The following is a 72,089-nucleotide window of genomic DNA, read 5'->3' as shown; positions in this document are numbered from 1 at the left end:
TTGGAGAAATGTAGGGCACCATTAGTTATAGCAATATACGTTTAATGGAAATAACAGAAGGAGAGGAGAGAGAGACTTCCCTAACGGTCCAGAGGTTGGAAGTCTACCTGCCAATGCAGGAGACACAGTTAGATCCCTGGTCCAAGAAGATCCCAGATGCCGCAGAGCGGCAAAGCCTGTGTGCCGCAACCACTGAAGCCCTCGTGCTCTGGGGCCCTTGTGCTGCAACTGTGCTCTGCAGCAAGAGAAGCTGCTGCAATAAGAAGCCCACCCACTGCAACAGGGGTGACCCTCACTCACAGCAACTACAGAGAGCCTGCACGCAGCAACGAAGACCAAGTGCAGCCAAGATAAATGAATAAATAAAAAGAAGAGAGAAAGAAAGGAAAAGAAGAAAAAATATTCAAGAAATATGACAGACAAGTTCTTAAATTATTTAAAATAAACAATTCATCCCGGAAACTCAATAAACTCCAAGTAGAATAAAGGAAAGGCCTTCCCTGGTCGCCCAGTGGTAAAGAACTCCCCTGCCAATGCAGGAGACTCAGATTCCATCCTTGGGTCGGGAAGATCCCCTGAAAAAGGAAATGGCAAGCCACTCTAGTATCCTTGCCTTGGAAATCCCATGGACAGAAGAAACCTGGCAGGCTACAGTCCATAGGTCACAAAGAGTCAGACACAACTTAGCGACTAACAATAGGATAAAGAAAAGAGACCTATAAAATGACACATCAAGTAAACATGATGAAAGTCCAAGACAAGGGAAAATCTTGAAAACAGGAAGAGAAAAAGAATGTATCATTTCCAAGCAAATCCAAATAAATTAGCAGTTGATATCTCAAAGAAATAGTGATGTTCAAAGTAGTTGAATTGGCACCAATCTTTACTTATATTTCTTTCAGAACATTACAAGAAAATAAACTTTACATTAAAAAATTTCTTGACTCTATGTTTTCATACTTCCCAGCACCTCTCGGGCTTCCTATGCTCCATCCTCATATTCCACTTTACCTAAAATTTTCTTTGAATACCCAGCCTACCTATCTGTTGCTCTTTTCTTCCTTCTCCGTTTTGATCTTCACCTTTTTAGTGCTGTGTGCCTGTACCTATCCCCAAACTCAACTGACAAAAAAAACGGGGGCTCTTTTTAGGAGACAGGGTAGCATTGAACTAAGCAGGTAAGTATTAGATTATTTTTTCTGTGACAGGTTGGACCGTGGGTGTACCAAGCACCACGGAAGAGAAGCACAGCTTAATTTGTAGGACCTAATTCAGGGTTATGTGGGTCTTCACTTTGGAAGAAATGTTTGAACCTATATATGAAGGATGACTAATATTAGCTGAGCAAAGAATGGAAAAGTATATTTCAAGAGGATTATTTGCACAAATATCCTGAGATAGGAAAGACAATAATGAATTGGAAAAGCAGAAAAAGAAAGCTTTGTCGGTTTAAAATGAGTGAAGTTTAAAATAGCTGAAGTGGGTTTTGTGGTATAGACAGGTACCAGAGTGTGTTAGACTTTGTAATCCATATTAAGCAGTGTTTTTCTCTATTTTCTTTTCTATAGTTGGCATTCAATGACTCTAACTCCTTCAATCATGAATGATTAACCTACCCTCATTGACCTACCTGGAGAGGATCCACTGAAGTGCAATATCTTAATTCAGAAGGTTCCAAAGGAATGTGGTTTTATTATTTTTAAGCATAGACAGAAATTGGAAATGTTGGCACAGTGCTTCTTGCAAGTCCTAGAGAGATGTTTAATGGAGTGGATGAGGCTTATTTGTAATCAGTAGCAACATTTACTTGTAATTAGTCCTCTAATGCCTTACAACCAATTCTTCTATTTAGAAAATGTCAAAGTTGTGTTTATACTTTTCAATATATGATTTTTTCAGAAAAAAGAATTTCTGTTAAATTTCAAATATGAGAATGAATATTTGAAAGTTGGCTCATCTAGAAGGCTCTACATGCATATGGAGGATCTCCTAGAGGAGAATCAATTTGACTCCAGGTTAGTGACTGAGGAAGTTTCCCTGTCTGAGGTCAAACAAACAAACAAACAGAATTTCCTTCACCTGATTTAATCAAGGCATGTATATCTGCTCCAGACTTCCCTGGTGGCTCAGACAGTAAAGAATCTGCCTGCAATGCAATAGACCCAGATTCCATCCCTGGGTCAGAAAGATCCTCTGCAGAAGGGAATGGCTCCCCATTCCAGTATTCTTGCCTGGAGAATCCTATGGACGGAGGAGCCTGGAGAGCTACAGTCCCTGGGGCAACAGAGTCGGACATGACTGAGCGACTAACACTAGGTCACTATACCTGCCCCATTTTCTCTTCTTTGGAAATCTTTGTCCTAATTTTATCTCATACTGGGAATAGGAAAAGGGAATGGGAGAGGAGGAGTGTAAAAAAAAATTACTGTTCTGGCTGCTTATATCTGCGCCCCAACCGAAAGGTGAAATTATATATATATTATATATATAATATACTTATATATTATATATAATATATATATATAATCACATATATATATATGTGTGATTATGTAAGGGGAAAGGGTGTATTTTATTGAGCATGCATGTGTGAGGTTTTGTGAATATAACTGTGTTAAGTTTGAGTATTTTTTATATTTTGATGATTTTGCATTTGATTCAGCATGAGACTTGTAAATATATATGATATATGTGTTTATATATAAACATAGTGTATGTGTACACATATATATATATATAATTTATAAATGTATTCCAGGTGGCGATAGTGGTAAAGAACCCGCCTGCCAATGCAGGAGACATAACAAGGCTCAGGTTCGATCTCTGGTTTGGGAAGATCCCCTGGAGGAGAGCATGGCAACCTACTTCAGTACTCTTGCCTGGAGAATCCCATGGACGGAGGAGCCTGGCGGGCTACAGTACACAGGGTGGCAAAGACATGACTGAAGCGACTTGGCATGCACACACGTAGAACAATAAACTGAGATTATTCTGGTCTATATATTACCAACCCCTTTTCTTTGTCTCTCTGCCTGTGAGAAGCTTTTGAAATGGAGACTAAATTTCATGTGTTTGATGTGTCTGCCTACAGCTACTTATTTTTTAAATTGTTACAGATCAGCCTGTTAGTCGGCAACATTCACTGATTTTACTGTGCTGAGCAGAAAGAGGTGCTACATATGGAAACCTTGACTTTAGAGAAACAGCAGGAATCAAATTGCTAAATACAGCCTGCCCTCTTGAGTAAACAAATGAAGGCAATTCTCTTTAAGAACACTCAAAATTGAGAGTGAGGACCAGTGTTCTTGCAGAGAGGGATTATGATTCCTTTTTTCTAAATCCCATCTTGTGAGCTATTATATGTCAAGAAGGTTATTTGTTAGTTGGTAGGCTTTCATCTTGAGCCACTGGACAGTCCATAAACTCCCATTGTCTATTCTTTTTTTCTCAGCACTGAATACTGTGGGAAATGGCATTAGTGACCTATTCCTTTCCTATTTGGCAGTCTTGGTTATACACATAGGGGAAAAAAAAGCATAAAAAGGGGAGAAAGAAGAAAGGAAGAGGTGAACTTCAGAAAGAAAGGCACTGGAGTCTGTGCAGTCTAAAAAGGTAAGACCATAGGAGTAGAAAACCTGAGATCTAGATTCGAGGAATTATTTGGAAAATTCACTATAAGCAATCGTACCCTTAAACCCTTCAATTAGTAAAGTGTTTATCTTCAGATTTCAAGTATTTCAGTATTCCGTGGAAGTACCTTACAGGTCACCTTAGCAGATAAGAGAATTTTTATATATTTCATGGTAGGAATTTGATTGGGAGAAGACTCTGTTCTTAACAGATATTTGAAAATCCTCAATAAAGTGCTCTTTCAGACTCTGTCTGGTTTCAAAACACTCATGATTGAGCATTTCAGGCAGGCTGACCCATCACAGCATGGCTTCTGGAAACTAAAAGGAGTACTCATATTTCTTCACAGTCTAGTCTCTTGAAAGCAACAGATTCCTCTTACAGTCTCCAGGGATGCAGAAGGAGAAAGATTTTTTAAAAGTCCACGTAAAAGATATTTTAAAGATTTTGGTGATCTCAAGGGAGGCATAAGACAAAGTTGCATTGGTAAAGATTACTTAAACTGTCCCCATTTCTGACTCTCCTAGTATCTAGAGTCTAACCCTAACCCAGATTCCATTTCACAGTCAATTAATATGATCACAGCTTTGCATATATGTCAACCTCCTCATCCCCCTCTCTGGAATCATTCTATTTTCATGTTAAAACCACCATCTTGCTTAAATGTAATTCCTCTCTACTCACATCTGCATCAGTATAGCTAAATGTGACTGGAGAAAAATGTTTTAATGTATTTTAATATGTTTAACCACTTGGGTTAAAATATGACCACAGATGTCAAGCACAGACTCTAATACTCATCAATCACACTACATTCCTCTAGTTAATTCACTTTTTAAATTTTTTTAAATTGAAGTCTAGTTGCTGTACTATATTATATAAGTTATAGGTGTACAATATACTGATTCACAATTTTTAAATGTTATACTCCATTAATAGTTATTATAAAATATTGGCTATATTTCCTGTGTTAGATAATACATCCTTGAAGCTTATTTTATACCTAATAGTTTGTACCTTTAAATCCTCTACAATACAGTATTGTAATTAGCCCCCAATTCAAATAAACAAATTTATATTTAAAAAATAAATAAATAAATAAATAAATAAAAGATAAAAAATAAATAAATCCTCTACATCTACAGTGCCCCTTCCCACTCCCCTCTCCCCACTGGTTACGACTCATTTGTTCTCTATAAATCTGCTTCTTCTGCATCCCTGGAGACTGTAAGAGGAATCTGTTGCTTTCAAGAGACTATTATCCTTTTACCTATTCAAGAACTTCACACAAACCCCACTTCCATCTCAGGCTTCTCTGAGGGTCTAGTGGCTAAGACTCCACACTCCCAATGCAGGTGTTGTAGCCTCCATCCCTAGTCAGGGAACTAGATTCCATATGCCAAAATTAAAGATCCCTCATGCTGTAGGGAAGACTGAAGATGCTGTGTGCCTCAGTTAAGACCCAGCACAGCCAAATTTTAAAAATAAAACACCTCTCTTCTTTGTCATCATTATTTCCAACTCTCCTGACTTATTACACCAACATTCAAACATATGGTATTTCTTCTTTCTTAGAAATAAAGTCTTCTGATTTCAGTGCTCCTTCAACTACCATGCCCTTTCTCTATTCCTATTTACAGCAAAATGTCTAAAAATATTCTTTGCCCATAAGGCTCTTTCCTTCCATTCTTTCAAATCCACTGCATTCAAACTCTTCCCACCCCCTTACTCAAACAGTTCTCACTCAGGTCACCACTTATATCCACAGGCTAAGTCCAACAGTGTGTCCTGAGTTCTCATTTTACTTGACCCATTATTAGCATCTACATAACTTATCACTCCCTCTTCCAGTAAACTCTGTTTAGTTTCTAGAATACTATGGATGCATAGTTCTCTTCCTTCCTACTCAGCTGTTTCTTTTCAATCTGTTTTGTAGGTTCCTCTTATTTTTCAGGCACTTTACCTTTGATATGACTCAGGACTTGATTCTTTGACCTTTCTGCTCTCCATCTACATTCACTACAAGGATGAAATCATCTCTAGCATCTTGACTCTAGGTACTATTTATATGCTAATAAGTCCTAGGCAGGTTGCCTCCTCACTCCATACGGACACCTTGACCTCCTCATTGTATAAGTATCTGCCAAGCACGCTTATGAATTTGGTGCAGTCATTTTTTCTGCCTGTAATTCTTTCCCCCAGAGAGCTACACATCTCACTACTTCACCTTTTCAAGATTTTTATAAAGCTAATTTCTCAATAATCCCACCCCGATCATTCCTATTTAAAACTGCACATCCAACAACCAGTACTTTTAAGCCCATAGTCTTTGTATAAATCAAATATATATAAAATAAAAAAGAATCACTCTAGATCTTTAAAATCTTAAAAAGACATTTAAATACAGGAAACTGGTGACAAAGTTGATGGACGAACTGAGAAGCCTGAAAAGAAGATGGAGAGGCAGTACAAACTTTAGCCATTCCACAGGACTAGGAAAATTCCATGAACAAAGGAGCCTGCAGGCTACAGTCTACAGGGTTGCAAAGAGTCATACATAACTGAGCAACTGAGAACACATACACACACACACATGACTAGGAAGATTAACAATTATTACCAGAACTCAGGATCTAGGGCTCTCTGTGTGAGCAAAGACCAGGTCGGAGGCTGCCCAGCTATATCCTGGACTGTAGGAGAAGGGACTGTTAGGTAGATGCCCCAGAAAGCAGAGAGATACAGATGGAGAAACACTGAACTTCTATCAGTCTCTAAACTTCCATTATTTCACATTGGGCAAAACCCCAAGAAGCCAGTGGGCTTAAGAAATGTAGCTCCCTGTAATTCACAGTAAAACTGATATGGGCAGAGAGTAAGTATATAGGTTAATTGCATGTACTCTCTTCTAAGTGTTCCAGGTAATGCAATTGGTATATAATCTCTGTACCTCCACAAGATCAAAGGTCCACTGGGGTTAGGATTTCCTTCCATTTTATTTCCTGGGATATCCCAGGCACTTAGAAATATAGTAGATGCCAAATATGTTTGTTGAATTGAGTGAATAAGGCAGAATGTGAAGGTAGAGAAAGGGATTTGCTTCTTAATCTCACCATAAAACTAGTTAATAACTTTTATGAGTTAAGCTTACATGCGTAAAGTAATATTTTTTATTCACCATAAATCAACCAGAAAGATTTATTGTAGAAAAGGTTATTAGAGTGTAAAAAACAAAACAAACAAAAAAAAAAACACTGGTGGAGTGCAGAAGTTGGAAGTATAACAAACCTACCCTCCACAGGTTACTTTTGAGGATGTATGAACATGGTATTTTGTGGACTGGAGAAAAGAAGAAAGAAATACCTGTTCAGGTGTCAGAGAGACTTTCAGTTAGGGGAGGTATATGGAGTGAAGATGGCTTTACTGGCAGCTCAGCAGTAAAGAATCAGTCTTCCAACGCAGGAGACGTAGGTTCAATCCCTGGATCAGGAAGACACCTGCAGAAGGAAATGGCAACCTACTCCAGCAATCTTGACAGAATCCCACAGAGAGAGAAGCCTGTTGGGCTACAGACCAGGGGATCATAAAGAGTTGGACACTGTTGTTTAGTGACTAAACAGCAACAAGAATGGAGAAGGCAATGGCACCCCACTCCAGTACTCTTGCCTGGAAAATCCCATGGACAGAGGAGCCTGGTAGGCTGCAGTCCATGGGGTTGCTAGGAGTCGGACACGACTGAGCGACTTCACTTTCACTTTTCACTTTCATGCGTTGGAGAAGGTAATGGCAACCCACTCCAGTGTTCTTGCCTGGAGGATCCCAGGGACGGGGGAGCCTGGTGGGCTGCCGTCTCTGGGGTCACACATGGTCGGACACGACTGAAGTGACTTAGCAGCAGCAGCAGCAGCAGCAAAAACAACAAACGATGGAGTGAAGATAGAAAAAGAGCTGTGCGTTAAGGGATACAGTGATAAATTACTAAGGGACAGAGAATTTTAGGACATGTGACTGTGGACTAGGGATTAAGCCCTTTAACAGATTATCAATGGTGACAGTAAAAACCGAATTATCCTTAACTACCTAATTCTCTGAACTACTTCTTTGAATTTGACAGTAACAAGTCTGGGGCCTGGGTGGCCCCTGGATTAATACAGTTATGAAAGTGAAAGTGAAGTCGCTCGGTCCTGTCCGACTCCTTGCAAAACCCTTTGGACTGTAGCCTACCAGGCTCCTCCATCCATGGGATTTTCCAGGCGAGAGTACTGGAGTAGGTTGCCATTTCCTTCTCCAGAGGATCTTCCTGACCCAGGGATCAAACCCGGGTCTCCCACATTGCAGGCAGACACTTTACCATCTGAGCCACCAGGGAAGCAAGCCCTATATAATACAGTTATAATTCACATAAATTTATGTCAGTTTTGCTCACAACATATGCATGTTGGGTGGCACCATTACTTAGTTTAGAAACAAGATCTTCCTGGGTACACCATAGATTAATCAAGATGGACTGTTCCTATGAATCTTATTTGTTCTCATTAATTTATTCAGCATATATTTACTAAAGATCTGGCTCAGGGTGTACAAAGGCTAGCACTAAAACAGCCACACAATTCTTGCTCTCAAGAAGAATACAGGTGAGGGACTACGGGTCCAAAAAATAAAATAAATGAAAAGTTTACTATCAGAAAGCATGGTATAAACCATAAAATGCTGCATAATAATTCTTTTTATCAAGTAATAATTTCTAATAATAAACCTCAGCTCAGGTATAATTACCAATATTTTCTTTATCATACAAATTAAAATTTTAGAGTAAATGTGAAAAATGTTCTTTCAAGAGAAAAAGTGTTATGTCCTCTTGGCTCTGGTGGAGAAACAGCTTATTAAACTCCTTTTTGTTGTTGTCCTTCAGTCGTTAAGTTGTGTCCAACTCTTTGCCACCCCATGGACTGCAGCACACCAAGGTCCCCTGTCCTCACTCTTACCTGGAGTCTGCTCAAGTTCATGTACATTGAATTGGTAATGTTATCTTACCATCTCATCTTCTGCCACCTGTTTCTCCTTTTGCCTTTAAACTTTCACCCATCAGGGTCTATTCCAATGAGTCAGATCTTCGCATCAGGTGGACAAACTATTGGAGCTTCAGCATCAGCCCTTCCAATGAATATTCAGGGTTGATTTCCTTTAGGATTGACTGATTTGATCTCCTTGCTCTCCAAGGAATCTAAAGAGTCTTCTCCAGCACCACAATTTAAAAGCAGCAATTCTTCGGCACTCATCATTCTTTATGGTCCAACTGTCACATCCGTACGTGACTGCTGGAAAACCATAGCCTTGATTATAGGGACCTTTGTCAGTAAACTAATGTCTCTGCTCTTTAATATGCTGTCTAGGTTTGTCATAGCCTTTCTTCCAAGGAGCAAGCATCTTTTAATTTCATGCTTCAGTCACTGTCTGCAGTGATTCTGGAGCCCAAGTAAATAAAATTGGTCACTGCTTCCACTTTTTCCCTTTCTATTTGCCATGAAGTAATGGGACCAGAAGCCATGATCTTAGTTTTTTTAATGTTGAGCTTTAAGCCAGTTTATTCTTTCATCCTCATCAAGAGGCTCTTTGGTTCCTCTTTACTTTCTGCCATTAGAGGGGTATCATCTGCATATCAGAGGTTGTTGATATGACTCCCAGAAGTCTTGATTCCGGCTTTTACCTTCTGACCTGGGGAGGCTCATCTTCCAGTGTCATATCTTTTTGCTTTTTGATACTGTTCATGGGGTTCTCCTGGCAAGAATATTGGAATAGTTTGCTGTTTCATCCTCTAGTGAACCACGTTTTATCAGAACTCTTTACTATGACCCCTCCATTTGAAGTAGCCCTGCAAGCCATGGCTCATAGTTTCATTGAGTTTCCCAAGCCCCTTTGCCACGATAAGGCTGTGATCCACGAAGGGGATAAAACTCCTTCAGTTCAGTTCAGTTCAGTAGCTCAGTCATGTCTGACTCTTTGTGACCCCATGAACTGCAGCACACCAGGCCTCCCTGTCCATCACCAACTCCCAGAGCCTACCCAAACACACTGCATTGAGTCGGTGATGCCACCCAACCATCTCATCCTCTGTCATCCCCTTCTCCTGCCCTCAATCTTTCCCAGCATCAGGGTCTTTTCAAATGTGTCAGCTCTTTGCATCAGGTGGCCAAAGTATTGGAGTTTCAGCTTTAGCATCAGACCTTCCAATGAGCACCCAGGACTGATCTCCTTTAGAATGGAGTGGTTGGATCTCCTTGCACTCCAAGGGACTCTTAAGAGTCTTTTCAAACACCAATGTTCAAAAGCATCAATTCTTTGGCACTCAGCTTTCTTTATAGTCTAACTCTCACATCCATACATGACTACTGGAAAAACCATAGCCTTGACTAGATGGACCTTTGTTGGCAAAGTAATGTCTCTGCTTTTCAATATGCTATCTAGGTTGGACATAACCTTGCTTCCAAGGAGTGTCTTTTACTTTCATGGCTGCAGTCACCATCTGCAGTGATTTTGGAGCCCAGAAAAATAAAGTCTGACACTGTTTCCACTGTTTCCCCATCTATTTCCCATGAAGTGATGGGACCGGATGCCATGATCTTAGTGTTCTGAATGTTGAGATTTAAGCCAACTTTTTCACTCTCCTCTTTCACTTTCGTCAAGAGGCTCTTTAGTTCTTGTTCACTTTCTGCTATAAGGGTGGTGTCATCTGCATATCTGAGGCTATTAATATTTCCCCCAGGAATCTTGATTCCAGCTTTTGCTTCATTCAGCCCAGCATTTCTCATGATATACTCCACATATAAGTTAAATAAGCAGGGTGAGAATATACAGCCTTGACGTACTCCTTTTCTTATTTGGAACTAGTCTGTTGTTTCACGTCCAGTTCTAACTGTTGCTTCCTGACCTGCATATAGGTTTCTCAAGAGGCAGGTCAGGTGGTCTGGTATTCCCATCTCATTCAGAATTTTCCACAGTTGATTGTGATCCACACAGTCAAAGGCTTTGGCATAGTCAATAGCAGAAATAGATGTTTTTCTGGAACTCTCTTGCTTTTTCCATGATCCAGCAGATGTTGGCAATTTGATCTCTGGTTCCTCTGCCTCTTCTAAAACCAGCTTGAACATCTGGAAGTTCACGGTTCAATATTACTGAAGCCTGGCTTGGAGAATTTTGAGCATTACTTTACGAGCATGTGAGATGAGTGCAATTGTGCAGTAGTTTGAGCATTCTTTGGCATTGCCTTTCTTTGGGATTGGAATGAAAACTGACCTTTTCCAGTCCTGTGGCCACTGCTGAGTTTTCCAAATTTCCTGACATATTGAGTGCAGCACTTTCACAGCATCACCTTTTAGGATTTGAAATAGCTCAACTGGAATTCTATCACCTCCACTAGCTTTGCTTGTAGTGATGCTTCCTAAGGCCCACTTGACTTCACATTCCAGGATGTCTGGCTCTAGGTAAGTGATCACAGCATCACAATTAGCTAAGTCATGAAAATCTTTTTTGTACAGTTCTTCTGTATATTCTTGCCACCTCTTCTTAATATCTTTTGCTTCTGTCATTACACTTAGAGTTGGGAGTTGATAACTCCCAGATTGAAGACTTTCCAACTGCTTACCCTGGAAATGTTAATTTCCCAATATGTCCTACACCGTTTCCCAGGTTTCCGCTTTTGTCCATCCTCTTCCCCTCCCTCGTTTTCTCTGTTCTCTTTCCCTTTCCCTTCTTTAATCTCTTCGACTCTTCTTAAATTCCTTTTCTTTTCTGCACCCGTCATTTCCACACTTCTTTCTGTGAAATCTTATAAGCTCTTCCTGCTGTGTTGACAATGTTAATTTAAAATGGACATCACAATTTCTCTCATGATTTTCAGACTCATATTTCCTACTGCCAAAGATCACCTCCACTCTGCTCCAGGCTTGTATACAATTCTCCAAATACTTTCACACACCCTCACTCCTGATTGTGTCATGCTGTCACGTGAAGGACAGTAAGTGTAGGGACACAGATGTATAAAATTTGAGCTTTCAGTCTTTACTCAGACACTTGATTGCTGGGTAACTCTAAGGAAAACACCAAATCTATTCAAGTCTACTTCTTTTTACAGAAAATGGAGCCAATAATACCCCCTTCATCATTTCATCATGAGGATTAAGTATAACAAATTTGGGGGAAAAAAGGAGATATTCTATCTATTGGGAGTTCATTAAAAAGCATTATCCATAATCCCATACATGGCAGGTGGCTCCAGAGGCTTCTTCTTGTCATCAGGAATTCTAGAAAAGTTTGGCTGCCTGAGTTTTATGTTATATTTGGTTTTGTGATTCTGCTTTCTGGGAATGAGTGAAGATGATGTACTCTCCTCTGTAGTATAAATGTTAAAAATAAATAAAAATTAAAAGACCACAAATTCTTTGCAGTAACTCCCAAAAGAATGTGATGAAAGTGACACCGTGTGATTTCAGAACCTAAGCCTCAGGGTGTCTTGCAGCTCCCACCACTGCTCCTCAGAACACGACATGGAGAGCACATGCCACCCAGAAGCCCTGAAGACAAAGGACACTTTGTAAATCTGAATTATGGGGACAGTTGTGCTACAAAATTATGTTATTAGACATCATTGAATTTTATGCACTAACTTTATGATTTTTAAAATATTTTTCAATAAAGCTATTAAAATAAGAAGCCTTGAAGGAAGGTCACACTGAGAGAGAGGTGCAGGCCTCCCCAGTACCCCAGCTAAGACTGAGACTCAACTGACTGCTAGTGGAATGCTGCCAAAGAGTGATTTCAAGCCAAATCAGTCAACCTAAGAATTCTGAGAAACTTTAAAATCAGAGTTATTTTAAGTACTAATAAATAGCTGGTTATCCTTAGTCTATCAATTCTTTAAATCATGTATGGAACTCAGGTTATTTCCTTGAATTGTACAACCCCGCATCCATCTATTTACAAACCTTTAAACAACGTGCATGCATGCATGTGGCACCCTTTACTGAAGGGCCTGGAGAAATAGGGGACACAGTTCCTATCAACCAAGGAACAAGGAAAATATTAGATATTATTTTTCTTAAAAATTCTTTCACTTTTTCACTGTTTCTCTTTTCTCTTTTCCTGTCTCCTTCTTCTTTTGCTCAATCTCCCTCACAATTTGGGTACTAGATACCCCTCACTTATAAAGTATGGCTTACTTTTTGGTTGCTTCATGTTCCATCATCTGAGGTCTCAGTTTTATTACCAAGAACCTGTCAAAATATTTTCCTATCCAAAAGCAATTTCATCCTAAAAAGACATTCCAGATCTAGCTATTAAAGCTGTTCATTATCATATCATTCTATATATACATCATTTTGACCAAGGACTGATGCATATCAATTCAAATACAATTTATCCTTCTTCATGCATTCTACATCTTGTTTCATAATATGTCAATCTAGTAACTCATTAGGGCACTTGGAATCATGCTTGACCCTTTCTTAAATCTGCCCTTCTAATTCCAATCTCCTATCTCATTGTTTCCTTCCCAGATAGACTTTATGATCTCCTAATGCATATCCTTACCTGCATCTCAGCAGCAAAGCTCTAGTTCAAACCCTCTTATTTTGTCACCAGGGTTAGCATAATTTTAGCCTAATTTTCCTTTCTGCCTCTAAATCATATTTTTTAAAGCAATTCTCCAGGGAAGGAATTATTAAATTACAATCATTAATAAAAATGAATTTTATTTGAATTGATGTGCATCAGTCAAAATTCTTAGGTTGACTGATTTGGTTTGAAATCACTCTGGCAGCATTCCACTAGCGGGCGTACCTGGGAGGCCTACACCTTTCTATGTGATCTGCCTTCAGAGCTTCTTTTTTTTAACAGCTTTATTGAGATGTATTTTAAAAATCATAAAGTTAGTGCATAAAATTCAATGATGTCTAATAACATAATTTTGTAGCACAACTGTCCCCATAATTCAGATTTACAAAGTGTCCTTTGTCTTCAGGGCTTCTGGGTGGCATGTGCTCTCCATGTCGTGTTCTGAGGAGCAGTGGTGGGAGCTGCAAGACACCCTGAGGCTTAGGTTCTGAAATCACATGATGTCACTTTCATCACATTCTTTTGGGAGTTACTGCAAAGAATTTGTGGTCTTTTAATTTTTATTTATTTTTAACATTTTTACTAGAGAGGAGAGTACATCATCTTCACTCATTCCCAGAAAGCAGAATCACAAAACCAAATATAACATAAAACTCAGGCAGCCAAACTTTTCTAGAATTCCTGATGACAAGAAGAAGCCTCTGGAGCCACCCGCCATGTATGGGATTATGGATAATGCTTTTTAATGAACTCCCAATGGATAGAATATCTCCTCCCCCCACCAAGTTTGTTATACTTAATCCTCATGATGAAGTGATGAAGGGGGTATTATTGGCTCCATTTTCTGTAAAAAGAAGTAGACTTGAATAGATTTGGTGTTTTCCTTAGAGTTACCCAGCAATCAAGTGTCTGAGTAAAGACTGAAAGCTCAAATTTTATACATCTGTGTCCCTACACTTACTTCCTGACCTTCATGTGACAGCATGACACAATCAGGAGTGAGGGTGTGTGAAAGTATTTGGAGAATTGTATACAAGCCTGGAGCAGAGCAGAGTTGTTCTTTGGCAGTAGGAAATATTATGAGTCTGCTAATAACCTCAGATATGCAGATGACATCACCCTTATGGCAGAAAGTGAAGAGGCAAAAGCCTCTTGATGAAAGTGAAAGTGGAGAGTGAAAAAGTTGGCTTAAATCTCAACATTCAGAAAACGAAGATCATGGCATCCAGTCCCATCACTTCATGGGAAATAGATGGGGAAACAGTGGAAACAGTGTCAGACTTTATTTTTCTGGGCTCCAAAATCACTGCAGATGGTGACTGCAGCCATGAAATTAAAAGACGTTTACTCCTTGGAAGAAAAGTTATGACGAACCTAGATAGCATATTGAAAAGCAGAGACATTACTTTGCCAACAAAGGTCCGTCTAGTCAAGGCTATGGTTTTTCCAGTGGTCATGTATGGATGTAAGAGTTGGAGTGTGAAGAAGGCTGAGCACCGAAGAATTGATGCTTTTGAACTGTGGTGTTGGAGAAGACTCTTGAGAGTCCCTTGGACTGCAAGGAGACCAACCCAGTCCATTCTGAAGGAGATGAGCTCTGCGATTTCTTTGGAAGGAATGATGCTAAAGCGGAAACTCCAGTACTTTGGCCACCTCATGCGAAGAGTTGACTCATTGGAAAAGACTCTGGTACTGGGAAGGATTAGGGGCAGGAGGAGAAGGGGACGACGGAGGATGAGATGGCTGGGTGGCATCACTGACTCGATGGACAGGAGTCTGAGTGAACTGCGGGAGTTGGTGATGGACAGGGAGGCCTGGCGTGCTGCGATTCATGGGGTCACAAAGAGTCGGACACAACTGAGCGACTGAACTGAACTGAACTGAATATGAGCCTGGAAGTCATGAGAGAAATTGTGATGTCCATTTTAAATTAACATTGTCAACATAACAGGAAGAGCTTATAAGATTTCATAGAATGAAGTGTGGAGATGAGGGGTACAGAAAAGATAAAAGAGTTAAAAAGAGTCTAAGAGATTAAAAGAGGGAAAGGGAAAGAGAACAGAGAAAATGAGAAAAGGGAAGAGAGGGAAGAGGATGGAAAATAAATATTAAGCCCTAACAGACTATACTCCAAAATAAAATAAAACGTTAAAAAGTTTTTAAAAAAATAAATAAAACAATATAACTCTTTAATGAATTTTTTAAATCACTTCAAAAGTCTTAGTGTAATCATACGTGGTTGTCTTTTAAATAGAGATGGGAAACCTGCACAAAGGCAGGCTAAGCACCTTGTTTAGGGTCACATGATTATTAGCTAGTGGTTATAATTCAAATCCAAGATTATTTTGCCTCCAAATTCTGTGTTCTCTAGTTTGTGTGACCTTGAAGTCCTCCTCAGTCACAGCTGCCCCCTTCAAAGAATTTACCAGGACATGGTCAGTAAGGTATGTTGCCTGAATGCTACTACACTGATTCGAAGTACCTAAGTCTTAATTTCATGTATGTATTTTCTTAATGCATTCCCCCATAATATCAACAAAATCTACTTCTTTGGAAGAGGGTTAGTTCAGAATTGGGGAAACATGAAAATTTTGAAAAGGCCCCATTGCAAAATAGCTTTCATATTTATAAATGAATGGTAAAAGGGAGCACATTTTGAAATGAAGTTTGAAATGAAGGTAAATTCATTTGGATAAAGCTTGCTTGAGATCAGTTTGGAAATCATTAAGGTAAAAATAAAAGGGCAATTTGATTCATTAGCTCTTAAGAAACCAGTGCTGTGAATGATAAAAAAGATTCAGCATTGATTGAAATCTGCTTAGTGATAAGCTCTAAGAATCTCTACTCCCCAGTACCTAAGGCTATCAACATGAAGCCAGAAGTCAGGAATAAGATCTTTTCAGAGCAAGAGAATGGGAAAAAAGAATCTCAAAAAGCTAGAAAAGTAGGATCTATGATGAGAGCCTCAGGTGAGAGATGCTCTATAATGCAAAACATCCTGAAATGAGACTTCAGTGACAGAGTACAAGTGTGTAGCTATGAAACTTCAGACAAGTGACTTCCCTTTCTGAGTCTTACCTCTTCATCTGTAAAGTGAGGTAATATCCAGCTGCTCTCAAGTTCTTAAACTTTGCTTTTAAATTTTTGAAAATGCCACTAGAGGGCAGCAGGAATTAACTAATATGCTCTCAGCTTTAGTTTTCAGAAGGATTTTTTTTTTTTTTGCAAGACTGAAAATCATTTTGGAGAATACCACCACCACCACAAGCACACAGTTAAAAACGGAATAGTCTTAAAAGTGCACAATAATTAGTAAAACAAACAAATTCTTATTCATTAAAATCAGCATATTGCTACCTAAGGAAAATATCCAATGATGGTAAGAATTATTTACCATGCTTCCCCATGAAATATGTTGTCACAGTGTCTAATTTTACTATGTATCAATTAAATGTGTTAACCACGTAGACTCGAGGCACGTAAATATTTACAATGACCTGCTCAATAATTCCATTTGCCTGTCTAGTAAGTACCACATAGAACTCCATTTCCCTCCCCCAAACCTGATTCTTCTTTAATTGTGCGTTTGCAGTCCCACAAAATGAAAACATTATTTCCCTCATCACTCAATTCAAATGTCTAGGAGCCATAAATTATGTCTCTTCTTCCTCCCCACTCTAAATCCAACCCACTAGCAAAGCTTGACTCTATCTCCAAAACACATTGTCCAAGTTTCCATTTATTTCCAGCTCCAGTGTTACCATCTTGTCCAAGCCACCATCATCCTTCACATGGATGGCTTCAAAAGCCACACCACCTGGACTCTCCACTTCTTTTTGTCCCTTTACAATCCATGCTCCATATATTAACCAGAGTGATGATTTAAAATATTTAATATCAGGCCTATCAGGCCCCTCTCTTATTTAAAACCTTCCAAAAAATGATCAGTGTCCTGAAAATAAAATCCGGAGTCTATAACATGATCTATGTGCCTTCTCATAATCCAGTGGTTGCCTGCTCCTTTTATAATTTACACTCTCACTCACTGTGCTTGAGAAATACTGCCCTTCTCCCACCATGTCACACACACACACACCCTAATCATTCCTGCCTTAGAGCTTTGGATTACTAACAGTACTTCTTTCTGCCTGGAATGCTCCATCTCTGATCTATCCAGGGCTGGTACTTATTATTCAGATCTCAGGTCATCCATCTAAGTCTGGTCACCCAGCCAGAACATCTAAAGTAACAATGGCCCCTCTTCATCACAGCAACTTAATTTGTTCCTATCTCTGTACTTACCGGAGAAGGCGATGGCACCCCACTCCAGTACTCTTGCCTGGAAAATCCCATGGAGGAGCCTGGTAGGCTGCAGTCCATGGGGTCACTAAGAGTAGGACATGACTGAGAGACTTCACTTTCACTTTTCACTTTCATGCATTGGAGAAGGAAATGGCAACCCACTCCAGTGTTCTTGCCTGGAGAATCCCAGGGACGGGGGAGCCTGATGGGCTGACGTCTATGGGGTCACACAGAGTCGGACACAACTGAAGTGACTTAGCAGCAGCAGCAGCTGTACTTACCACTCTCTGAATTGACTTGGTTTATCCATCTGTTTACTTATTTATTGTCTTCTCTCACTAAAGTAGTCCAGAAATATGCCAATTGTTCACCACAGTATCTGTACCTCCCTGGAGAAGGAAATGGCAACGCACTCCAGTATTCTTGCCTGGAAAATCCCATGGATGGAGGAGCCTGGTAGGCTACAGTCTATGGGGTTGCAAAGAGTCAGACACGACTGAGCGAATTCACCCACTCAATCACCTGTACTTCCTATTTACAAAACATCACAAGTACTCAATAGATATTAAATTTTATTTATTTTAATAATTTTTAAATTTTATTTAAAATGTTTACTTATTTTAAAATTTGTTTATTTTACATTTTATTTATGTATTTATGTTTTATGGGTGATCTGGGTCTTCGTGGCTGCTGGAGGACTTTTTCTACTTGCATCAAGTGAGAGCCGCTCTTTGATGTGTGGGCTTCTCATTGCACCGGCTTCTCATATTGCTGAGCATGGACTCTAGGCACATGGGCTTCAGTAGTTCTGGCATGGGCTTAGTTGCTTGGTGGCATGTGGGATCTTCCCAGGGCAGGGACCCAACCCATGTCCCCTGCATTAGCAGAATGATTCTTAACCACATATTCAGATCATCAGAGAAGACCTCCATAGATATTTTAAATTGAATAAATCAATGAACTATGAACAAGATGGGAGTTTTAAATTGAAAAAAAAATAGCTGTTTCCTGAGAAGCAGGATAATTGTATTGATCTTTGGTCTTTGAATGCAGCCATTGACAATAACTTGTTTTCCTAGAGAAACCCTCTTATCACAAGAAAGTAACATTTTCAGTACTGAGTATGTTCTTCTCTCACAGTAACCATTTAACAACAAAATCAGACTATGTAGAATCTCTTAACAATGACAAGCAGTATTTGAGTAGGTTCCCTGGGCTAAGCTCTGGGCTAAACACTGCATTTATTGTTGGTTAACTCTTAGAAAGCCCCTATGACTAGGTTGGGCTTCCCAGGTGGCCCTAGTGGTAAAGAATCCACCTGCCAATGCAGGAGATTTAAGAGATGCAAGTTTGATCCCTGGATTGGGAAGATTCCCTGGAGGAGGGCGTGGCGACCCATTCCAGTATTCTTGCCTGGAGAATCCCGTGGACAGAGGAGCCTGGAGGGCTGCAGTCCACAGTGTCGCAAAGTGTCGGATACAACTAAAGAGACCACGCTAGCAGTGACTATATTGGGTCCACTCAAATATTGCAGGATAACCTCCCCATCACAGACCCTAACTTAATCATATCTGCAAAGTCTCTTTTGTTATATAAAGTAACTTTCACAGGTCCTGTGAATCATGTTGTGGATCTATTATGGGGGTTGTTATTCATCTCCCACACTCTCCTTGCTGGTTAGTGATAGGAAGGAGACACCGGGCCTCATCATTCACTGCCTATGTGACTTGTCTCCACACACCAGTCTCTCTCCATATGCAATCCAATCTAAGGCTTCAGGAAAATTACAAATGCAGACATTATGGACTGTTAACATCACAAGACATAGGTGCTAAAATGCTTATGGTTGACTACATACTGATAATAAAGATGCCTGTAAGGTATTTAGGACTATTTAAGCCTGCTGCTGCTGCTGCTAAGCCGCTTCAGTCGTGTCCGACTCTGTGTGACCCCATAGACGGCAGCCCACCAGGCTCCCCCGTCCCTGGGATTCTCCAGGCAAGTATACTGGAGTGGGTTGTCATTTCCTTCTCCAATGCAGGAAAGTGAAAAGTGAAAGTGAAGTCTGCAAGGTATTAAATACAGATATCTAAGACCAAGTCCTAATGCATTCCCTTTCTACCTCTTATTTGCTGCAGTCTGGGATTTCTATTTAATAATCCCCTTGATATGCTTTGGATGATTTTCATTTATATAAAAGAGGGGAATAGTTTTTACAAGGTTCAAAAACCCTTGCCTAGTTCAGATAGACCTAAATGAATTAACTTGAAAGTGAGTTGATGCTGGGTTTTATTAAACCCAGCTCCTAGATGCTAAAGAAAATGAACAATGATATTGGCAAGCAGTAAAATACCTTGTGAAGTGCTCAATAGCTTCTAAAAATAAATTTGCAATTCACTTAGAATTGCAAACAGTACAGTGTAAACAGTACAGAGCAGGACTTGAATACATTAGTGGGGCTATAAAATGATGCCTTTCCTTTCTTTCCCTTCTGACCTCTCAATTACAAAAGCTTCTCCAAAGAGGGTGTGTGCCAGAGCCTGAGCCCCAAATTGCTGCTCTCAGCATGTCTGGCAACACAACTTTCACTTCATCCTATCCCTAGAGGCAGAGCAACTTTCTAAGTCCAAAGTAGTTCTTCTCTAAGAGAAATAGTTCACGCGTAGGACCATCTGCAAGCAGGTCAACCTGGTTCTTATGGCACATTTTTAAATGCCGCTATAACTGAGAGTTTCAACTCATGTTTCTTTTGTAAAGAGATGAAGATATAGGGTATCATTAGGAAAAATGGTCATTTTGCGATAAAGCAGCATTTTCCAAACCGTTTTTTGGCAGAATGAGATCACTTAGTAAAAAACAAAAACAAAAAAACAGTTTTGTTTCCAAGCATTGTTGAGAAATGCTTTATTCTCTGTTCCCTTTCAGGAGAGTGAAATAGCAGGATAGGATAGTAAAGGCTCTGAGAAGTCCTGCAATAGGGAGATAACCTTCATTTTGTTTAACCCAGAAGCTTTGATCATTGACTCCATTACCTGCATATTGCCTATTCCCGTCCTGTAGAAGGAGGCTCTGTGGTGCACACTGTGAAACATTGCTCTGAAGTATTCTTGCAGGTGAGGTGGCTCGGGTATCCCAGGAGTGGTGATGAAAACCCAATGATTCTTTCTAAAATAGACTACAAATTCTAAAAATTCAGAAACAAGAAGAATTTTAAGAATAGAGAAAAATTATCTCAGATAAGATTCTTTCCTTTGGAAGATAATTGTTTTATTTTCTTGGGCTCCAAAATCACCGCAGTGACTGCAGCTATGAAATTAAAAGATGCTTGCTCCTTGGAAGAAAAGTTAGAACAGACTTAGACAGCATATTAAAAAGCAGAGACATCACTTTGCCAACAAAGCTCCATATAGTCAAAGCTATGGTTTTCCAGTAGTCATGTGTGGATGTGCGAGTTGGATCATAAACAAGGCTGAGTGCCGAAGAACTGATGCCTTTGAATTATGGTGCTAGAACAGACTCATGAGAGTAACTTGGACTGCAAGATCAAATCAGTCAATCAGAAAGGAAGTCAACACTGAATACTCATTGGAAGGACTGATGTTAAAGCTGAAACTCCAATACTTTAGCCACCTGATGTGAAGGGGCAACAGAGGATAAGATGGTTGGATGGCATCATTGACTCAATGAACATGAGTTTGAGCAAAGTCTGGGAGATGCTGAAGGACAGGGAAGCCTGGTGTGCTGTAGTCCATGGGATTCCAAAGAGTTGGACAGGACTTAGCGACTGAATAACAACAACAGTTTGCTTTACAATGTTGCGTTGGTTTCCGCTCTACAACCACATGAATCAGCTGCTGTTGCTGCTGCTAAGTCACTTCAGTTGTGTCCGACTCTGTGTGACTCCATAGACGGCAGCCACCAGGCTCCCCCATCCGTGGGATTCTCCAGGCAAGAACACTGGAGTGGGTTGCCATTTCCTTCTCCAAGGCATGAAAGTGAAAAGTGAAAGTGAAGTCGCTCAGTCGTGTCCGACTCCTAGCAACCCCATGGACTGCAGCCTACCAGGCTCCCCCGTCCATGGGATTTTCCAGGCAAGAGTACTGGAGTGGGGTGCCATTGCCTTCTCAGACATGAATCAGCTATATGTATACATATATGCCCTCCCTCTTGAGCCTCTCCCCCACCCCTGACCCACCATCCTCAGATAAGATTCTTAATGAGTAGCTTAGATGCTCCTTGAAGGCAAAGTAGTATTTCTCTGCCAATTTTTAAAATTCCTAAAATATATACTCTAATTCTGTTTAAACATAGGCTTGGTGTTTATATCAAAACTCCTCACATGTGCCATTTTACGGTGATTCCAAATTGTACCCAGCATGGGATCTCTGGTTGTCTGCTGACTGGATTTGATATTTGGTAGAAAGCTGGACATCCTCTGTGAAAATTATACTTTATAAAGACTAAAAGGATAGTCTCTGGAATCAGACTCCTTGGATTCCAATTCTAGTTCTTCCAGTTATTACTAATATGGCCTTAGATAAGTTATCTAACTTGTTCGTGCCTACAACATTCTTATTTATAGAGTGGGAACAGTAATAGATTATGTGGCTTAAAAAGATGGGGAAAATGTGTGCCTGAAATAGTGGGAGTACTCAACAAAGGTTAAACATATTCTTTGCCCACGCAAGTTGGGTCCCTGCCCTAAACCTCGTGTAGAGACCTCAGACTGTCCCACCTTTAACTATTTTTTCCCTTTTCACAGGTCAGAGCTGGTCCCCTTTCACAGAGCTAAGGGGAAATGCCCATCAGAAGCTTATGTCCCTCAACTCTTAAACCACATTCTAGATATCTGGAAACTCAAAATTCCTTCTCCAAATGAAGTGATTGATAAAGTGTGTTTCCTGGAACACTAGTCTCATGAAATACTCTTTAAAGGATCTCCATGGCCAGAGAAATTTAGGAAACACTGAGAACTGTATCTGCTTTCTCAGAATGTGAACCGTATTCTATAAATAAGCTAGATTAACTGTATTGAATCCAATTTCCCTCTTTACTTAAATATAAAAATTCCTTTCCCTTCCCTCTATGCCAGTAGTAATGATAAATACCCAGTGAAACTAAGTGCAGAAAGTACTTTGGAAAAGGATCATATGTACAATGAATACAGAGTTTGGAGTTTGACCAATTTTGATTGAATTTTTGGCTGTGCTAATTGCTAACTGCTTGACTTTATATGGGTTACTTAACCTTTCTGAGCTTTTAGTTTTTGTTGGAGTCTGTGAGACAGCTCATGGTAAATAGTATTCTTTCTCCTGCCTAGGTTTCAAAGGAGTCAAAAAATAATTAACTATAATATGGAAGCCATGGGCTTCCCAGTTGGCACAAGTGGTGAAGAACCTGTTTGCCCACGCAGGAGATGTAAGAGAGAGATGCGCATGCTCAGTCACTCAGCTGTGTCCGGCTCTTTGCAATCCCATGGACTGTAGCCCTCCAGGCTCTGCTGTCCATGGAATTGTCCAGGCATGTTATTAGCTTTATTTGTGATAGCCCCCAGATAGAGGCATACCAAGATCTCCTTCTATAGGTGAATTGATAAATGATTGTGGTATATCCATACAGTGGAATACTATTCAGTGATAATAAGAAATCAACTAATATGCCACAAAAACACAAGGAGGAACCTTAAGTGTATATTGTTAAGTGAAAAATGCCAGTCTCCAAGGGGTACATCTTTTAAGATTCCAACTATATGGCATTTTGAAAGAAATATGGCATTTTCACTATATCTAAAATAAAAAGATTCATTGTTATCAAGAGTTTCAATTAGAGGAAGGAGAGGGATGAATAGGTGAAGTGCAGGAGATCACTAGGGTGAAACGATTCTGCATGATACTGTAATGGTAGACATGTACATTTGTTAAAATCTATAAAACTGTATAATGCAGGAGTAAACCACCCTAGATAGCATATTGAAAAGCAGAGATATTACTTTGCCAACAAAGGTCTGTCTAGTCAAGGCTATGGTTTTTCCAGTGGTCATGTATGGATGTGAGAGTTGGACTGTGAAGAAGGCTGAGTGCTGAAGAAATGATGCTTTTGAACTATGGTGTTGGAGAAGACTCTTGAGAGTCCCTTGGACTACAAGGAGATCCAACCAGTCCATTCTGAAGGAGATTAGTCCTGGGTGTTCTTTGGAAGGAATGATGCTAAAGCGGAAACTCCAGTACTTTGGCCACCTCATGTGAAGAGTTGACTCATTGGAAAAGACCCTGATGCTGGGAGGGATTGGGGGCAGGAGGAGAAGGGAATGACAGAGGATGAAATGGCTGTATGGCATCACTGACTCGATGGATGTGAGTCTGAATGAACTCCGGGAGTTGGTGATGGACAGGGAGGCCTGGCATGCTGCAATTCATGGGGTCGCAAAGAGTCGGATATGACTGAGCGACTGAACTGAACTGAACTGAAACTTTAATGCAAATTATAGGTTTTAATGTGTTGGTACTGGTCCATTAACTATAACTAATGTAATAAGATAATAATATAATAACAAGGGAATCTGTTTGTGAGTGTAGGAAGGAGGTTGGAAATGGAGGTAGGGTGAATATATGGAACTGTACTATCTGTTCAATTTTTCCATAAATCTAAAATTATACTGAAATATAATCTATTAAGTATCACAGTGAAGATAAATACTATTTAAAAAATAAAAATGAAGACTTCAATACTTAATTCATATGGCTATTCAAATCCAAACTCATGAGATCTCTGCTTGAGATCTGCTATGAGAAATAAAGAGAAAATTCCTAGTCAAGATTGAGAATGTAGTGTTAGAATCAATACCGAAAGGAGTTGACATGTGCTGATAACAGAGCAGGGGTGTTATGGAATCAAATAGACAGTGTGTTAGTGACCTAAGAAACTGGGTTCATCCTCATCTGTTTGGGAGAGAAATGTACTTTGATGAGCAGATCTCAGAAAGTGGAGGAAAATTCAGAAACCAGGTTTGTATCCAGTTGCATTAGTCTATCTCCAATATATCAAATCATCAAGCTTGCTTTTTAAACAACCAGCTGTGTGTTGTACTGATTCTTATCAAAAAAGGCTAAGCATTGAGGGACTATGAAACCCATACAAAAGCTATCCATCAATCCTCCTAAGAGAAGTCATTAAAAGCCAATTGCACTAGCTTTCTATTACTGAGTATCAAATTAACACAAATTTAGAAGCATGAAACTACACCCATTTAACAGCACTACAGTTTTATAGCTCAGAGTCTGGTGAGCTCAGCTTATTTTTCTGCTTCAAGTCTTACAAAGTCAAGATCAAGATGCCTGTGGGGCTCTGTTTCTTTCTGGATCCCCAATCTACTTCCATAATCATTTAAGTTGTTGGCAGGATTCACTCTATGCAGTTGCATGATTGAAGTCCTTATTTCCTTGCTGGCTGTCATCTCAGGGTCATTCTTATCTTCTGGAAGCTGTCTGCCTTCCTTGGCTTCAGGTCCCTTTGTCTTTAAAGGCAGCAGTGGTGGGTGAAGTCCCTGTCATGTTTTGGATCTATAGTTCTCCTAGCCTTTAATCTCTCTCTCACTGATTTTCTGCCTCCTTCTTCCACTTTTAAAATCTTCTTTGTTTATATTACACCCAACTGGAAAACAGAGCACAACCTCCCTCTTTTAGGGTTACCTGATCAGCAATCTGAAAATTCCTTTTGACATGTAATAAAATATATTCATAGACTTATCAGGGGGCTCACTGTTATGGGGGCCAAAGTTCTGCCAATGACACCAATCTCACTTGATATTTGAAACGTATATCTGGACCATATGTACACACTGCTTATACTCTAATACATATAAATAAATAGAAACTTATAAAGAAACAGCACCAGAATATAAACTCAGTTGTCTGCAAACAAGGAATACAAAAACTGTCCACTAGAATTAAGGGAAGCTAAGAAAGTTAATATAGAGAAATAGCATGGATGATCTGCTATGTGATCTGGGACATAGCATACTAATTATTGATACTTGTTCTTCTCATTTCTGATGAGAGTTTGAGATTCTAAAGTTCTTTCCCCCCATTATCATCCTGTGATTATATTACCTCCACAACAGCCCTTTTATTGTAGGTCTCCTTTAAGAGCACTGAGTTAACAAGTTTAAGGACTATTAACTAGGTACTTTCCTGTGCGGTGTTTATGCTGGGACTATGAAGGAAATGAAGTTATTATCCAGCTCTACACAATATCAGGTTGGGGGAAAGAAAAGATAATGAGACACATAACTCAACAATGAAATACATAGAAGTGACCTGTTAGATGTGAGTGATTCTGAGATAGTTACGCAAATAGCTATCTAAATCCACCGAAATCCAACAAAGGTATTAAGGACAAAGTTTTGCAAGGACAGTTATGAATAGAGAGGATAAAACCTTATTTCACCACAGGAAGTTTCTGAATTTCCCTGAAAAGATTTGACTTTCTAAACCTTCTTCGGAAATTCCTTGCATCCTTGCAGACCCACTATGTTGAACCGTCTCTTGTTGGTTTGCTGACTCAACCTACGTGTCTTACAATGAACACCATAGCAGTGGCTGTAAATCAATCATGTAGTTAGGTGGCACCTGTATCTAATTAAATATAAGAAGAATATTCATTACTCTGAATATTCTTCTTATATTTAATTAAAACACTGAAGTAAATGTGGCTAGTAATGCTGCATGTTGTGAACTAAAACATCCCCAAATTAAGACCAATAAAGATTCTGTGATATTCAAACAGGAAATCAATACTTTTAAAAATTCCTCCCTTGTGAAAGAAAAACATTCTCATGCCATGCTTCAAAGCACCAGAAGAAGGCAGAAGATGCACATGTTTGAGAATTCTGAATTCTCTTATATAAAGTCGCCTTTAGACAGTATCTTACACTTTGCAAAACCTAAATTGTTTTAGTCTTCATTCAGATTTTTTCCATAACAAAATGATGAAAATATGTAGGTGGGTTTCAGTTTTACTGTGTAGTGATGATTCTAAATTCTGATAATTCTAGATATTGAGGAATGTTCTATATTGATATTTTAGTTAGTTATTCATAACAAACATTTGTTATGAATGGTAAACTTTCTAAATGCTTTACCTGCAGAATTCTAAGATAGTATCCAAGATTTTTCATCTCTTTGTCTGCATAAATAACCCTGTGGATTGTAATTCTGATGAATTTTCCTATTGGGATTAAATTATGCTATATGGCGTAGTTGATCTCAAAATAGGAAAATTTTCTGGATAAACTTACCAAATTCCATGAGCCCTTTAAAGTAGTAAGTTTTCTCTGGCTGGTAACTAAAGGAATTCAGATTTGGAGCAGGAAAAGTATTGGATGTGCCAATACTGGTTTAAAGATGGAGGAGATTGTGCATCAAGACTTAACAGTAACCTCTAGGAGCTGAGTGCAACCCCTAGCTGATAGCCATCAAGGAGAGGGACTACATTACTACACCACAAGGAACTGAATTCTATCAGCAGGAAGAATGAGGTTGGAAGGAGATTTTTCCCCAGAATCTCCAGTTAATAACTTAGTTTGGCCTACACTTTTTTTTAGCCTTGTGTTACGCAGAGCAGAGAGGGCTTCCCCGATGGCTCAGTGCTAAAGAATCCACCTGCAATGCAGGAGATGCAAGAGATGTAGGTTCGGTCCTTAGGTCAGCAAGATCCCCTGGAGGAGGAAACAGCAACTCACTCCAATATTCTTGCCCGGAAATTCCCATTGACAGAGCAGCCTGGCGGGCTATAGTTCAAAGGGTTGCAAAGAGTCAGCCACGACTGAACAACTGAGCACTGCACGCACACAGAGCAGAACTTATGCCAAACCTCTGACCTATAAGGACTGTGAGGTAATAACCAAGAGTTGTTTTCACGTGTTAAACTTTTATTAATTTGTTATGCAACAACAGAAATATCAGTGAATTCAATTACTTCTCACAATAACCATATGAAATAACAGCTATTATCCTTATTTCTGTTTTTCCAGATTTCTTGAGGTATAATTGACAAAAATTTAAAATGCTAAAAGTATATAATATGATGATTTGATGTATGTGTACATTGTGAAATGATTATAATTGAGCCAGTTAGCATACCATCACCTCATATATATACATATATGTATATATATCACACATGCGTGTGTGCTCAGTCACTTCAGTCGTGTCCAACTCTTTGCAACCTTATGAACTTAAGTCCACCATGCTCTTCTGTCTACGGAATTTTCCAGGCAAGGATACTGGAGTGGGCCGCCATTTCCTCCTCCAGGGGATCTTCTTAACCCAGAGATATAAATAGCGTCTGCTGCATCTCCTGTATCTCCTGCAATGTAGGCAGATTCTTTACCTCTAAGCCACACAGGAAGCCCCGATTAACATATTTGTTACCTCACATGGTAATGGATACCATTACTATGGATACCTTACTGTGTGTGTGTTTTTTTTTTTTTGTATGATAAGAATACTTAATATCTGCTTGCTTAGAAAACTTCAGGTGTACAGCACAATATTATTAAAATTAACTGCAACTACTATACTGTACATTAGATACCCGGAACTTGCTGCTGCTGCTAAGTCGCTTCAGTAGTGTCCGACTCTGTGCGACCCCATAGACGGCAGCCCACCAGGCTCCCCCGTCCCTGGGATTCTCCAGGCAAGAACACTGGAGTGGGTTGCCATTTCCTTCTCCAATGCATGAAAGTGAAAAGTGAAAGTGAAGTCGCTCAGTCGTTTCCGACTCTTCGGGATCCCGTGGACTGCAGCCTACCAGGCTCCTCCATCCATGGGATTTTCCAGGCAAGAGTACTGGAGTGGGGTGCCATTGCCTTACCTTCAAGTAAAAATTTATACCCTTTGACCAACATTTCCCTCTCAGGTGATCCTATCTTCATCACTTATTTAATCAACTTAAGGAAGTCATTTAAGCTCACTAGCTAATAATATACCATCCACAAATTATGCTAAGAAATCTACCTTCCAGCCTTGTGGTTCGTTATAAGCTATCTTATGGGCTTCCCTGGTGTCTCAGATGGTAAAGAAGCCACCCGCAATTCAGGAGACCTGGTTTCAATTCATGGATTGGGAAGAAGCCTGGAGGAGGGCATGGCAACCTACTCCAGTATTCTTGCCTGGAGAATCCTCATGGACAGAGGAGCCTGGCGGGCTATAGTCCATGGGGTCACAAAGAGTTGGAATGACTGAGTGACTAGCACAGCCCATCACAAGCTATCCTATATAATGATATATTTAACAAGCATCAATAATATTTCTGAAGAGTATTTAGTAAAATGATGAAACTCATGATTAAAATATTAAATGAAAATTGCATTTACAAGCATATATATGCACATAATTGCAAATGTATTATAAGTATATATGAATATGTAAATATAAACATATATATATATATATAAAATTAGTCCACTTATGCCACTGGATTAGTTTCTTGCTATTTCCTGCCCCACAATGCCACATTAAGAAGGCTGGCCAGACGATGAAAAGACTCCCTTCCAGCATTCTAGTAAATACTCATCCCTAAATTAAGCATAAGCGTGCAGATTGTGTCTGTAAACACTTTGGCTAATCTAAAAGTAAAAGTGATTATCCAATTAAAACCAAGAAGTGAAGACTTAATTTAGAATATGCTCACGTCTAATGAACAAGAGGGAAAAAAAAACCATAATATTATGGAACAGGTGTTGTGAAAGAAGGAGGAGGGATTCGGATGGGAGAGATGCATTTATTTAATGAGAACCTCAGGCCTAGGAAGTACCAGACAGAAAGCAGAGTTGAGAGAATCTCATAGCCACACTGATACTGCTTCCAGAAATCTTGGATTCTTGGTGAAGAAAGAATGTAGGGATTGCTGATGAAGAATTATGCTGCAAAGAGTGTATTGATACATATTTTGTAAGTCTCTTTTCCTGGGAAATTTTCAGATGCCACAGATAGTCACAACTTTGTCACTTTTTTCTGCTTCTGTAAAATTATGATCAGTGGTCCCATTTTACCACACAAAGACAAACAGAGAGATGATTTCTGACCACAACAGATTTGAATAGCTTCAGAGTTTTGTTTCTTGGTTGGGCTTCCCTGGTGGCTCAGACAGTAAAGAATCCACCTGCAATTCAGGAGACATGGGTTTGATCCCTGGGTCGGGAAGATCCCCTGGAGAAGGGAATGGCTACCCATTCCAGTGTTCTTGCCTGGAGAATTACGTGGACAGTGGAGTCTACTGGGATACAGTTCATGGAGTCACAAAGAGTTGGACATGACTGAGTGACTAACACTTTCATTTTCACACATTTGCTTCTTGGTTTCTGTAATGGACTGAATTATATTGGCCCCAAATTCTTATGCTAAAGTTCTAACCCCACAATGTGACTCTGTTTTAAAATAGGGTCTTTAAGGGAGCTATTAAATTTAAATGAGATCATAAGGGTGGGGCCCTATCTAACAGGATTGGTGACCTTAAAAGAAGTGGAGGAGACACCAGAGATCACTCTCTCTCCCCATAAGCACACAGAGGAAAGACCATGTGAAGACAGAGAAAGAAGGCAGCTATCTGAAAGTCAAGAAGAGAGGTCTCATTATAAATTAACCCTTGGACTTCAAACCTCCAAAACTGTAAAAATTAATTTTCTTTGCTTTAAACACTTCAGTAGTATTCTGTAATGGCAGTCTGAACTAATATATAGATCTTTATGGTAGCAAAACCTCAGTTCAGTTAACAAACTGCTTGACCAGCTGTATCTTCTCAGGCAAAATGATTCAGTGTGTCTGGACTCCTCTTTTTGCTTTATTTCCTGAACTGTCATCAGACAGACACTGCCAGAACCTCCTTATTTGCTGGGGCCACAAAATAACTGGAGAGTTGAATAAAGCCTGAAGGACAGAAAGAAAGAGTCATTCTCTATTTCCATGATTGATATTTGACTCCTAGTCTGTCTGTGGAAAGGAAAGAGCCATTTTTTTGGCAGTTGGATGTCCAGAAAAAACATATCTGCTATCTGAAACTTATGAATCATGAAAGAAAGTGTTAGTCGCTTGGTCATGTCCAACTCTTTGTGACTTCATGGACAGTAAACCACCTTTGTCCATGGAATTATCCAGGCAAGAATACTAGAGTGGGTTGCCATTTCCTTCTCCAGGGGATCTTCCTGACTCAGGGATCAAATCCTGGTCTCCCACATTACAGGCAGACTCTTTACTGTCTGAGCCACCAGGGAAGCCTCTTCTGAATCATGACTATAGTTTCAAAAGCTGAACATCTAAACATCTAAATAAGAGACCAAAGTGATATGCCAGGCCTGTGAACAGGCTATGTTTGTGGATGAAATTAGGCAACCAGCCCTCACAGAGTCTTCTATTCAACTGGAAGAGAGAATGTGGAAACTACAGGAATTTATTTATTTATTTTTAAATAAGAAACACAAGTCAAATAGGATGCCCAGACTTCTTTCCCTTGGCTACCTCCTTATTTGCCAAGACAGAATTTCAAGATAGGTTAGAAGAATGCAACCTCCAAGTAGGTGATTCCAGGTCCCTCTTACTGTGTCAGTAGCATGAGGGAAGTCAGAGCAAGAGTTTGATCCTCCAAGAAAGAAGTATCAAAAAGAAGAATCAGGTATAACATTCTTCATGGTCACACAAGGTCTTTTACCTTTTCCCATCTCACACTGTATATGAAAAGCTTAATTTTTTAGCACTGTGGCATAATTTTAGCATGTCTTCTTGTCTTTGATGTGAATGATTAGGACTTAAATACAGTTTAGAGTATATTTAAGTATCGTGCACTTGTAAAGTAGCAATATTTTGAAATAATTCAGTTCTCTCTCAATGTGTTGAGTATTTTATACATATTATCTTATACAGAGTAGGCAATGGCAACCCACTCCAGTATTCTTGCCTGGAAAATTCCACGGACAGCAGAACCTGGTGGTTTACTGTTCATGGAGTCACAAAGGGTTGGACACGACTGAGTGACTGAGCACATTCTTATACAAGCTTTACAGAAGTCTGAGATATTATAGCCCTCTGCTGTGTTTTCATCCTAATATGCATTGATTCTAATCCTGTTTGTGTGCTAAGTTGATTCAGTCATGTCCGACTCTTTGCAACCCTATGTGCTGTAGCCTGCCTGGCTCCTCTGTCCATGGGATTCTCCAGACAAGAATATTGGAGTGGTTTGCCATGCTCGCCTCCAGGGGATCTTCCTGACCCAGGGATGGTACCTGTGTCTTTTATGTCTCCTGCATTGCCAGGCAGGTTCTTTACCACTAGCGCCATGTAGTGCCCTAATCATGTTTAGTAAACTTTAATTTCCTTTTGAGTAGCCATATTATTTTCTCCACTTTGTTAATTAAATTCCTGTGGATTAACACAAGGGTTGAAGCATGTGACAAATTTGAGCCTATCAGCAGTTCATAAATAATATAAATGACAATGTCATTTTCTCTGGAACTTCTCAGAAAGAAACATTCTTATTTTCTCCATCATCTAAACTTGAATATGTCCTTGAGAAAAGCTGGTTTTGGTATTTTAAGAGAATAAATTGCTTAAGATGGAGGGGGAAAAAAGTGAAGTGAAACTATAAAAAATAGAGATGAAATTGGATCCAGGTGATATTGATTGAATCCTGAATCAAGCCTCATCTGAAGTCAATGCTCATCTTTCATCTACTCAGTTATGAAAAAAAATTCTTTTCAGCTTAACCCAGGGTAGATAAGGTTTTCTGACATTTATAACAGAACCCTCACTATTGCATTTCATTTTACACATAAGTCCCTGATTCTTAGGGAATTTAAGTGATTCCACCCAAAGCAATGCTGTTACTGAATAATGGAGATGCTAAGCTCTATACCCAAACATTTGGAGAACTTCAGCACACAATTCTCCATGTCTAAGCTGAAGATAATTTACCATCAACTTGTTAAGGGAATTCATCAAAAGAAACACATTCTGAAAGATGTTGTTCTGACATCTCTTCTTCCTGTATTTCAATCAACAAGTATTTGTCAAAGTAGGAGTCCATCCTACTGCTGCTGCTGCTGCTAAGTCACTTCAGTCGTGTCCGACTCTGTGCGACCCCATAGATAGCAGCCCACCAGGTTCCCCAGTCCCTGGGATTCTCCAGGCAAGAACACTGAAGTGGGTTGGCATTTCCTTCTCCAATGCAGGAAAGTGAAAAGTGAAAGTGAAGTTGCTCAGTTGTGTCCAACTCTTCGCGACCCCATGGACTGCAGCCTACCAGGCTCCTCCGTCCATGGGATTTTCCAGGCAAGAGTACTGGAGTGGGGTGCCATTGCCTTCTCCGGAGTCCATCCTAAGTCCTCCCAACTCTATGGCCTATATCTGCTGTATTGTTTTATGTAGTAGAAACAGTAAAGGATAACATTCTGTCACAAAGAGCCTGATTATTTCTCAGTGGGGTCAGGATAAGAATAAATGATACATCGGGGAAAAGATTAGAAGTTTTCTATGGTTGATGTTCATGGACCTGAAATACATGCTAAGACAGAGTATATGGACTGCCTTCAGGAATACATGATATTGATCTTCCTTATTATTATTATTTTTTTGCTTTTCTTCTTTTATTTATTTTTAATTGATGTATAGTTGATGTGTAATATTATGTTATAGCTGTACAATATAGTGATTCACAAGTCTAAAGGTTATGCTCCACTGATAGATATTATAGCTTTCATAGTGATTCAGCAGTAAAGAATCCACTTGCAATGAGGAAACGCGAGTTCGATTCCTGGGCTGGGAAGATCCCCTGGAGAAGGAAATGGCAACCTACTCCAGTGGTCTTGCCTGGGAAATCCCATGCACAATGGAGCCTGGCAGGCTACAGTCCATGAGGTCCCAAGAGTCAAACATAACTTGGCCACTAAACCACCACCCTAGCTCAGAGGTTAAAGTGTCTGCCTGCAATGTGGGAGACCTGGGTTCAATCCCTGGGTGGGGAAGATCCCCTGGAGAAGGAAATGGCAACCCACTCCAGCATTCTTGCCTGGAGAATCCCATGGACGGAGGAGCCTGGTGGGCTATAGTCCACAGGGTTGCAAAGAGTTGGACACGACTGAGTGACTTCACTTTCACTTTCACTTTCAAACCACCACCACACAGATACAAAACATTGGCTTTATTCACCATGTTATATATGTCACTGTAGCTTATTTTATATCTAAATTTTGTACCTCTTAATTCCCTATGTACATATTGCCCATCTTTCCCTAACTGGTAGCCACCAGTTTGTTCTCTGAATCTCTGAGTCTGCTTCTTTTTTATTATATTCACTAATTTGCTATATATTTTAGATTCCACATAAAAGTTGATACCGCACGCTATTTCTCTGTCTGACTTATTTCACTTAGCATAATGCCTTCCAAGTCTACCCATGTTGCTGTAATGGCTAAAGTTCATTATTTCCTATAGCTGCATAGTATTTCATTGTAAGTGTGTGTATATATATATATATGTATATATTTGCATATATATGTGTATATTTGCATATATTTGTTCATTTATCTCTTGATGGACACTTAAGTTGTTTTCATATTGTGAGAACTATAAATACTGCTGGTATAAACACTGGGGTGCATATATCTTATCAAATTAGTGGTTTTTGTTTTTTTCTGATATATGCCCAGGAGAGGAATTGCTGGGTCATATGGTGGTTCCATTTTTAGTTTTTAAGGAACCTCCATACTGTTTTCCAAGTTCAGTTCAGTTCAGTTCATTTCAGTCACTCAGTCATATCCGACTCTTTGTGACCCCATGGACTAAGGCATGCCAGGCCTCCCCGTCCATCACCAACTCCCGAAGTTTACTCAAACTCATGTCCATTGAGTTGGTGATGCCATCCAACCATCTCATCCTCTGTCATCCCCTTCTCCTCCCCCCTTCAATCTTTCCCAGCATCAGGGTCTTTTCCAATAAGTCAATTCTTTACATCAGGTGGCCAAAGTATTAGAATTTCAGCTTCAGCATCAGTCCTTCCAATGAATATTCAGGACTGATTTCCTTGAGGATGGACTAGTTGGATCTCCTTGCAGTTCAAGGGACTCTCAAGAGTCCTCTAACACCACAGTTCAAAAGCATCAATTTTTCGGTACTCAACTTTCTTTATAGTCCAAGTCTCAAATCCATGCATAACTACTGGATAAACCATAGCTTTGACTAGACAGACTTTTGTTGGCAAAATAATGTCTCTGCTTTTTAATATGCTGTCTAGGTTGGTCATAGCTTTTCTTCCAAGGAGCAAGTGTCTTTTAATTTCATGGCTGCACTTACCATCTGCAGTGATTTTGGAGCCCAGAAAAATAAAGTCAGCCACTGTTTCCACCGTTTCCCTATCTATTTGCCATGAGGTGATGGGACCAGATGCCATAATCTTAGTTTTCTGAATGTTGAGTTTTATTTATTTTTTTTATTTTATTTTTTAAACTTTACATAATTGTATTTGTTTTGCCAAATATCAAAATGAATCCGCCACAGGTATACATGTTAATACAACTTTTCACTCTCCTCTTTTACTTTCATCAAGAGGCTCTTTAGTTCTTCTTCACTTTCTGCCCTAAGGGTGGTGTCATCTGCATATCTGAGTTATTGATATTTCTCCCGGTAATCTTGATTCCAGCTTGGGCATCCTCCAGCCCAGCATTTCTCATGACGTACTCTGCATATAATTTAAATAAGCAGGGTGACAATATACAGCCTTGACATACTCCTTTCCCTATTTGGAACCAGTCTGTTGTTCCATGTCCAGTTCTAACTGTTGCTTCCTGATCTACATACTGATTTATCAAGAGGCAAGTCGGGTGGTCTGGTATTCCCATCTCTTTAAGAATTTTCCAGAGTTTGTAGTGGTCCACACAGTCAAAGGCTTTGGCATAATCAATAAAGCAGAAATAAGTGTTTTTTTTCTGGAACTCTTGCCTTTTGTATGATCCAACAGATGTTGGTAATTTGATCTCTGGTTCTTCTGGCTTTTCTAAATCCAGCTTGAACATCTGGAGTTTGATGGTTCACATACTGTTGAAGCCCGGCTTGGAGAATTTTGAGCATTACTTTACTAGTGTGTAAGATGAGTGCAATCGTACGGTACTTTGAGCATTCTTTGGCATTTCCTTTGGGATTGGAATGAAAACTGACTTTTTCCAGTCCTGTGGCCACTGCTGAGTTTTCCAAATATGCTGGCATATTGAGTGCAGCACTTTCACAGCATCATCTCTTAAGATTTGAAGTAGCTCAACTGGAATTCCATTGCCTCCACTAGCTTTGTTTGTAGTGATGCTTCCTAAGGCCCACTTGACTTTGAGGCCCACTGTTTTCCACAGTGGTTGCACCTATTTACATTCCCACAACAGAGTATGAGAATTTCCTTTTCTCCATATCCTTACCAACAGTAGATCCTAATTTTCTTACTTCTCTAGGAGGCATTAGAAGAAAAGATTGGACTATTGAAGGCATCTGGGTTGGTCAGAGATGGCTAAAAGGACATGTTCCATGATACTATTTTGGGTATATACATGAATTCCTAAATTACTTTCCCCCAAAATATATTCCTTGCAGCAATGTAATCAGAGATATCCTGTAAGCATATTCTTGGTTGTAGCCAATAGAAACTTGATTCTGACAAATAGTAAAAGGAGTACGTCAAGGCTGTATATTGTCACCCTGCTTATTTAACTTATATGCAGAGTATATCATGAGAAACGTTGGGCTGAATGAAGCAGAAGCTGGAAACAAGATTGCCGGGAGAAATATCAATAACCTCAGATATGCAGATGACACCACCCTTAGGGCAGAAAGTGAAGAATTAAAGAGCCTCTTGATGAAAGTGAAAGAGGAGAGTGAAAAAGTTGTCTTAAAACTCAACATTCAGAAAACTAAGATCATGGCATCTGGTCCCATCACTTTATGGCAAATAGATGGGGAAACAGTGGAAACAGTAGCTGACTTTATTTTTCTGGGCTCCAAAATCACTGCGGATGGTGATTGCAGCCATGAAATTAAAAGACGCTTACTTCTTGGAAGGAATGTTATGACCAACCTACACAGTGTTAACAATTCAGCATTCCTCCAAACTTCATGGGAACTTTTAAAGACAGAATATGTTAATCCTTTGAATATTTTTCTTCAGGTTGTAATTTGAGAACTGTTGTCTAAGCCTTCTCCAGACCTTTTACCTATGTTTCCCCCTAGACTCTATATGCATACTAGAAGGCAGAAACTAAACCGTCTCATTTTTCCCTTTCCACCAGGGTTATGTCTAATGCTAGTATCCTCTGGAATTCATTTCCAGAACCTAAATTCCTGGATCAGAGTTTACAAAATAAAAGAGACTAATGAAAACCAAGGAACGTCTGGTCTTAAGTTGAGATGCTAAAGGAATTCCAAGAAAAGGTGAAGGAACAAAGAACAGTGGCCAAACATCACAGTAAGTAAATGACATCTTTAACAGGATTATGTGGGAGAGACTTCAGCCAGCAAGCATGTTTGTGTGGTTTTCAATTACACCAAAGATGTCTCAAGTTTAGGCCCAATTACACACTCTCCTTTTCTCCAGAACACCTTTCTTTCTGCTTTGTCTGGCTGACTTCTTTCATTTTTCAAGGATCATCTTAAATAACCATTCCTCATAGAAGACTTTCTTTGACTTCCCTTGAAACCCCTTCTCCACTGACTAAATTAGGGGTCCCTATTATGTGTTCCTGGAGAAGGCAATGGCACCCCACTCCAGTACTCTTGCCTGGAAAATCCCATGGACGGAGGAGCCTGGTAGGCTGCAGTCCATGGGGTCGCTAAGAGTCAGACATGACTAAGCGATTTCACTTTCACTTTTCACTTTCCTGCATTGGAGAAGGAAATGGCAACCCGCTCCAGTGTTCTTGCCTGGAGAATCCCAGGGACGGGGGAGCCTGATGGGCTGCTGTCTATGGGGTCGCACAGAGTCAGACACGACTGAAGCAACTTAGCAGCAGCATTATGTGTTCCTATGACAACATGTAAGTTCTTTTTTTTTTTAATTTTATTTTGTTTTTAAACTTTACATAATTGTATTAGTTTTGCCAAATATCAAAATGAATCTGCCACCGGTATACATGTGTTCCCCATCCTGAACCCTCCTCCCTCCTCCCTCCCCATACCATCCCTCTGGGTCGTCCCAGTGCACCAGCCCCAAGCATCCAATATCGTGCATCGAACCTGGACTGGCAACTCGTTTCATACATGGTATTTTACATGTTTCAATGCCATCCTCCCAAATCTTTCCACCCTCTCCCTCTCCCACAGAGTCCATAAGACTGTTCTATACATCAGTGTCTCTTTTGCTGTCTTGTACACAGGGTTATTGTTACCATCTTTCTAAATTCCATATATATGCGTTAGTATACTGTATTGGTGTTTTTCTTTCTGGCTTACTTCACTCTGTATAATAGGCTCCAGTTTCATCCACCTCATTAGAACTGATTCAAATGTATTCTTTTTAATGGCTGAATAATACTCCATTGTGTATATGTACCATAGCTTTCTTATCCATTCATCTGCTGATGGACATCTAGGTTGCTTCCATGTCCTGGCTATTATAAACAGTGCTGCGATGAACAGTTCTTTCCCACTTAATAAATATCTCACATTATATGATTGCTCATATAGTTATGTCTCTATGTGATAGGTTAAAAAAGAAAGGAAGCAATGGGCCTACTTTCTTCCCTTTTTAGGGTAAATTTCTATGAATTTCATATACAACCTAATAAGGTATATGATTCCCTATCATGTAAAGGTAGGTGTATAGTTTCTTACAACTGCTATAATAAGGTACTTTAAACATGGCAGTGTAAAGCAATAGAAATTTATTCTTTCCCCATTCTGGGTTCTAGATTTTGAAATCACAGTGTTGGCAGAGGGCTATGTTCCTTTCAAAGTCTCCAGAAGAAAAAACTTTGCTTCTTCCAGCTTCTGGTAGCCCCAGATGGCCTTTGACTGGCAACTACAACACTTCAATCTCTGCTTCTATAATCACATGGCATTCTTCTTGTGTGTATCTGTCTATGTCTCTGTGTTCCCTTCTTATATGTTAGTGTTAGTGAAGTCGCTCAGTTGTGTCCGACTCTTTACGACTTCATGGACTGTAGCCTACCAGGCTCCTCCCTCCATGGGATTCTCCAGGCAAGAGTACTGGAGTGAGTTGCCATTTTCTTCTCCAGGGGATCTTCCAGACCCAGGGATCGAACCCGGGTCTCCTGTATTCCAGGAAGACACTTTAACCTCTGAGCCACCAGGGAAGCCCAAGGGATGTGTCAGAAGTGGGACACGAGTCATATTGGATTTGGGCTTACTCTAATGACCTCATCTTGACTTGATTACATCTACAAAGAATTATTTTCCAAATTGATGCGAAAATCAACCTCTCTGTACACTGGTGACAAATCGAATCTCAGAGACAGAGTTTTGGGTAAAGTAGAAAAGGATAACTTTATTACTTTGCCAGGCAAAGAGGTACACAGAGAGATCCTGCTTAGAAATCCTATGTGTTCCAGCTCAGGGGAGTTTGGTGAGAAGTTTTATGGCAAAGGTTCAAGGGTGGATTTGCTGATAAGGGTGTGTTCAAGGTCTTGGGTGGTTGGTCTCTTAATTTTAATGAGCTTCCCCAGTCCCTTTAGGGCTTTCCTGGTAGCTCATCTGGTAAAGAATCTACTTGGAATGTAGGAGACCCCAGTTCTATTCCTGGATTGGGAAGATCCCCTGGAGAAGGGATAGGCTACCCACTCCAGTAATCTTGGGATTCTGTGGTGGCTCAAATGGTAAAGAATCTGCCTGCAGTGCAGGAGACCTGGGTTCGATCCCTGGGTTGGGAAGATCCCCTGGAGGGCATGGCAGCCCACTCCAGTATTCTTGCCTGGAGAATCCCATGGAAAGAGGAGCCTGGCAGGCTACAGTAATGGGGTTGCAAAGAGTCAGATACCACTGAGTGACTAAGCACAGCACAGCACTGGTTTCCTTTAGTCTAACCTCAGGTGGTTTCTTGGCTGCTCCTCCCTTGATTAGCAACTGTTAGAATCTGTCCTTTGGGACTCATGGAAGGTCCTGGAGGCTGGAGTCTTGCCTACAAGAAATGGGGAACACAAAGGCTTCTGTGCTTGGGAGCCCCACAGGGCCCTATTCAGTTTCAAAATGAGGTCACAGTCACAGATACTGGGGATTGGGACTTCTGCACATTCCTTTTGTGGGAACATAATTTGACCATTCGATAAAGGACAGAAATGTTACAGACCTAACAGAAGCAGTAGATATTAAGAAGAGGTGGCAGGAATACACAGAAGAACTGTACAAAAAAGATCTTCACAACCCAGATAATCACGATGGTGTGATCACTCACCTAGAGCCAGACATTCTGGAATGTGAAGTCAAGTGGGCCTTAGAAAGCATCACTATGAACAAAGCTAGTGGAGGTGATGGAATTCCAGTGGGGCTATTTCAAATCCTGAAAGATGATGCTGTGAAAGTGCTGCACTCAATATGCCAGCAAATTTGGAAAACTCAGCAGTGGCCACAGGACTGGAAAAGGTCAGTTTTCATTCCAATCCCAAAGAAATGCAATGCCAAAGAATGCTCAAACTACTGCACAATTGCACTCATCTCACACGCTAGTAAAGTAATGCTCAAAATTCTCCAAGCCAGGCTTCAGCAATATGTGAACCATGAACTTTCAGATGTTCAAGCTGGTTTTAGAAAAGGCAGAGGAACCAGAGATCAAATTGCCAACATCTGCTGGATCATGGAAAAGCAAGAGAGTTCCAGAAAAACATCTATTTCTGCTTTATTGACTATGCCAAAGCCTTTGACTGTGTGGATCACAATAAACAGTGGAAAATTCTGAAAGAGATGGGAATACCAGACCACCTGACCTGCCTCTTGAGAAACCTGTATGCAGGTCAGGAAGCAACAGTTAGAACTGGACAGGGAACAACAGACTGGTTCCAAATAGGAAAAGGAATATGTCAAGGCTGTATATTGTCACCCTGCTTATGTAACTTCTATGCAGAGTACATCATGAGAAACCCTGGGCTGGAAGAAGCACAAGCTGGAATCAAGATTGCCAGGAGAAATATCAATAATCTCAGATATGCAGATGACACCACCCTTATGGCAGAAAATGAAGAGGAACTAAAAAGCCTCTTGATGAAAGTGAAAGTGGAGAATGAAAAAGTTGGCTTAAAACTCAACATTCAGCAAACTAATCTGGTCCCATCACTTCATGGGAAACAGATGGGGAAACAGTGGAAACAGTGTCAGACTTTATTTTTCTGGGCTCCAAAATCACTGCGGATGGTGATTGCAGCCATGAAATTAAAAGACGCTTACTCCTTGGAAGGAAAGTTATGACCAACCTAGATAGCACGTTCAAAAGCAAAGACATTACTTTGCCAACAAAGGTCCGTCTAGTCAAGGCTATGGTTTTTCCAGTGGTCATGTGTGGTTGTGAGAGTTGGACTGTGAAGAAAGCTGAGTGCCGAAGAATTGATGCTTTTGAACTGTGGTGTTGGAGAAGACTCCTGAGAGTCCCTTGGACTGCAAGGAGATCCAACCAGTCCATTCTGAAGGAGATCAGTCCTGGGATTTCTTTGGAAGGAATGATGCTAAAGCTGAGACTTCAGTACTTTGGCCACGTCATGCGAAGAGTTGACTCATTGGAAAAGACTCTGATGCTGGGAGGGATTGGGGGCAGGAGGAGAAGGGGACGACAGAGGATGAGATGGCTGGGTGGCATCACTGACTCGATGGATGTGAATCTGAGAGAACTCTGGGAGTTGGTGGTGGACAGGGAGGCCTGGCCTGCTGTGATTCATGGGGTCACAAAGAGTCGGACACGACTGAGCGACTGAACTGAACTGAACTGAATTCGACCAATCACAGTACAGTTTATATTCACTTGATGCATCGGCAACTTCCTCCTAAGAATGTAAAAGGTCAGCACAGAATAGGTGGATGTTTTCTCTCTCTCTTTCTGTAGATAGATAGACAGATAAACAGGTGTGTGTATGCATGAGTGGAGGTGGGCAGAGCGGGGCATGAATAAATAAGTCAACATTTGAGAGAGAATCATATGTGTTTTCCCGTTGCTATGCTGTTCCCCAGAAGGGTACAGAGTAAAACAGAAATGACCAGTTGGGATGAATACAAACACAAATCAACTGCAAATCCCCATTCTTCAAGAAAGATTAAGGTTTAACCTGATAACAGTAATCTGCTTGGTCAAATAAAACCACACAAAGAGAGAGGATCAGAAACAAGCTTGCCATTGTTTCAGGAGCAAAAACATGCGTTCATATCTTTCTGCTTCTTTGTCTTTCCTCATCCTTTTCTATTTCTCAGTCTCCTTTTGTCTTTTTTTTTTTCCAGTTTCTCTAGAATCCCAACCAAAATTGAAACTTTTCAGTACCTACCTGTCTTCTTTGTAGGAAACCCTGTCTCCTGTATGTCTTAATCAATGGTTTTCAATACTAGCTGAGCGTTAGAATCATCTGAAGGTTTTTAAAAATAGAAATGCCATGGCCATGCCCATGGAGCTTCTGTTTCAGCATCTGTGATTCTATTGCAGGATTAGGGTGAGATTCCCTTTTTCTAATGCTTCAAGATGGTCACTCTCACATTAACTTGTTCAAGTGTGAACTTCTAAAGTTGAATAATTTATTTAATATACATGCCCTCAGCATTTAGTGTTTTCCTTTTCCATCAGGTTGGGGAAGGGAAACTTGCTTCTTATAAAAGCACAAGTCTTGTATTAAATAACCCTCTTTTAATAAAGGGGGCTTCCCAGGTGACAGTAGCAGTAAAGAACCCACTGGCCCTTGCAGGAGACATCAGAGACACTGGTTGGGAAGATCCCCTAGGGTAGGAAATGGCAACCCACTCCAGTATTCTTGCCTGGGAAATTCCATGGAGAGAGGAGTCTGGCCAGCTACTGCCCATGGGATCACAAATAGTTAGACAGGACTGAACACACAGCACACGCTTTTAATAAAAAAGGTCTTCCTTCTTATAAAAAGTATAAGCCTTGTATTAAATGAAACAAGTATAATAATTTAAACCACCCCCAGCCTATTGTCTTCCAATTCTCCAGATTTCTACATGTGTCTCACGTAATGGACTTCTTTGGTGGCTGAGATGGTAAAGAATCTGCCTGCAATGCAGGAGACCTGGGTTTGATCCCTGGGTCGGGAAGATCCCCTGGGGAAGGAAATGGCAACCAACTCCAGTATTCTTGCCTAAGGAATCCCATGGACAAAGTCTGAGCCTGGTGGGCCTACAGCCCATGGGGTCACAAAGAGTTGGACATGACTGACTTACTTTCACTTTTCAACTCACCTAACAGATAGATGAAATCCCTTGAGGATGCAGACTCTTCGTTTTATCTCTGAATCTCAGTTACTGACAGCAGAGCTTAATACACACTATGCCCTTAATGCATTTAGTTCAAAGATGAATTATTATTACAATTTGCTTTTCAGGAAATGTAAAATTTCTCCTTTTCTCAACATCTCAGATTGACCTCAGCCCTAAACCAATCTAAGTTAAAACAGTGACCAAATTTCTGGCTACATTTTCTATGCCAACTTAAAAAAGGATAATTTTTCTTTGTTCTCACCTACTGATGGCAAGACTATGAGGTTAACAGAAAGTTCCTTTCTTCTTTAGAAAAAAAAAAATGTGATACTAATGCCCAGGAGGGATCAAAGATTCTATTTTTACACCTTCTCTGAATTATCAATTTACTGCTCAGCTTTGTTTTGAATTTCAGGGCTCTAACAGAACAGGTTCTGTCTTTCAGAACTTACCGTTCTGTATGATCTTTTAAAAAGTAGCTTCATTAAAATAAACACATTTAGAATCAAAACAGCCTTAGTGCTTCTAGAGATATTTCCTAGAAAGGAGTGTAAAAAGCAAGTCAACTGCTTAAGAACCATTTCATTACTTCTAATTAGAAGTTGTTTTCTTTCCATGTTATGGTGACTTTTTACAAGGACGTGGGGCTTATTTAAATAATTTTGTGTGTGTGTTTGCCAGGTACCATGGAGTCTTATATACTTCCCAGGTTGTTCAGTGGTAAAAAGTCTGCCTGCCAATGCAGGAAATGAAGGAGATTTGAGTTCAGTCCTTAAAGATCAAAGATCCCCTAAAGAAGGAAAGGGCAATCCCACTCCAGTATTCTTGTCTGAAAAATCTCATGGACAGAGGATCCTGGAGGGCTACAGTCCATGGGGTTGCACACACCTGAGTGACTAGACAACAGCAATGGAGTCTTAGCTTTTGCTTCCTGACATAAAGCTTTCAGTGCCCTTCGTGATAGGTACTCAGGTAACCTTCAGTTGCTCCAGACTGTATATGCAAAGTTGTTTACTTGACTTTCAATTTTCCATAAATTTACATTTAAATAAAAGAAACTTTCAAAACATTCTTATTGAATTTATCGTGTAGAAAGAAAGGCCAATGATCTGGGGAAGCAACGTGATACAAAAGGCAAAGGCAAAGAGTCGAGGATCAAAGGACTTGAGTTCCTGCACCACATGAATGATGTGACTTTTGCAAGGTTATTTCACTTCTTTGATTCTCATCTCTCTTATCTGCAGAATGGAAATGCTGAGCACATATCTACACACTTTTGAGGATAAAAGAAGATCAGACATAAAGCACTTGACACATAACAGTAAGTGTTTAATAAAATAGGCTTTCCGCTACTTCCTGTAGTTACCTATTTCTTCACAAAATTAAAATAGCCACCTTTGCAATCTCTTCTCTATCAAATTATTTGTCTTATCAACTAATCCTCATTCTCCATTGAACCTATTAATATATTCTGTTTATAACTGGCAAAAAAAAAAGTAACCACCAATATAAATAAAGTATGGATACAGATGAATGAGAAAAGGCCAAATTTTAATTCGCAAACATATTCTGGAAATGTCATTTATGCACTAATATTGTTCATCTAATACATCAGGGGCCATCTTGTTATCAACTTTTATTTGTTCTTCTGAAAATACTGGTTGTCTAGTAAGAAAGCTTGACAGCATCACAAAAAGCTCCAGTATGAAGCTGGTGTTGATATGTACCATGTTTCAGTTTCAGTTTAGTCGTTCAGTCGTGTCCATCTCTTTGTGACCCCATGGACTGCAGCACGCCAGGCCTCCCTGTCCATCACCAACTCCCAGAATTTACTCCAACTCATGTCCATTGAGTCAGTGATGCCATCCAACCATCTCATCCTCTGTCATCCCCCTCTTCTTGCCTTCAACCTTTCCCAACATCAGGGTCTTTTCCAATCAGTCAGTTCTTCACATCAGGTAGCCAAAGTATTGGAGTTTCAGCTTCAGCATCAGTCCTAATGAATATTCAGGACTGATTTCCTTGACAATGGTCTGGTTGGATCTCCTTGCAGTCCAAGGGACTCTCAAGAGTCTTCTCCAACACCACAGTTCAAAAGCATCAGTTCTTCGGTGCTCAGCCTTCTTCACAGTCCAACTCTCACATCCATACATGACTACTGGAAAAACCATAGCTTTGATTAGACAGACCTTTGTTGGCAAAGTAATGTCTCTGCTTTTTAATATGCTGTCTAGGTTGGTCATACCTTTTCTTCCAAGGAGCAAATGTCTTTTCGTTTCCATGAGAAGACATCAAAAAAGACTGTGGCTGTTTAAAAAGAAAGACAATCCTTTCATTTTGAGGGAATAATAAATGTTTCTGTTAGCAGGGAACACATTAGTCATTAATGGAAAGATTGATAGAATTTTAAAATGGCAAAACTAAAAAGAAAGCATCATCAGTGGAAGCAGTAACATGAGGAAAAACATTGAAAGATGCATTATTCCAATTTCCCTGCTAAAAATCTAGGAATAATCCTGCACTCTGATTCTTTCTTTCATACCATCCATCCATTCAATTGACCACAAGATTCTATTACCCTCATCTTGTGTGTGCGTGCTTGTGTTCAGTCACTAAATTGTGTCTGACGTTTTGTGACCTCATGGACTGTAGCCTGCAAGACTCTTCTGTCCATGGTATTTTCCAAGCAAGATTGCCATTTCCTACTCCAGGGGATCTTCCTGACCAAGGGATAGATGCTGCATTGGCAGGTGGATTCTTTATCACTGAGTCACCTGGGAAGCCCCTTTATCTCCATCTGAAAAAAAATCTGAAAATACTTGCAAATCTCTTCATCTCCCTAATCCAAACCACTTCATTTTCACACTTATGCTATTGTAAACAGCTGTCTAAATGGATTCTACTGGATGTCTTCTGGATTCTACTATTCCCGGCTTTCTCCCCAAACCTGACCTAATCTCACTGTAGGAATTAGAATAATCCTTTTCAGTAAGAAAGTCAAAGCATAGTACTCCTCTGCTCAAATCCTTGGGTTAGATCACCTTCTCACTCAAAGTGATAGTTACACAATAGTCTGTGGGGAGTGTGTGTGAGTGAGTGTGTGTGTGTGTGTATGTGTGTGTGCGCGCGCTCTGCCATTCTCCATCCATACCTCTTTACCTCTCTGACCCCAGGTCCTACTAATATTTCTCTTAAACCCAGCTAGCTATCACACTATTCCTCCAACAAAACTCTCTCTCAGATCAGGGCCTGTCTACTGATTCTTCCCTCTGCTTGGAATGGTGTTCTCAGATATCCTCATGATATACTCCTTTCCTACTTCAGGTCTTTCTCAAGTGTACCTTCTCAATAAGACCTAAATGATCTCCCATTTGAAATGTTAACTATACCTCCAGCATTCCCAAACTTTCTTACTTCATAGATGTCATCTTCTCATTCATTCCTAATGCTTATTTACATTCTATCTTCCTGTGATGGAACATAAGTTCTTTGGAGTTTTGCTTATTTGCTGGTGGGGACATTTATGTATTTTCAGCATTTAGAACAGTGTCTGGTGCACAATATGTGCTCAAACAATAGTTAATAAATAAAATTGACTAAAGGATCTTTCTCTTTTCCCTTTCTACCTACTCCTTAATTCTATTTAGTGCTTTATACCTTGGCTTTTAGTAGAATTCTTAACATATAAAGGTGCTCAGTAAATGTGTCATGAATTCAGTTCCACAGTTTAATGGATTCCTCTACAGCAAAAGTATTTACATATTAGTAGGATAAAAAACAAAGCAAAGCACTATTTGCTTATATCTACTGTTATCAGTGGAAAAGTTAATCTTCTCTTAAAAAAAGAAAATGTCTCTTTTGTTAGCAGAAGAATCTGAATCCCCTTGATTAGTGGCTTTTAAACTGTTTTCCACATCTTTGTTACAGTTCTGAGGATGTGGAACAAGGGTTGCTAAAAGTTTAAAAGTCATGAGACACTTTCACCCAACCCATCAAGGGTCTTATTTCAACTTTTCCCAGTTTCTTCTCACCAAGGTCAACTCTGCTATTTTTATTTTCCATATTGGGCATTTGACCAAGATTTTTGTTGAAATAAAGGATTCCAAATCAAAAAGAAAATTTGAAAACAACTAAATTAGGTCATTTTCTTGACTGTACTTATTTTGATCTATACAGACACCAGTTTTCTCTTTCAGTCTTTGCCAACTCTGGAGCTAAATGGAATCACATTGAATATCAAAAATAGATTTTTTTTTTCTATTCTTTCCCAAACTGACTCTATTTTTTTTTTTTTAAACTGGGGCAAATGGTTTTTTTTCCACCTTATATCAAACTACAGTTTCATTTTATTTATTTATTTTGCCATCCTGTCCTCCTCTTGATAGACTGAATGGCTGTATGATAATTGTTACAATAGTGTACAGGAAAATTCATGTTTGCTCTTTAATAAAATTGATAGAGAATGAATAAAGGAATCAAAATGACAGAACTTATCATGTCATAACCTGTCACACTGTCAGATTCTTTAATCTGATGTCTGAAAAAAAATTCCCCACCTACAGATATGCTACAACTAGCAATTTTGAGTCATCCAGGAATATTTAACATCTACTCATGTCCCATTACCTTGTTGGGCTTTTCATTTTCATGTATTTTAAATTTTTCCTTTTTTGGTTTGTTGTTGCAGTTGATAAAAATGTATCAATATGTATCATGTTCTTTCTGATTTGTCTGATTCCTGTTTTTTAGGACAAAAAAAAAAAGGAAGTTTCTGAATTTCTTTTCTGCTCCTCCGTTCTCTGCTTGGTGCACCCTTAAGTGGGTACTAAGTCTCTGTATAGATAAATCCTTTTAGCAATCTGAAATTAAGAAATAATATGCTGTTTAATTTTCAACCACCAGTTATAATACAGACTTCATTAGACAAATATGATACATATTTTAGAATCTTTCAACACCCTAGGTCAGTGAATCTTAACCCTGATATTTTTTTGCAGAGACGGGGACTCCTTACAGGACCTAAAAGGGGGTTCTTGTCTAACACTCAGAAATGAATTATAGGAGGAGACACATGTGCTGACAAATAAGAGACTTCATTGGGAAGGGGCATCCGGGTGGAATGCAGGAGGGTAAGGGAACCCAGGAGAATGGCTCTGCCATGTGGCTTGCTGTCTCGGGTTTTAAGTGATAGGATTAGTTTTTGGGTTCCTCAGGCCAATCACTCTGACTCAGGTTTCTTCCCAATGGTGCACCCATTGCTCAGACAAGATGGATGCCAACAAGAAGGATTCTGGGAGATGGAAGGACACATGGCATCTCCTTTTGACCTTTCCTGAACTCTTCTGGTTGGTGGTGGCTCTTTAGTTCTATGTTCCTCCTGTTGTAAAATAACTCACCCAGACGGTTTACTATGGTGCCTGGTCAGGGTGGGCGGTTTCAGTCAGTGTGTTTCCCCTAATAGTTTCACATTAGAATATCTTTGACAGTGGTTAAATACTGATGCTCAGGTCCTTGTTAGGACCTGTTCAATCAGAACTTTTAGAACAGACTCAGGCACTGGAAGTTTTTAACAGTACACTGGATCATTTTGATGTCCAGCAAGTGTTCAGAGAAGGCAATGGCACCCCACTCCAGTACTCTTGCCTGGAAAATCCCATGGATGGAGGAGGCTGGTAGGCTGCAGTCCATGGGGTCGCTAAGAGTCGGACACGACTGAGCGACTTCACTTTCACTTTTCACTTTCCTGCATTGGAGAAGGAAATGGCAACCCACTCCAGTGTTCTTGCCTGGAGAATCCCAGGGACTGGGGAGCCTGGTGGGCTGCTGTCTATGGGGTCGCACAGAGTCAGACACGACTGAAGCAAATTAGCAGCTTAGCAGCAAGTGTTGAAAAACCACTCCTCTAGGAGGACTAAGTTACTAATAACTAGACTAGGAAGCTATTTCAAATTTGGTTGCCAATGCCCAGTGCTTAAAGAAAAACACTCAAATGCAATGAGAACTGAATTTTCTATTGCTTTGCTACTTCAACATGACTTAGAATGACTTAGAGCAGAGCCAGAGGGGGATTTGCTGTGAACTTGATGAATCTTAATATTCAGTGTCCTCTCTGTCTTCTACCCCAGTGAGGGTTGGGAACTGCTAAGAGTTGGGCAGTGTTTCAGGTATGAAAAGCCAAATAGGAACCAGAAAGCATCTCTAAGAATCACTTGTAAGTTGCCTAAACAGATCTTAGAAAAGAGGCCTGGATCATTTAGTCTACAGTTACTTTTTGTGATTTCTTTTCTTATTTTACTTGACTATTCTTTTCAAATCTAATTTTTTTTCATTCTTTTCCTCAGAGAAAGACCCATAGATTGTATGTGTTGAAGTCTTATAAAATCTGGATCAGTCCTTTAATGAGACAGGTTTGATGAAAGTAGAAGGGATTGCTGGTCATGATCCTAACTACAAATTTAAACGTTGTAAATTTGGGGTTGAGAGAGGCCTGTTGATCCTTTTCTGCATAATAATGGCTCATTTCAGTGATGTAGTACTTCTATCCTTACAACAGACTTTTTAAAATATTTAATCTGAAGAATATGGTATTTCTGTTTTGTGGTTCTGAGTTACTTCTCTGTTTTTTGGTTCTTTCAAGTAACTTCATATACATTCTTATAGTCTAATTAGAAATGGCTCAAGAATTTCCATTTGATGTGAGTCCCATTTGATAGTCATGATTTTTTTTCCTCCTTGATTTCAATCAAAAAGATCTAAGACATTATTGGAAAAGGAAATGGCAGCAGATTCCAGTATTTTTGCCTGGAGAATCCCACGGGCAGGCTACAGTCCATGGGGTCACAAGAGTAGGACCTGATTTAGTGACTAAACCACCAAGACATTATTACCATCATCATAGATATTTTACAGATAATATTTTCAATACATTAGCTCATTTATTACTTATATCTATGAGTTAGGTATTTTATCCCATTTTTAGAGAGGATAGAAGCTAAGAGATAAATTCTCTTAACCAGCATCCAAAATTCAGAATTCAAGCTCAGATAGTTCTGAATTTCAAAAGTCTTTTCATTATCAAGCTCTTCTTTTATCCCAACAATGTCTTGTTTCTAAATTGACCTGAAATGCAAGGATTAACCTAAGGGTTTCATTTTTAACTCCTAGATCTCTCATGATATTTCAACATTATGACTGAAAGTGATCCCCCCCCTCCAAGATATCAGTTCTAATTGATAAACAATGACTAGCTGGAGTTCTGTGTTAAGGAGTTTTCTGAAGATAAGTCTGGGATTAACATATGAGTATGGTGACAAAATAACACCTATCTTTGATACATAAAGAAGTGCTAGTACATACGGGAGTGTTCAGTTGCTCAGCTGTGTCTGACTCTTTGTGACCTCATGGACTATAGCTTTCTGTCCACAGAATTATCCAGGCAAGAATACTGGAGAGGGTTGCCATTTCCTACTGCAGGGGATCTGCCTGACCCTGGGATTGAACCCGAGTCTCCTGCATTGGCAGGTGGATTCTTTACCAGTGTGCCACCTGGCACACATACCAACATAATATTATACATTCTAAGATACTGACTATAGCCAGTCTCAACTGCTTTTCTCTCATTTACAATTTAGCCAATAGTCCATTGTTTTCACCAACATTTTCCATTCCTGAATGTTTCTCTTCAAAACACTCAAGCAGTATCAATAATGGAATATCCACTGAATATTGCTCTACTCAGATCTCAGTGCTATTAGGGAAGGTTTAAAAACATTCTATTCTGTTTACTCACTCCAGTACTCTTGTCTGGAAAATCCCATGGACGGAGGAGCCTGGTAGGCCACAGTCCATGGGGTCGCTAAGAGTTGGACACGACTGAGCGACTTCACTTTCACTTTTCACTTTCATGCATTGGAGAAGGAAATGGCAACCCACTCCAGTGTTCTTGCCTGGAGAATCCCAGGGACCAGGGAGCCTGGTGGGCTGCGGTCTATGGGGTCGCACAGAGTTGGACACGACTGAAGTGACTTAGCAGCAGCATTCTGTTTACTTCCTTTAATTTTCGACTGGAAGATATATCCTGAACTTTCTAGGGCATAAAAGAACTGTGAAAAGTATCTTTGCTTTCATATAATGAATATATTTTATTTTTTTATATTTATATACCTGGGTAAAATTGTCTACCTTTATCTACCTGCACATGAAGAAAACAATTCCTCTGTATGTTTCTTAGGGAAGCTATTCTTGATTTTATATTTTCTTTATGATAGCTATTTCTATAGCTGAAATAGGATGCATTTAACTGCAAGTAACAGGAAACTCAAAGTATAAAGGCTTAAAGAAATATGAGTTTGTTGTTTCTTACTTATTAAGAAATCTAGAATGTGAAATCTGTTGGCATTTAATGGGTTGGCAATGTCAAGGCCAGCATCTCTGAAATGTTCTTGGCCTTTTCATCAGAGTTGAAAGATAGTCACTAAAAAGCACCAGACTTCATATCCACATTCAAAGCTAGAAAGGGGATAGAGCTGTGATTAACTTCATCATCAGAAAGAAACAATGACTTCCCAAAGCACCAATTAGAAATCCAATCAGATCCAATTTGCAATAATTTTGTCACATGATTACTCCTAGTTTCAAAAAAGACTGTCAAACTTCTTAGTTTTTTCATCTTTGGTGGAGATAGTGAGCCAGAGAGAAATGGGTTGGGTATAGTGTTGAATTACCCAGCCATTGGGAGAAGGCAATGGAACCCCACTCCAGTACTCTTGCCTGGAAAATCCCATGGATGGAGGAGGCTGGTAGGCTGCAGTCTATGGGGTTGCTAAGAGTCGGACATGACTGAGCGACTTCACTTTCACTTTTCACTTTCATGCAATGGAGAAGGAAATGGCAACCCGTTCCAGCGTTCTTTCCTGGAGAATCCCAGGGACGGCGGATCCTGGTGGGCTGCTGTCCTATGGGGTCGCACAGAGTCGGACATGACTGAAGCAGCTTAGCAGCAGCAGCAGCACCCAGCCACTGGTGTTAAACAGAGTTACTCTTCCCACCCTGATAACAATATTTTTCCCATATTCTTCACCCTTAATAAATGGCTTATTTGGTGAGAATGGAGAGTGTCTTTCATCCCTGAACATAAGATGAGTACCTGATGCACAGTAAGTACTCAGTACCTGTTGATTGAATGGTACTGTGTGGTGCTATCATTCGGGGTTAACTTGGCCAAGCTAACATGGCATTTCTCAGAATCCTCTTCCCCATATGGTGGAGATTTACTGCTGGTGCAAAAGTGAAAATTGAGTGAGATTTTGGAAGTATAGTGAATTAGCAGCCATTACTCTTTGAGGCTGTCATGGCTAGATATCGAGAGACAGGCATGGAGATGCATGCAAGTTTCAATTTATCCTTGTTCTTCTCAGCAGTAGAAGACATAGAGGTCTAGTGAACCCTGGTTTAGTCTCTTCCAATCCTGTCCTGTGTCCTCTCTTTTTCCCAATTGCTAGATCTGCTGGCCAACAGAAGCAAGACTGACAGGAAATTAGCTTTCCACCAACTTTTCCACCAGTTCCGTTTGTAGTCTAACCCCACGGGCTGGACATGACTGAATTCCAGATCTCCCTGCAAGCTCCTCTGTGTGCGCCAGTGCCCCTGCTTCAAGAGATCGCATTAGTGACTTTCCTCTGATCCTCTAACTTCCCTCAGAGGCCTAGTTTCCCTCAAATTTTCTAAATTTTAATTTCTGCAAGATATTATTCAGTGCAATCTACTTTCCTGTTTTACCCTAACTGACACAGAGAAACGAAGTGACTCTTATTCATGATTCTTATTTTATCATAACCTATATCACATTTTCCTTGTATTAACAGAGGTGTTAATTAATAGAAATATTGTAACAGGTACATATTTTATTATGTATGTACTATATATCTGGGTGTCTGCTCTTGAAGTTTCAGCAAGATTTATGGGAATTATGAAGCACTCCATGAATAATTGCAAAATAATTTTGTTTTAGAAAAGGCTTTTTTTTTCTTTTAAGGAAACTCTTAAAGGACATTTCACAACCATTTTATTTCATCTCTCAATATAAGAAATATTCTTAATATTTCATATAGAATAGAGGGAACTTGAAATGAAGTAAGAAATCATATCGAGTGGATTCTTTTTCTTCTGATAGTGTTTGTAGCATCCTTCATGGCTTAGTGCTCATTTCCCATTGACCATAATCAAATATGGTTCTTCACTTTTTTCTTTGTGACCATGTGTGGTTAAGCAATAAAAAGCAATTCACTGTCAACATTAGCAACATGTTCATTCTCTCTAGATTTTTTTTAAGTTTTTAATTGGAGGATAATGGCTTTGCAATGTTATGTTGGTTTCTGCTGTACAAAAATGTGAGTCAGCAATAAGTATACATATATCTCCTCCCACTTGAGCCTCTCTCCCACCCCACGCCCCTCCCACTCCTCCAGGTCGTTACAGAGCCCGGGGCTGAGCTCCGCGTGATATACACACAAGCTTCCCACTGGCTCTGTTTTACACGTGGTAGTGTATATATGTTACTGCTACTCTCAATTTGTCCCACCCTCTCCTTCCTCCACTGTGTCCACAAGCCCATTCTCTGTGTCTGCCTCTGTCTCTCTCTTTTAATATTTAAAGATCCAACCTCTCAGAAAGATGAATGGTGGTCAGGGAGCCCAGTAACATACCTCAATCAATTAAAAATAAGAACAAGACTCTATGGCTGTAGCCTGCAGTGTCAAATCCGGAGAGAGAGTAGACCAGGTTTACCTGGAGGAATCTTTTCAAAATTCAGTAGGGAAGGAAATACATTGAAAAATAAGTGCTGGATGCTTGTTGTTTTCTACCTGAAACATAGGCAAACCCAGAGCATTCTAGCTGTCACTCAGCTAGAAGCTCAGCAGGGAATATAAAAGGCAAAAGTAGGCTTTTTCCCTGGTGTCTGAATAGCCAGAGAACATTATTAATTAATTTCACTTTCAAAAGTAAAATGTGTGTGAAGGGATCAGTGAATGTAGGATCACTTTTGTATTATCCAGGGGACAATATACACGCCTAAGTATTTGACCTCAGCTAATGGTAGAAAGAAGAATTGCTAAGACTTTCACTGAAAAAAATTGAGTAAGAAATATTCACATGACTTCAAGAAGTTAAAAAACAAACAAACAAAACTCATCTATACAATAAGTCCTGCATCTATTCTCAGGACCCAGGCACATCTCCAGATGCCAAAAATTTTTATGTATCCCTCTAATGTTTCTATGCAAATATAAGAAAATATGAACATATATTCTAAGTTTCCTCTTGTACATCAAAAAATATCCCATGCTTTCATCTGAATTCTGCTTTTCTAATTTATATTTTGTAGAACTGTTCATATATATATAAATAGAGAATTTCATCTTTTTTTTTTCTAAAATGCCATGGTATTTCATCTTATTAATGTACTGTAGAACATTTAATCATTCTCCTGTTGATGGAATTTTGGTTTGTTTCTAATGTTTTGCTATTACAATACGAAATGAATAATCTTGTGCATATATCATCTGATACATGTGCAGATATATCCATTGAATAAATTCCCCAAGGAGTGGGATTGCTCAATCAAAAAATTAAGCATTTTTCATTTAGAGAGACATTGCCAAATTACCTTTGTTAGCCACTGTACTAATCTGTAGTCTCAACTGAGAAATATGAAATGAGTCTATTCAGATTGCCAGGAGAAATATCAATAACCTCAGATATGCAGATGACACCACCCTTATGGCAGAAACTGAAGAGGAAGTCAAAAGCCTCTTGATGAAAGTGAAAGTAGAGAGTGAAAAAGTTGGCTTAAAGCTCAACATTCAGAAAATGAAGATCATGGCATCCGGTCCCATCACTTCATGGGAAATAGATGGGGAAACAGTGGAAACAGTGTCAGACTTTATTTTTGGGGGCTCCAAAATCACTGCAGATGGTGACTGCAGCCATGAAATTAAAAGATGCTTACTCCTTGGAAGGAAAGTTATGACCCACCTAGATAGCATATTCAAAAGCAGAGACATTACTTTGCCAACAAAGGTTTGTCTAGTCAAAGCTATGGTTTTTCCAGTAGTTGTGTATGGATGTGAGAGTTGGACTGTGAAGAAGGCTGAGCACCGAAGAATTGATGCTTTTGAACTGTGGTGTTGGAGAAGACTCCTGAGAGTCCCTTAGACTGCAAGGAGATCCAAGCAGTCCATTCTGAAGGAGATCAGCCCTGGGATTTCTTTGGAAGGAATGATGCTAAAGCTGAAACTCCAGTACTTTGGCCACCTCATGTGAAGAGTTGACTCATTGGAAAAGACTCTGATGCTGGGAGGGATTGGGGGCAGGAGGAGAAGGGACGACAGAGGATGAGATGGCTGGATGGCATCACTGACTCGATGGACATGAGTCTGAGTGAACTCCGGGAGTTGGTGATGGACAGGGAGGCCTGGAGTGCTGCGATTCATGGGATCGCAAAGAGTCGGACACAACTGAGCGACTGAACTGAACTGAACTTCCTATAACCTGTTGCTGTTGTCAAATTTTGACATTTTAATTGATCTGAAAAATTAAATCTGGTACTAAAATTTAGTTTTAATTTGCTATTTTTTTTAATCATAAATGAGATTTACCAGCTTTTTATGGGACATCTGTACTTTTCCTAGTTCATTTTTCTTTTGGAAGTTATTAATATTATTCTTCTCAACTTCTTGGAGAACATCTTTCTCTCCTGCGTTATGAGTTGCAAATATTTTCTGATTTGTTGATTGTTTTTTAACTTTACTATATATATATATAATATAGTTTTTTCCTTTACTTTGCAGAACTTTGTATTATTTAAGTAATTTAATTTATCAGTTTTTCCTCCTGAGTAAGTTAGAACAGGCATCCTCACTCTAAAATTATAGAGAAATCAACCCAGATAGTCGTCTAAAATGTGTATGGTTTATTTTTCACATTTAAATACTTGTTTTATTTAAAGTTTATACAAACGCACAGTATGAAGCATGTATTCAACACTATCTTTTATAGCCGTCTGTGCCACAGTGGAGAAGGCAATGGCACCCCACTCCAGTACTCTTACCTGGAAAATCCCATGAACGGAGGAGCCTGGTAGGCTGCAGTCCATGGGGTTGCTAAGAGTTGGGCACGACTGAGAGACGTCACTTTCACTTTTCACTTTCATGCATTGGAGAAGGAAATGGCAACCCACTCCAGTGTTCTTGCCTGGAGAACCCCAGGGACGGGGGAGCCTGGCGGGCTGCCGTCTATGGGGTCGCAGAGTCGGACACGACTGAAGCGACTTAGCAGCAGCAGCGGTGCCACAGCTCAGTTATTCCACAGACTCTATCGCCCTATCAATGTATACAAACACCAACACTATATCCTAGTAATTAAAGCATAATTATGTACTAGTTTGTTTGAAGACTAATTCTTCCTCAGTAGTCTTCTTCCTTTTCCCCTGAGGTCAGTTTCCTAATACTTCTTTTTTGTTTTTACATGTAAACTTTAGAATCCTTAGGATACTAAGTGTTATTTAATTAGCACAGGATTTAAGTTATAAAAGAAGTTTCCAGGTATCTCTCATTTGCATTTTGTAGATTTATTTCATTTATTCCTAAGCATTCTATCATTATCAACAATGATTTATTTGCTTCTATCATTTAAATCGCTTTTTTTTTGGTTCTGACATAACAAAGCTGCTGATATCTGCATATTTTTTTAACCCCACAACCTTGTTGAAAGTATTTTCAGTTGATTCTCTTGTGCTTTTCTGGGTATACAAATAGTGATCAACTTGCCCTCTTTTAAATTCTTATACATCTAACTTTTTCTTTCATAGCATTTTATTAATATATTGGTACAACGTTAAGTTATATGGATAGTGGTGGCATTTTTACATTACTCCTAACATTAGTATAAGGCTTCCTTTGTGGCTTGTACTGTAAAGAATTTGCCTGCAGTGCAGCAGAACCGGGTTTGATACATGGGCCAGGAAGATCCCCCAGAGAAGGGCATGGCAACCCACTCCAGTGTTCTTTTCTGGAGAATTCCATGGACAGAGGATCCTGGTGGGCTACAGTCCATGGGGTCGCAAAGAGTCAGACATGACTGAGTGACTAACATTTTAACATTAGTATGTCCCCGTTTATCATAGCGCTGGTTCTTTTTGTTTGAGATATAATTTATCACACTGAGAAGGAGCAATTCATTCCAGTCTTACTGAGACATTTAAAAATTTTTTAAATGCATTTTTATCATGTAAACATATGATCATGTTATTCATTTCAATACATAGATCAATAGAATATATTATATTAATACATTTCCTAACATTGACCCAAACTGTATTTCTGTTCTAAACAAACAATTGGTTATGATGTATTAGGTTTTTTTCTTTTTTTGGGTGGGGGCTACTGAATTCTACTTGCTAAAATTCTGTTTGAAATTTGTAAATCAATATTTATAGTAAGATTAAATCCTTAATTTCTGTCTGTATGTGCAGTCTTTGTCTTGTTTTGGTATCAAGGCAATGCTAACTTTAAAAAGAATATTTAAATTGACTTCCTTTTTTATGTCTAATCTGACTACTATGAAAGAGATAGCAATACTGGAATGCTCTTATCTTTAAAGATGTGATCGAATGTGCTATGAAGACAGATCAGTCTGTGTTTCTCGGTGGTGGGAGGGGATAAGAAAATCAATTTATAAACATAATTTCCTAATTCTACTCTTTTCTTTAGAAGAAGAAGAAGGTATTAGGTAAGCAACAACAAAGTACTTGAGTATTGCTTATTAATCACCAAATAGAAGAAATAGGGAGACTATTTTTTAGTTGATTATAAAGTGCTAGTCCTTCCACTTAATTCTCACTAAAACTCAATTAGGTGAATATCACCATCTCCATCTTACAAGTGGACAAAATGAAGTTCTAAGAAGTTACATAACTTTCTAAAGAACAAAAGCATTAGAGCCTAATTTAAACTCTTGTCTCTGTGACAACAAAGCCCAAATATGATAGGTTGCACTATTTTTATTTGTTTCTGCTTTTCAGAGATGTAATGTATAATGAATGTATAAATTAGGAGATATAATTATCCTATCTAAGGAATCAGTGAACTAAAATAGATGGGAATGGGTATATTTAATTCAGATAGCCATTATATCTACTACTGTCGGCAAGAATCCCTTACAAGAAATGGAGTAGCCCTCATAGTCAACAGAAGAGGATGAAATGCAGTACTTCAGTATATACTCAAAAATGACAGAATGATCATTATTTCCAAGGCAAATCACTCAACATCAGAGTAATCCAAGTCTATGCCCTAACAACTAATGCCAAAGAAGCTGAATTTGAACAGTTCTATGAAGATCTACAAGACATTCTAGAACAAACACCAAAAATAGATGTCCCTTACAGGGAAACTGGAATGCAAAAAGAAGAGACATCTGGAGTAGCAGACAAGTTAGGCCTTGGAGTACAAAATGAAGCAGGACAAAGGCTAAAGAGTTTTGCCAAGAGAACACATTGGTCAGAGCAATCACCCTCTTCCAACAACACAAGAGAAAATTCTACATATGGACATTACCAGATGGTCAATACTGAAATCAGATTGATTATATTCTTTGCAGCCAAAGATGGAGAAGCTCTAGACAGTCAGCAAAAACAAGCCCAGGAGCTGACTGTGGCTCAGATCATGAACTCCTTATTGCAAAATTCAGGCTTAAGTTGAAGAAAGTAGGGAAAACCACTAGGCCATTCAGATATGACCTAAATCAAATCCCTTATTATGATACAGTGGAGGTGATAAATAGATTTAAGGGATTTGATCTGGTAGACAGCATGCCTGAAGAACTATGGGTGGAGGTTTATATATACATTGTACAGTGACCAACACCACTGCAAAGAAAAAGAAATGCAAGAAGGCAAAGTGGTTGTCTGAAGAGGCTTTACAAATAGCTGAGAAAGGAAGAAAAGCAAAAGGCAAGGAGAAAGATATACTCAACTGAATGCAGAGTTCCAGGGAATAGCAAGATGAGATATGTCTTCTTAAGGGAATAATGCAAAGAATAGAGGAAAACAATAGAATGGGAAAGACTAGAGATGTCTTCAAGAAAGCTGGAGATATCAGGGGAGAACTTCATGCAAAGATAGGCACAGTAGAGGACAGAAAGGACGATGACCTCACAGAGTCAGAAGAGTGTAAGAAGAGACGGCCATGAATACACAAAAGAACTACACAAAAAAGGTCTTAATGACCTGGATAACCACAATGGTGGTCAAGTGGGTCTTAGGAAGCATTACTACGAATAAAGCTAGTGAAGGTGATGGAATTCCAGCTGACCTATTCAAAATTTTAAAAGATGATATCATTAAAGTGCTGCACTCAGTGTGTCAACAAATTTAGAAAACTCAACAATGGCCACAGGACTGGAAAAGGTCAGTTTTCATTTCAATCCCAAAGAAGGGCAATGCCAGAGAATGTTCAAACTGCCATACAATTGAAGGGATTCCCTGGTAGCTCAGCTGATAAAGAATCTGCCTACAATTCAGGAGACCCTAGTTTGATTCCTGGGTCAGGAAGATTCACTGGAGAAAGGAAAGGCTACCCACTCCAGTATTCTGGCCTGGAGAATTACATGGACTATATAGTCCTTGGGGTCAAAAAGAGCCAGATATTACTGAGTGACTTTCATTTTTCACTTTCACCATACAATTGCACTTATTTCACATGCTAACAAGGTAGTGCTCAAAATTCTTCAAGCTAAGCTTCAGCAGTACATGAACCAAGAACTTCCAGATGTACAAGCTGGATTTAGAAAGGGCAGAGGAACCAGAGCTCAAATTGCCAACATCCATTGGGTCATAGCAAAAGCAAGGAAATTTCATTAAAAAAAAAAATCTACTTTTGCTTCATTGACTATGTTAAAGCCTTTGACTGTATGGATCACAACAAACAGTGGAAAATTCTTCAAGAGATGGGAATACCAGAACACCTTACTTGTCTCCTGAGAAATCTGTATGCAGGTCAAGAAGCAGCAGTTAGTACTGGACATGGAACAATGAACTGGTTCCAAATTGGGAAAGGAGTGCATCAAGGCTGTATATTGTCATTCTGTTTATTTAACTTATATTCAGAGTACATCAAGTGAAATGCCGGGCTGGATGAATCACAAACTGGAATCAAGATTGCCAGGAGAAATATCAACAAGCTCAGATGTACAGATGATACCACTCTAATGGCAGAAACTGAAGAAGAACTGAAGAGCCTCTTAATGAGGGTGAAAGGAGAGAATGAAAAAGCTGGCTTAAAACTTAACATTCAAAAAACTAAGATCATGGCATCCGATACCATCACTTCATGGCAAATATAAGGGGAAAAATTGGAGACAATGACAAATTTTATTTTCTTGGGCTCCAAAATCACCACAGACTGTGGCCACAGCCATAAAATTAAAAAATGTTTGCTTCTTGGAAGAAAAGCTATGACAAACCTAGACAGCATAGGTTAAAAGCAGAGACATCACTTTGCGGACAATGTCTGTATAGTCAAAGGTATGGTTTTACTAGGAGTCAAGTATGCATGTGAGAGTTGGACTGTAAAGAAGGCAAAGTGTGGAAGAGTTAATGATTTTGAATTGTGGTGCTGGAGAAGATTTTGGGAGTTCCTTGGACTGCAAGGACACCAAACCAGTTAATCCTAAAGGAAATCAACCCTGAATACTCATTGAAAGGACTGATGCTGAAGCTGAAACTCCAATACTTGGCCACCTGATGTGAAAAGCTGACTTATTGGAAAAGGCTCTGATGCTGGGAAAGATTGCGGGTAGGAGGAGAAGGGCACAACAGAGACTGAGATAGTTGGAATGGTATCACCAGTTCAATGGACATGATTTTGAATAAACTCCAGGAGATAGTGAAGGACGGGGGAGCCTCATGTGCTGCAGTTCATGGAGTTGCAGAGTCAGACATCACTTAGCAACTGAATAACAATTATGCTATAGTTATTAAGGTGTTTAAAATCAAATGACTACTAAGCAGGTTAGTATCTATATCTGCATTCAATCATCTCATCAGCCAGGAGAAAAAGGATATGGAAACTTCCTAGGAATTGAGAAGTAAGACTTGGTAGTGAGAAAAATAAATCTATCCTTTGCTGGTAACGATGGGACATATTGGCCACATTGGCCCCATACTGAGTGACTCTATTATAATCATTTTCATCTCTTTTCTAGTAACATGTTGGGCTAATTCCTAAAGAATTGGTTAACTTAAAAAAATATTTTTATAATAAATGCAACATGTAAGCTGTGCTTGCTTCCTTATATTAAATTCCAGAAATTTTTGGTGAAGAGATCTGTAGAATTATTTGATTGATACCTTAATGCAGGAGCTCATATGAGAATGGTGAAATATTAATCAAAGGAGTGAGAGTGTCTCCCAAATCTCCTACTGACTTGTCCCTTTTTTCCCCAATAACATTTGTTCTCTAATCACTCTCCATTTAAAACCCTACTGATTGTTAATTCTTTAATTTTCAACCTGAAAACTGTTTTTAGTAAGCCTATAATATATTGAAATTTTTAACCATAAATTGAACTCTATGAATTTCAGGTTAATCTATAAGCCCTCAACAGTGTTATCAAATTATGTAAGTCCTAAATAGCAACTGAAATGAAAGGTATATGAAAATAACCGAGCTTATCTCTGCACAAAGCACACAGCACACTGCGTTTTCTCCTTATTCTGTGGCTGTCAAGTAATCTCAGATTTAGCAGCAACTTTTCATATTAACCTCAGTAATTTCATACAGGATATACTCTCCTGAGGCCTTGGTGGAAGAGAAATCAATATCAATGGCTTAGTGAATTAATTAATCTCTATTGTCTCCCCTTCTAATTGGTAGATGTCAGAGAAAAATAAAGTAAAATCAAATTACCTTGCTGATTTTTAATTAAATCCATTTATCTGCTATTTGAATTGGCTAAATATGATAAATAACAGCTTTATATCAATACACACACAAATAGATACATACTCATATTGTTCTCAGGAGATCATATAATTGCATATTGTGACTATTTACCATAGCATTAGTAAAAGTTGAGTTTATATAACAAAGAAAGACTAGAAATAAAATTGAAAATACTTTTAATACTTTAACTATCAGAAAGTTAAAATTATGGCTCTCATATAAATCAGATCAGATCAGATCAGATCAGTCACTGAGTCGTGTCCGACTCTTTGTGACCCCATGAATCGCAGCACGCCAGGCCTCCCTGTCCATCACCAACTCCCAGAGTTCACTGAGACTCACGTCCATCCAGTCAGTGATGCCATCCAGCTATCTCATCCTCTGTCGTCCCCTTCTCCTCCTGCCCCCAATCCCTCCCAGCATCAGTCTTTTCCAATGAGTCAACTCTTCGCATGAGGTGGCCAAAGTACTGGAGTTTCAGCTTTAGCATCATTCCTTCCAAAGAAATCCCAGGTGGAGCTATCACTACCCAGCTACCAGAAAGAATAAAACAGAAAAAAAAAAAAAGCCCTGACAATATTAATTGCTGGTGAGCTGCACAAATGCATTGCAGTTAGGAATACAAATGGTACAGCCACTTTGGAAGAGAGCTGAGCAGTTTCTCACAAAACTAAGCATACTTTTACTATCATCCAGCAATTGTGCTGGTTGGTATTTACCCAACTCATTTTAAAATGTATGTTTACACAAAAGCCTGCCTGGAAATGTGTATAGTAGCTTTATTCAGTTCAGTTCAGTTGCTCAGTCATGTCCGACTCTTTGCGACCCCATGAATCACAGCATGCCAGGCCTCCCTGTCTATCACCAACTCCCGGAGTTCACTCAAACACATGTCCATCGAGTCGGTGATGCCATCCAGCCATTTCATCCTCTGTTGTCCCCTTCTCCTGCCCCCAATCCCTCCCAGTATCAGAGTCTTTTCCAATGAGTCAACTCTTCACATGAGGTGGCCAAAGTACTGGAGCTTCAGCTTCAGCATCAGTCCTTCCAATGAACACCCAGGACTGATCTCCTTTAGGATGGACTGGTTGGATCTCCTTGCAGTCCAAGGGACTCTCAAGAGTCTTCTCCAACACCACAGTTCAAAAGAATCAATTCTTTGGTGCTCAGCTTTCTTCACAGTCCAACTCTCACATCCATACATGACCACTGGAAAAAACATAGCCTTGACTAGACGAACCTTGGTTGGCAAAGTAATGTCTCTGCTTTTGAATATGCTATCTAGGTTGGTCATAATTTTCCTTCCAAGGAGTAAGCGTCTTTTAATTTCATGGCTGCAATCACCGTCTGCAGTAATTTTGGAGCCCCCCAAAATAAAGTCTGACACTGTTTCCACTGTTTCCCCATCTTTTTGCCATGAAGTGATGGGACTAGATGTCATGATCCTAGTTTTCTGAATGTTGAGCTTTAAGCCAACTTTTTCACTCTCCACTTTCACTTTCATCAAGAGGCTTTTGAGTTCCTCTTCACTTTCTGCCATAAGGGTGGTGTCATCTGCATATCTGAGGTTATTGTTATTTCTCCCGGCAATCTTGATTCCAGCTTGTGCTTCTTCCAGCCCAGCTTTATTAGTAATTGCCAAAAAATAGAATTACTCAGGATCTTTTATATATATATATATATATATATATATATATAATTTAGTTATTTAGTTTTGGCTGTGCTGCGTCTTTGTTGCTATGTGGGCTTTTCTCTAATTGCAATGAGTGGGGTCTACTCTAGTCGCAGTGCGCAGGCTTCTCTTTTCAGTGGCTTCTCCTATTGCAGAGCACAGGCTCTAGGGCACATGAGCTTTAGAGTTGCTGCACGTGGGCTCAGTGGTTGTTGCATGTGGGCTCAGCAGTTGTGGGTTCTGGGCTCTAGAGCACAGGCTCATTAGTTGTGGCTCATTGACTTGGTTGCTCTGTGGCATGTGGGATATTCTCAGACTATGAGCCAGTGTCTCCTGCATTGGCAGGTGGATTCTTTACCATGAACCACCAGGGAAGCCCTAAAGATCTTATTGAATAGGTAAATAAATAAACAAACTGTGACCCAGTCATCCAAAAAATATAATTTTTCAATAAAAATAAATGAGCTATCAAGCCATGTAAGATATCAGTGAATCACAAATGCATATTGTTAACTTGAATAAGCCAGCCTGAAAAGATTATGTACTGATCTATTCATAGGCTATTCTGGAAAAACACAAACATACAGAGATGAGAAGCAGATTAGTGGTTGTCAGGAGTTTAAGGGTTGTGAGTGTGCGTATGGTGCGTGTGTATGTGTTAGGATGGTGAGGAGGTGTTAAACAGTGGAGGCACAAGAGATTTTTTAGGGTCATGAAACTATTCTGCATGATATCTTAAGAGTGGTACATTCTATGCATATGCATTTGTCAAAATCCATGAAATCTCACAGCACAAAGAGTGAATTTGATGTATACCAACTTAAAAAATATTAATTAGAAGGCAGAGGGATCCTGGGATGGAATATAGAATCTAATTGGATTACAGATGCATAAAACAATCTCAATGACAGGAGTGGAAGTAATAGTGCTGAACTAAGTAAGTCTGAAAATGAGTGGAGTCTGAAATTCTAAAAGCCAAAGCAGCAGTACATACATTCCACACTTCAGTTGACAAAGTTGTTTCCCTTGGAGATATAGGTTAATTCTGAAACCAGTACAGCTGTATACTAGAAATGAACAATAAAGGGAATAGATGGTAGATTGTAGGAACAAATTTTTCCAGTGCTGGAGTGCAACCTAAGAAGGTTTTTATAGAGGTGATATTTGATTGCACCCTGAAACGACATACAGAATTTCAGCAACAAGAGAAAGAAGAAAGAACATTTCAGTGAGAGGGAATAATTTCAGCCAGTCATCCTCAAACTTAGATCGCAGAAATCTTTTATGTTGAGAAAAGTTATCTAGAACCCAAGAGTTTTTTTTCCCCAAGTGCATTAGATTTAATGATATTTCCCTATGGTTCAGAGGGTAAAGAATTTGCCACTAGTGCAGGAGACCTGGGTTCGATCCCTGGGTCTGGAAGATCCCCTGGAGAAGGAAATGGCAACCCACTCCAGCATTCTTGTCTGGATAATCCCATCAACAGAGGAGCCTGGAGGGCTATAGGCCATAGGGTCGCAAAGAGTCAGACACAACTGAGCAACTGACACTTTCACTTTCTATTATGAATTAAAACTGCTAACAATTTAAAATATAATTTACTTATTCCTTTTTAAATAAAATAACAAACCTATTCATTATATGCAGACTTGAACTTTCATGCCCCATTGAGGGTGAATGTGGCTGCAACACTTGCTTTAGCCAAGGAAATGTAAGCGAAAGAGACATGTGCTATTAGAATATTTTAAAAACCAGCGACAATTTCCAGCACTGTCTTTTTCCATTGCCACCGCCATGAGCAACATTTAAAATGCAGGCTGCTTCCAAGGTCTGCAAAGAGTTATATAGCACTTGCCCTAGTCAAATCATGACAGACACAAACCATATACAATACACAAACCTCTGATGTTAAAAGCCTCTGAAATTTGGGGAAAAGGGGTTGTTTGTTACCATCATATAATGTAACCTATCTTTAAAGATAAAACAAAACCTCTGGCTTTAGAGATAAAAACTACTTCTCTGATGTTTAAAGCAATTTAGTCTCTAACAATCAAGTCTTCTCTGTAACTATCATTTTCACTGGAGGGAAGAGTGTTTTGTTTTTTGATCATCACGGGAAAACACATTTATCCAGCATCTAACATTTCGGGAAGATGCCTTTACTTGCATTTCATCATATCTTTTAAGTAGAAATTATTATTTTTATTTTACAGATGTTGGAACTAAAGGTTAAGAGATTTGTAAACATATACAGATTGTATGACTAGTAAATAATAGACTCTCAACTTGAGTCAAGTTCTGACTTTGATTTAAATTCTTCCCATATGCTGTAATTGGTCTGGTTAAGCTAAAGACAAAAAAATGACAATTGCCATCTAATAGGAGTGCCTTATTATCTCTATTCTCTTTAAAAGTTTTAGAATTTCATTTAGGTGTCTCCTGTATCTTCTGAAACTAGTTTTTAAATACAGGTGAGCTTTTGTTCTTTGTTCTGAAAAGGAGTTCCTCTTTAAATTCTTCTGCCCTAGATAACTGAATTTATACAAAACAGTAGTTCCAGATAAATTCCAAGCAAAACTGGTCTTCTTGCCTTATGGAAAAGGCAATGCAGAGGGAAAAAAAAAAAAAAAGGAGGGAGATGCAGGGCTATTTTCATATGTCACGCAACAAGATAGACTTTCATCCATTTGGGGAAAAATAAGGAGACAATTATAACCATGTCAATCACTTCCCTAGTCTTTCAACCAGTGTATAAAGATTGTGGACATTTAAATTAAAAAAAAAAATCAATTATTTGTGAATTTTACTTTTATAACTTCTTGGATGGACACTTGTGTTACTCATAATCTCTGGTTACATTTTCCTATTTATGCAATAAAAAAATGGTACCCCTCTAACAAGGTTATAGAAAGTTTTTTTTTTTTTTTTTAAATGCATAAAATAGCTAGCACAGTGTTTGCCATAATGGTGATTACATTGTATTTTCTCCAGATTCCCTATTAAAAAAGAACCACAAATACTTATTCTGAAAAGCTCCAGTTAAGCAAACCTTTTAAACACAAAGGTCTCAAAATATATGTTCTGTTTCATTTGGAATGAACAGACAGCAGAGAGTGGCTTCATCCATTTCACGGACCAAATATATCAGAGCGGAGGATTCTATGATTAATTTGGCTGTGAGGGTTGTTATCCACCTTCAAAGTGACCAAAACAGCCAGACTGGATGCATTATGTTCCATTTCCTAAATCTAGAGAAAGCTTTAGCTAAAAGAATGTGAGCAATTTATTTATCTTTACCTCCAGTTGCTAGTGCTCTGGGCAATGGTCATAGAAAATGCAGACATAGCTGAAAATTCATAGAAGCTTCCAACCCTGAAGCCACATAGTTCAACATAAATTGCTTACTCATTTGGTAAAAATAAGAAGTAAGATATGGAATGCCTTTATTTTTTAATAAACTGTATTTGTATTAAAAAGGAATAATTATAATTTTTACAATAATTACAAAGAGGAATAATTATTCCTAATTACAGAAAGGAATAATTTAACCCATGCATTGTGGTAATTTTAGAAGACACAGAAAACTAAGAAGTATAAGGAGAATCCATTATAATCCCATGAGTAGTTAGTCATTCAGTCGTGTCTGACTCTTTGTGACCCTATGGACTGTAGCCCACTAGGCTCCTCTGTCCGTGAGGCTTTCTAGGCAAGAATACTGGAGTGGGTTGCCATGCCCTCCTCCAAGGGATCTTCTCAATCCAGGGACTGAATCCAGGTCTCCCTCATTGCAGGTAGATTCTTTACCATCTGAGCCACCAGGGAAGCCCATATATTTCCATAGTAAAAACAAAACCCTTATCTCAAGTAACAAATATTTTTCAACTGAATATTTGACAAATATTGAGTTTCTCTCACTACAAAATTCTGCCTGCAATTGACCTGGGTTCAATCCCTGGGTTGGGAAGATCCCCTGGAGAAGGGAAAGGCTATTCACTCCAGTATTCTGACCTGGAGAATTCCATGGACTATATAGTCCATGGGTTCACAAAGTGTTGGACATGATTGAGTGAACTTCACTTTCACTACAAAATTAAAATTTTTCTTTATTCTAAACATTATCACAATGAATGTTTTTATTCATATGTACAATTTTTTAAACAAAACTCTAAAACTAGAAAATCTTAGCCAAAAGTTCTAAACTATTTAAGGCTTTCAAACTGTTCTCTGGAAACAGCATAAATATTAAAGTTAAACAATACAAGCCATGCAAGAAAGTGTTCATTTTCCCATACTTATACCAATATTAAATTCCATCAATATTTTAATATCTCATATTTTGTCAGTCTATAAAATAACAGCAAAAACAATTCTTATTATTTTCTTTGAAAGTTAATGACCTTAAACATAACATCTTTATGTTCATTCAGTTTTGTCTGACTCTTTGTGACCCCATGGACTCTAGCCTGCCAGGCTCTTCTGTCCTTGGAATTCTCCAGGCAAGAATACTGGAGTGGGTTGCCATTCCTTTCTCCAGATGGAGCCTGGTTCTCCCTCATTGCAGGCAGATTCTTCTTCTTATTTTTTTTACTTTACAATATTGTACTGATTTTGCTATACATCTACATGCATCCGCCATGGGTGTACATGTGTTCCCCATCCTGAACCCCCCTTCCACCTCCCTCCCCATACCATCCCTCTGGGTCATCCCAGTGCACCAGCCCCAAGCTTCCTGTATCCTGCATCGAACCTGGACTGGTGATTTGTCTCTTATATGATATTAAACATGTTTTAATGGCATTCTCCCAAATCATCCCCCACCTCCCTCTCCCACAGAGTCCAAAAGACTGTTCTATACATCTGTGTCTCTTTTGCTGTCTCGCATACAGGGTTGTCGTTACCATCTTTCTAAATGCCATATAGGCAGATTCTTTATTGTCTGAGTCAGCAGACAAGCCCTCTTTATTCTTATGTATTGCTTATTTGAGTCGCCTATTCAAATTCTTTCCCCATTTGTCTTTTTAATAATTTTTTCCCTCTTACCGAATTTTAAGATACATATATATCCTTCCATCTTCTAAAAATATTTATCTTTCTAGTTTGCCATTTATATTAATTTTGCTTATTTTTCTTCCATTACCATTAGGCAGTTTTAAATTTTTGTGTTGTTAGTTTTTATATCTTCTATCATGCTTTAAATGCTTTTCCTAGTATTCAAATTTCAAAACCCACTTTCTTGTATTTATTGATTTTTAAAATGATTGCATATCTAATTAATTAGAAATTCAGTGTGAAATAGACATCTATATTTATATTTTTAATGTTTTTCAGCTACTCTAGAATTATTTATTGACTATTTCTTACTTCTACGATTTTGAAATGTTAACTTTAGCATGAAAAAATTTTCTACCTATACTATACACTAGTCTTGCATTACTCTTGAATTAATTTTAGTGTATCATGTGAAGTAGTAAGCTAATATTATGCTTTTTCTTGAGCATAACTAATTTTCAAGCACCATTTATTGGATAGTCTTTCCTCTTTTGTGTTTCACAGTGCTCATTCTCTCTAATACTGAATGACCATATATTCAGTGGTTTGTTTCTGGGCTGTTTTATTCCATGATTATATTTCTTTCTCCCTGTACAATACCACAATATGTTAATTACTATAGCTTTATAATTAGTCTTCATGTTTTGGAGCCTATGTCCTCAGTGATTTCACTTTTTTTCTTTTTCAGATATGGCCTGAATCATCTTGGCTCTGCTTTTCCACATAAATTTAGAACAGCTTGGAAGATTTTTATTGGGGTTGAAATTTCATGAATCATGACAATAGTGAATACAGTTTTATTATAAACTATATCATTATTACAGCATTCTTGTATGTTTTTAAATTACATGTGTAGGGACTAGTACATATTTTATTAGATTAATTCTTAGTTTCTTCATATTTTTGCTAATATAAGTTGTATATTTTTACATATGCTAATTTTTGCTATTGTAAAATTTTATAGATTTTACTGCAGTTTGTATGCTTATTGAGTGTTTAGCATACCGATGAATGAGTTTTCTAATTATTTATCTGTAGCTTCTCTTGTATTTTCCAGGAAATAACCATATCCATCAATCTGAAAATCGTAACAATTTTTCCTCCTTTAATTCAATCTTTATAATTTTAGTTTAATTTCTTTGTCTTCCTGTATAGGCTAGGGTCCATGGGCTATCAAAGAGTTAGACGCAACTGAGCGATTGAACTGAACTGATAGACTAGGGTAGGGGCTTCTGTGAGGGCTCAGAGGTAAAGAACCTGCCTGCCAGTGTAGAAGACATGGGTTCAATCCCTGGGTTGGGAAGATCCGTTGGAGAAGAAAATGGCTACCCATTCCAGTCTTCTTGCCTGGAAAATCCCATGGACGGAAGAGCTTGGCAGGTTATAGTCCATAGGGTAGCAAAAGAGACAGACATGACTTTGCAACTAAACGATAACATAGTCTAAGGCACCTATCTTGCCTTCTGTGGAATCGAGAGATATAATAGTATGATTTATAATAATATTAGTAGGACTTTCCTGGTGGTCTAGTGTTAAGAATCCTCCTGCCAGTGCAGGGGACATGGGTTCAATCCTTGGTCCAGGAGGATTCCACATGCTGCAGAGCAACTAAGCCTGTGTGCCACAGTTACCGAACCCACACTCTTTAGACTGTGAACAATTACTGAGGCCTGCGTGCTCTAGAGCCTGTGCTCCACGAGAGAGGCCGCCACAAGCAATGCAGCAAGGAAGACCCAGAGAATCTAATTAATTAATTAATTAAACATAACAATAGTAGAACCATTAGCAAGATATTTATTTATATCATTTTTGTACTCTCTCTGGGAACAGAGTTCCTAAAATCCTTGGATTTTGTAATGTAATTAGAGCTCCAAAGGTGACAATAGTCTGTTCTTATTCATAATAAGCCCCTTTCAACCACTCCTGAGTTTATGTTAACAAAGTAACTTTTGAAAAACCCCTAAGGATGGGGGTTGGATACAGAGGAATCACTCTGATCAATGGGTTGAAGCTTTCACCCCCTGCCATGTCCTCTGGGGAGAGGAGAGGGGCTAGAGGTTCAATTAATCACCAATGGCTGATTATTTAATTGATCACACCACAATAATGAGGCCTCCATAAAACCCCCAAAGTATGAGAGCTTCCAGGCTGTTGACTATGTATGTGGCAGTTCTGGGTGAACAGCACCCCAGAGGGACGAAGTGAGAAGACCTCTGTATTCCTTCCCACATACCTTGCCCAATGCCTGTCTTCCATCTGGCTATTCCTGAGTTATATCCTTTTATAATAAATCAATCATCTACTAAGTAAACCCTTTCCCTGAAATCTGGAATCAGCCATGGCAAATTAATTGAACCCAAGGAGGGGGTTGTTACAGCCTCCAATTTACAGCACAGGTAAAAACTTGGACTTTCATTTAACATCTGCAGTGAGAAACAGGTTATTCTTTGGGTCTGAACCCTTAACCTGTGAGATCTGATGCTGTCTACTGACAGCTGGCATAAGAACTGAGTCCACTGTAAGATACTACGTGGTGTTTATGAGTATTTCTTGGTGGGAGGAAACCCCCACACGTTTGATGATCAGAAATACCAAAAGTGTTCAGCAAAGTGTTGGCAATGATGTGTTGTATTGTGAAGAGTGAAGGAGAAGTTTTTTTTCCTTTGAAGAATATTCTTGGCATTCCACGTTTCTCCTCTATACATCTTTTGATTATATTTAGTAGCAACTTTAGGGTTAGCAATATACATCCTTAATTTATCCATATATTCAGGTCAATATTTTACCACTTCATTGCTCAAATTCTCAGTTCTTTCTACTCATTTTCTTATATTTTCCTTATTATATTCTACACTTCAAGATCTCTCTTTCTGAAATGTAATAATTTATAATATTATCATTTAGTTTATCCACCTCCTTTCTTTTGCGCTGTTGTTTTCATAACTTATACTTCTTATATATTACCAACCCCATATTACAATTGTATTCTAATTTTTAAAAAAATTTTTATAGTCATTTTCTTTTCAGAGAACTATGAAAAGAAACAAATGTATGCACTTCTAAGTTTAATACTTAGTTTCTATTTTGAGGAGACTCTTCATTCCTTTCTGAGTTTTCTCCTGGCATCTTTTCGCTTCAGCTTGAAAACATGCTCTAGCATTTTGTGTAGTTTAGTACAGCTAAAGACAAATTTTCTTGGCTTTAACTTGTCTGTAAATGTTTTTATTTCATTCTAGCTTTACAGGATATTTTTGATGAATAATAGATTCTAGGTAGATGAAATGCTTTTTCTTTCAGCACTTTAAAGATAGTATTTCATTGTATTCTGTCTTTCTTGTTCTCTAATGTGAAGATAGATATCATCCATGTTGCTATTAAGCTTCCCTTGTGGCT

At 39.1% G+C, this 72,089-nt stretch overlaps 1 long non-coding RNA gene across 1 annotated transcript; it reads left to right on the top strand.

Moving 5' to 3' along the window:
- The first annotated feature begins 36,860 nt into the window (after window positions 1-36,860).
- LOC123329595 lies at window positions 36,861-69,522 on the top strand. Its single transcript, XR_006545149.1, has 3 exons — window positions 36,861-37,026; window positions 44,219-44,295; window positions 69,385-69,522. It is a non-coding gene; the product is annotated as an uncharacterized LOC123329595 (long non-coding RNA).
- The last annotated feature ends 2,567 nt before the right edge of the window (window positions 69,523-72,089 follow it).

This window comes from Bubalus bubalis, chromosome 16, assembly GCF_019923935.1.
Source record: "Bubalus bubalis isolate 160015118507 breed Murrah chromosome 16, NDDB_SH_1, whole genome shotgun sequence".
Taxonomy (NCBI): Eukaryota; Metazoa; Chordata; class Mammalia; order Artiodactyla; family Bovidae; genus Bubalus; species Bubalus bubalis.
Note: the sequence above shows the minus strand (reverse complement) of the source record. Positions and strands in the feature narration are given on the sequence as shown.